Source organism: Trachypithecus francoisi, unplaced genomic scaffold (assembly GCF_009764315.1).
Source record: "Trachypithecus francoisi isolate TF-2019V2 unplaced genomic scaffold, Tfra_2.0 Lachesis_group13, whole genome shotgun sequence".
NCBI classification, from domain to species: Eukaryota; Metazoa; Chordata; class Mammalia; order Primates; family Cercopithecidae; genus Trachypithecus; species Trachypithecus francoisi.
The window spans coordinates 115,758,331-115,830,419 of NW_022681458.1; the positions used below are offsets into that span (position 1 = coordinate 115,758,331).

At 41.6% G+C, this 72,089-nt stretch overlaps 1 long non-coding RNA gene across 4 annotated transcripts; it reads right to left on the bottom strand.

Moving 5' to 3' along the window:
• Window positions 1–8,560: 8,560 nt before the first annotated feature.
• LOC117095422 lies at window positions 8,561–49,846 on the bottom strand. 4 transcript variants are annotated; one of them, XR_004441974.1, is made up of 4 exons: window positions 46,622–46,752; window positions 14,872–15,136; window positions 8,992–9,126; window positions 8,561–8,867 (listed from the first exon to the last, which is right to left on the bottom strand). It is a non-coding gene; the product is annotated as an uncharacterized LOC117095422 (long non-coding RNA). The 4 variants fall into 4 exon arrangements; XR_004441976.1 differs by lacking the exon at window positions 46,622–46,752 and adding an exon at window positions 49,628–49,846 and having other exon boundaries at window positions 8,561–9,126; XR_004441973.1 differs by having other exon boundaries at window positions 8,561–9,126.
• Between the last annotated feature and the right edge of the window lie 22,243 nt (window positions 49,847–72,089).

Below are 72,089 nucleotides of genomic sequence, written 5' to 3' on the forward strand. Positions count from 1 at the left end.
CACCAGGCCACACTAACAAACACAATATCCTGGAGTTGGTGGGAAGGAAAGAAGGAGGGCCTGGGTCCCAGAAAGCAAAGAATGCTAAAGCTGTCTGTGCTGCTTGCTTACCTTGGGAATAATATGTGAGAGAGAAACGAATCTGTCTTGGGCACGCTATTGTTTTGGCTCTCTATGACATGTGAATCTAATCCTAACCAGCACCAGCCTCTCCCAACACTAGATCCTATAATTCCACATGTTTGAGAGCAGATTTTTTATGAGTAGAAAGTGTGGCATGTTTGACAATTAGAAAAATCAATTAAATAGAGAATAATTACTTTTGTTGGGAGTGGAGAAGTCATTTGATTCTTCTCCTGAACATGGCAAATAGAAATAAAACCTTATGGACTGCTTTTGTTTAATCAAAATTTTACTCTACTCAGTTTATATGATTTTGAGTAAAGTTAGAATGATTGATTTTCTCTTGTCTATAAAGGGTGTAAGGGGTGCTTTTTGAAAGTATCAAGTGATGTAATTACTGAAAGCTTTCTTGCGGGTCATTTATTACATGGCTCAGAAAGGGGGAGGATTTTAGTTAAGATCCTATAACCCATTAGAGGCAGAATGAAAATGAAAATGTAAGTCATTTGTTTTCACCTGTATCTGCTTTTTTATTCCAAATATTTTATATCTAAATATAAAAACAATTCTGTTCTAGCTATTCCATGTATGTGAATTTAAGACACACACACACACACACACACACACACACCATGAGGAAATAAAATGCTCCATAATCAGAATTCCAAAGTCATGGACTTAAGGATCTAACTGGAAAGCAAAGAAAATCAATCTTCCATAATAGAGAAGCTGAGAAAATAGGGAGAATAGAACATGGTCAGGGGAGGGTGGCTAAATTACAAAAGCAGCATTTGATTTGACCAGCATGAGATTTGGAATGGTTGTATGATGGCAATTGACTTCTCCATGACAGAAAAAATTGAGTTGGAAATCATGCCAAGAAGAAATGATTGTCTTCCTTCTGTTGGCAGAAGCAACTCCAGGAGGTAATGAATTTCTCACAAAGTGTAACTTGAACCAAACCATCAGTCAAGGTAAATGCAGAGTAGAAACCCAACACAACAGCTCTATTGAAACAGATGGGTTCTGCTACCCTGTTTGACTGAAAGCTATAGCTCCCAGACTTGGGGAAGCATTCTGTGCTAAAGGTGGAGCAGATTGAGAGCCCACTTTTCTTTAGGGGACTAAAGACTCATGCTTTCATAATACCATTGCCAAGATGGTCATTCATTCCATTCATTCATTCATTCACCAAGTATTTACTGAGTACCTACTCTGTACCATGCACTGTTCTGGGAGCTGGAAATGTAGCTGGAAAAAAAAAAAAAAAAGCAGGCATGTCACTGTTCTCATCAAGTTTACATTATTGTGGGAGAAGAGAGAGATAATAGTCAAGTAAATACATAGTATGTCAGGTGCCAAAAAATGCTATGAAGAAAATTAAGCAAATAAGATAAATAAAAACATATTGAGAGAGTGGGGTGCAATTTCATGTGAGGTAGTCAGAAAAGGCATCTCTAAAAAACAATATTGAGGCAATAACTGCATGAAGATATTGGGAGTAACACCCATACACTGGATACGTTTTCTTTTTTTTTTTTTTTTTTTTTTTTTTTTTTTTTTGAGGCGGAGTCTCGCTCTGTCGCCCAGGCTGGAGTGCAGTGGCCGGATCTCAGCTCACTGCAAGCTCCGCCTCCCGGGTTTACGCCATTCTCCTGCCTCAGCCTCCCGAGTAGCTGGGACTACAGGCGCCCGCCACCTCGCCCGGCTAGTTTTTGTATTTTTAGTAGAGACGGGGTTTCACTGTATTAGCCAGGAGGGTCTCGATCTCCTGACCTCATGATCCGCCCGTCTCGGCCTCCCAAAGTGCTGGGATTACAGGCTTGAGCCACCGCGCCCGGCCTGGATACGTTTTCTTTCATGCCAGTAGAAAACACAAGTTATGGACCCATCGACAAAATGGCTTTGCCTTCTACCTGTCCCACTGAGACACTTAGGCTCGCTCTTCTGGGAGAAAGTTACACAACCTTTTCTGTATCCAGTGGGAAATACATTTTTTACCCATGGCAGAAAAGAAAAGACATCCTTCTAGGACTGCAAAGCAAAGCAGAAGTGCCTGGTGTGTTCAAGAACAGCAAGATGGCCAGAGTGGCTGGAGCTGAGGGAATAAGGTGGAGAGGAAGGAGAAGAGAGAATGGAGCCAGATGAGAAGGGACATTGGGGGCTCACAGTAAGAATGTAGATGTCACTCAGACAGGGAGAAACTGGGGGACATTGAAGAGAGAGAAAGAATGATCCCCCTTCATTCTAGAACAATTACTCTGGCTATGGAGTAGAGGACAGGCTAAGTGGGCAAGAGTGGAAAGAGGGACCCCAGTTAGGGACCATCACAACATCTAGGCAGGAGCTGACAGCAGATGAAATGACGGAAATCACAGTGGGGGGTGGGGGTGAAAGGCAATTGGATTCTGGACATATTTCCTAAGTAAAGGTGACTTTATATTCTGGATAGGAAAGAAAGAAAACTTCAAGGTTCTTTCTTGGCCTGAATGCCTGGTAGATATATAGTTGTCATTTACTGAAATGAAGAGGTTGGTGGAGAAAAGCAGTCTAAAGGGGAGAATTGCCCATGCAGTTTTGGATATGTTAGGTTTGCAGCATCTATAAGACATCAAAGTGGAAATGTAAAGCAAATAACCAGATAGTTGCATTTGAAGTTCAAAGAAAAGATTAGAGAAGGATCTTTCGGAGGAGAGATAATTTAGATAGCCAGTCAGATTGTGTAACTAATGGATAAGAAAAGCTAGGAAGTTAGCATGGAAAAAGAAGAAGTCTGAAAACTGAAGTTTCAAGGTTATTATAATGACAAATGTGGCAGACTTCTAGCTGCCTTTCCAATACTACTTTTCGCTTCTTCCTAATAAAAGAACCTTAATATTATTTAAAAAGCAGCAGTCATACCCCAGATCTACAGAGTCTAGCACACAGAGTGGTATGGAGAAAAGTATTTGGAATGTAAGGTCAAACAGACCTGGATTTGAATCCCTGCTCTGCCACTAAGCAGTTGTGTCCTTAGGTGAGTTTCTTAACCTCCCAGAGCCTCCTCATTTGTGTAACTCTGCCCCATAGGGTTGCTGAGGAAATGAAATAATACACATGCGGGAACACAGGTTAGCTGCCCTGTAAGGTTAGCTACTGCAATCCTTAATTACGCTTTCTCGCATGTATTTTTAACTAGGAGCCTTCTAGGTTCATTGTACCATGATGCAGGAGAAAAAGTAGAAAAGAAGTGTTACTATCAGCATGAACATATGAAATCTCCATGGACCAAAAAGGATTATTTTTATGGCTTCATGATTTTTTTAACTGATCTGGTCAAATAAAGATAAGTTCAGTTCTTTCTCTATTCATCTTTAGGAGAAACTAGGGCAGGGACTTTGCCCTTTTTAATGTTTCATTAAGCAAGATATGTGCCTGCCTTATACAACCTCTGTAATAACAGCAGTGCCACTCGGGCTGGAGGAAGATTTCATCCCACCTGAGCACACTCACATCTATATTCTTTCCCCAGGCGAAGACCTGCCTGATACATTCATCACCTGAACCTGTGGCAAGTGATTTCCTCTGCCTTTATCATGTCACCTCCCAGCCCTGTGCCAGCATATGGTCTATTATGTGCAAATGATTAAACAGATTTTCTGCCATGGGTAAAAAATATATTTCCCACTGGATACAGAAAAGGCTCTGTAACTTTCTCCCAGAAGAGTGAGCCTAGAATTCTAAGTGACTCGCTGAGACAGGTAGAAGACAAATCCATTTTGCCGATGGGTCCATAACTTGTGTTTCTACTGGTATAAAAGAAAATGTATCCAGTGTCTGATTTCTCCTGAACAAAATGGAGGTCAGAGGACTGCATTCGGAAATAATTATCTTAAACCTCAGAGATTTGTACATTCTGTCCTTTTCCCTGGGACACCCTCTTCTTCCTGTTCACTCAGGTATCTTCCACACCTGCTGCAATACTCAGTTCCTGTTACCTGTTCCGGGTAATGAAGATATGGACGGCACTCTCTCCCTTGGCTGAGTGAACAGTGTCTCCTGTGACTTTCAAAACTTCCAGGGCTTATCATTATCAAAACATTTATCACACTGCATTATAATTTTGCATTTACTTGTCTATTTTACAAACACCCCATATGTTCCCTGAGGGTTCTTTTTATCTCTCAAACTTCAGTGCCTAGCACACAGTAAATATTCAGTTAACAGTTGGATAATTCATCTCTGATTCAATACAATTTCTTTTTAAGTAGAATTTTAATATAACATTGCCAACACTCAAGAGTTTTTCCATTATTAAATATTTCTGAAACGCATATATTTTATATGTTATGCATAAACACACACATACAAACTACAGAAAAATACCCCAAAATGGTACAGCAATTCTAGAAGGTGGAGGTATTTTCCTGTTTCTTTGATTTTGTTGAATTTACCTTAAGTTCAACAATAAACATACTCCTTTCAACATTAAAAAGAAATACTAATCGACTTAAGGTATTTTATTCTGTTTAATGACAACAACCAGCTACGACAGAACACTAGTGGATACCTGTCTGAAGACATATTGTCTAGTAACTATATGACTTTTTGCAATTTTCTCAATCTCTTGGAGAGTCTGTTTCATCTGTAAAATCAACCAGATCAAATGAGTTGTTAGGTGGATTAAATAATGCCACTCATATAAAATGCCTTCAGTAATACCTGATAGAGAGCAGGTTCTGAATTGAAGAAGGAAGTTAGTTGTGTTGCTGCTTCTAGAAATGAAGCTTATAGTCAGAATACAAAACTTTCTCTTTGGTAAAGACAGGGAAGCACCTGCTGTAAGTTACTAAGGTAGCTTGAATTTCTCAGCAGAACATGGAGCTGCCCCAGACCAGCTTCTACAGAGACAGCCATGAGATGGAGAATGACATCCTGGGACCCCAGGTGTGTGTGAGACCCTTGGTCAGAAGCACATATGCTGAGGACCTTGGCTAAACAGCTTCTGAAAGTTCATCCTCAATGTTCTTTATCTCTGCTGAACAAAAGAAGTACAATGCTGGGTATAAATGGGAAGAGAGTAAGGTTCAAATGCCGACCAATCTGAGTTTGAACCTCACACCTGGTACTGATTTACTTTGCAGAACCTTGGTCAAAACATTTTTTGGACCTAAGTTCCCCCAGAACTGTGAAAGACAGTGATATGACCCGCCTTACAGAGTTCTCTCAAGAATTAGACACAAAGTATGAGGAGGCACATTGTAGGTAGTCTAGAGTAGCTACTATTATCATTTCAGCCATGCACAATGCAAATATCTGAAAGGCCAGCCAGGTAACCTATATGGGGGAAGGAGGCCAAGTGGATCCTGAAGTAAAGAAGCAATTGCATGTCCATCTACATGAAGCAACCAGATAAATGTAGCCATCCTGGAATCCAGGGCAGATGGCCAGTGCTGCTTCTGTTGCAAAGAAAGGACAGAAATCTGGATTTTGTCAGGTATTAATTCAAGTTTTCAAATCAAGAAATATTGTATAAATTGAACAAATCCGTTGTGTGAGCAAGAACCAGCCCATGCATGGCTAGCTTGTAACCTAATTTAATCTCTAACTGGAGAAATTAAGAGGAAACAAATCTACTAAGACTAAACGAGACTAGACTGAAAATGTTCCACCCCAGATGGTTTCCTTGGCCCCATGGTCACCCGCTGGTCCTCTGTGCCTTTCTTGGACCCCACGCAGGGATGCAGCAGAAAGACTTCCTTATGCTCTGCCTTGGGAAGGAGTTGAAGCATCTCTGCAGCTATCTCTCTAGTGGCCATAGTAGGGGAGAATCCTATCGATGTCATTATTCATATTTAAGCAGATGTTTTCCACAATAGCTGGGTTTTTTTGTTTTGTTTGTTCAGGCAGGGTCTCCCAGGCTGGAGTGCAGTGGCACCATCTCAGCTTACCGCAGCCTTGAATTCCCTGGCTCAAGCGATCCTCCCATCTCAGCCTTCTGAGTCGCTGGAACTACACGTGCATGCCACCATGCCTGCCTAATTTTCGTATTTTTTGTAGAGACAACATTTCTCTATGTTGCCCAGACTGGTCACGACTTCCTGGGCTCAAGTGATACGCTTGCCTCAACCTTCCAGAGTGCTGGGATTACAGGCGTGAACCACAGAGCCCCACCAATCGCTGTGCTTTAGAATCACCTGGAGAACTTTTTAAAAATTACCATTTCCCTGGCCCCTCCCAAAACCAATTTAATTAGAATATCTGGGGGTGGGGACTCCATGCTCCAGTAGTTTGCTAAAGCTTTTCAGATAATTCTAATGTGCAGCTATGGTTGAGAACTACTCTATCAAACCTTTGTTTGATAGAATTCCCCCTGCTGAAACGCAAAAAAACTTAGTGAAAGTAAAAAATAAAACTATTACTGGTCATTAATATTTCTAGAATGTATTAGACTATGAGATAATTTTAAACCTGGCTGGGTAACTAGAGTGAGGAGAGGTTTTCAGAGTGTGAAGGCTCTGCCTATAGAAGATGAGACGGACTAGGGAAGAGGGGTGAGGTTCTGAGTATCAGGGATCAGGACCAGGGATTCACAAGAACATATCACGGCCAAGTTCACACTTGAAGTTAGTTCATCCACTGTACTGGACACAGTCTCCTAGGATGAATGAGAAATTTACCTCCTCACCCACTTTCAACCACACAGAGGGCTGGAACCACAAGGCATTGCAGGATTATAGAGGAACCTAGAGGACATTAGGTGATGTGAAATAAGACAAATACTGTATGATCTCACTGATAGGTGGAATGTAACATCTTTGTAACTCATACAAGCAGAGAATGGAATGGTGGTTGCCAGGGCCTGGGAGGAGAGAAAATGAGAAGCTGCTGATCAAAGGGTACAAAGTTTGTTATGCAGGGTGAATACATTCTGGAGATGCAATCATATACAGCATGGCGATATGGTTAACAATATTGCACTGCATACTTGAAATTTGCTAAAAGGTTATCTCTTAACTGTTCTCATCACAAAAAAAGAGAAAGAAAGACAAAGAATATAGTAACTATGTGAGGTGACAGGATGTTAATTAGCTTGATTGTTCTTCACAATATATATGTATATCAACATTTCAGATGGTACACTTCAAATATATTCAGTTTTTATTTGTCAATTATAACTGAATAAAGCTGGAGAAAAACAAAAGCAAAAACAAAACCCCACCTGGTGGGGAAGGGGGACCCAACTTCCAATTCAATGCAAACACACACAAAGGACACTCACTCACATAGCTGTTTCAAAACAAACAAACAAACAAAAAGTTGCCTTATAGGCAATGACACATCCAAGTCAGATCTATGGGAAGTCCAAAGGACTAACAGCTGATGCTTGAGTTCCAGCCTCCTTCCTGGTCCTCAGTAACTGGGTATCCTACACAAAGACATTTAGTTTCTCCAGACCTCACTGTTCTGAATGGAAGAGCTGCATTTCGATTTTGAATCACCCTCTAATTCTGGCATTCCGTTGTTCCCGGGAAGGTAAGGCATGCTTAAGGTCAACGGGTCTGACCCTGGCCCTCAGCACACCCTCCCCAGATTGCCTATTTGGTTACATAGCAACAGGCCATTCATGCCAATCCCTCAAGCTCCTTTTTCCCAGCTGCAACATCCTAGCACTTGAAACTTCCCTATTATGTTCCATCACCTCTCTTCTGTAGGAAGTTATTAGGGCTTTCATTTCAGCATGTCATTTGGAATCACTGGGAAATAGTGGTTGTTAAAAAGGAGCAACACCTTCAAGAAACAAGACAAATACAAATATAAGCCAGAGTGAGGGGAGAAGTGAAATCCTATTTGCATAGATGTTCTTAACTGAGAGCTCTCTGGCTTTCATAAAATAAGCAAAAGCCACCTCTGAGATTTATCCTACGCCATTCTGTTTTGCTGCTGCACTCAAATTGTCTGATGCTTCTCACCCAGCAGGGAAGCCCAACAGGGGATGTAGCAGTGCAGGCCTGATGTGAGGGAAGTGTGGGTGAGGGGTGAGCAGGAATGCCTCCCACCCACAGCTGTGCGAGGGCCAGCAGGAAACTTAAGATTATTTCAGGAGACACTGTGAGGGTCAGAGCCAGGCAAAGAGCCAAATGAATTGTCAAAGTGAGTGGAACCTCCTTTTGAGAATCAGAACCTGATGAATTGAGTAGAGGGACTGGGGACGCGAGGGAAGAGGGCAAGGGACCATAGGATCCAACAGGCAGGGGGCCAGGTGGTATGGACGAGCATAAATGTGGACAGCAGAACTCCGAAGTGCTGAAAGTGACTTGCAGAGTGAGTGGGTCACATCACATTAACAGCCCTAAATGAAACAGACACAAATGACTAGCAGTTTCGATAAAAACAAGGGAAACTGTTTTTCTTTCTTTAAAATCTTTATTAAATCAAATTAAGTTGGATTCCTGTGGCTGTGATTTATTGCACTGGGAAAAGCCAGAACAACCAAACGACACATTTTCTTTTACTCCTGGTAAGTAATTAGCCTCTGTCTTGCTAAAGGGCCTGTCAGTAGCCCTGACGAGGAGAAAGCAAATCCAGCTTCTCAGAAGTGCTGGGTTTTTGGCTTTACTCACTTTCTCCTTTCTTCTAGTCTACTGCCTCGTCTCAGGAAGATGGGAAAGGAGGACTGGATGTGGCAATGTGGCCGTCACTGATGTAAGATTGGAACTGGTGTGTTGAAGGAAAAAAGGGCACATCCCACCCAGGGGGAAGTTCTGCATAATAATCAATAGTAATACATGGCCTAAATCACCTCTGTTAATCCTTGCAGACACCCTGAAAACCCAGCACCAGTTTACAGGGAAAGAAACATAAACTTGCAGAGATTAAGCAACTCACCCAAGGCCAGGCAGGTCCAGGCAGGTCCTGGGAGCCACGATTTAAAACCAATTCTGCCTGCCTCTCCAGTCCATGCTGATGCCATTGCACAGGGCTTTAAAGTGGACTAGGGTTAGGTGGTATCTTACACAGTGCCTGGAATAGAATAGATGTTTCATTAATGTTAAATTCCTCTCTCCTTCTCTTCTCAGTGATAACAACAATTACTCAAATATCATATGTATATAATGCATGCATATTTGTTTTATAAAATTGGATATGTAGAAAAAATAAGATGAAAATTAAAAGCACAGGTAATCCTATCACTCAGAAATAGCCACAATTATAATTTTGGTTTATTTTCCTTGGACTAGAATGCATTAGCACACACATTCAATTTCATTTTACACAACTGGAGTTTGTATGCAGTGTGCCTTTTAAAACTTAACAATATACTAAATATATTTTGATACGTGATTACACATCCTTCAAAACTGCATACTATTCCACCATAGAGGTGTGCTATAATTTATGCTTGGACATTCTGATTAAAAGTCTGCATTAGGCCAACACTTTGGGAGGCCGAGGCAGACAGATCATGAGGTCAGGAGATCGAGACCGTCCTGGCTAGCACGGTGAAACCCCGTCTCTACTAAACAAAATACAAAAATTAGCCAGTCATGGTGGCAGGCACCTGTAGTCCCAGCTGTTCGGGAGGCTGAGGCAGGAGAATGGCGTGAACCCAGGAGGCGGAGCTTGCAGTGAGCCGAGATCCGGCCACTGCACTCCAGCCTCCAGAGCAAGATTCCATCTCAAAAAAAAAAAAGCCTGCAATAAACCATTTTATATATGCAAAGATACTATATGTATATAGATTGAGTACATCGGTGATTCCCAACCATGGATGATTCCCTCCACTGAGGTTCATTTGGTAATGTCTGGAGACATTTTTGGTCTTTACAACTTGGGGGTGCACCCATCATCCAGTGGGTAGAGGTCAGGGGTGCTGCTTAATGTCCCACAGTGCATAGGACAGTCCTCCACAAGATATAACTACGTGGTGTGAAACGTCAATAGTGCTAAGGGTGGGAAACCCTGCAATAAACGAAGTCAATGTATGATAGTATAAAAGCGATTGCAAGCATTCCTATAGTGGTTATTTCTCCAGAGTATAAACATACGTAGCTAAATTAATATTTTTCTCTTTGATTCCCTGATGCAGAAATTCTTCCCACTGTCTAAATGAGAGAAAATTCCCAGAAAGAGCCAGTGGCTAGTCTCTTGTCAGAACATCAGAATAGAATCTGAGTCCCTGTACTCACGCCTGTAATCCCAGGACTTTAGGAGGCTGAGGCAGGTGGATCAGGAGGTTAAGAGATCGAGACCATCCTGGCCAACACAGTGAAACCCCATCTCTACTAAAATACAAAAATTTAACCGGGCATGCCTGTAGTCCCAGCTACTCAGGAGCTACTTAGAATTGAGTGTGCAGGTGCTAACCACGTCTCCCCGAAGTTCCCTCCCTTCCCCAGAAACTAGGCTTCTGCTGAATCACTTACTCCTTTCAACCCCCACTTACTAACCTCTACTTTGATAGGTTAAAAAACATCCCAGGCTCCTTTGTGCTAGGGTACTGAATACACTTGTATGAAATTTGGAAGGCAGAAGGAGGCTGACATTTCCTCTCCCTCAGAAGAGCCACGGAACCACAGCAACGTGGAGGGAGACTGCTCCATGAGTTGTCACCAGCTTCGCAGGTGTAAAGTGGCGGCTGTGCCTTGGGTGGCAGCAGTGCCTGGGTGGTCTGGCACTGGCACTACTAGTGGTGGCCTTCTGATTCCCAGCTCTCTTGCTGGGGAAGCGGCCGATGCTACCACCTTGTCCCAGGAACCATTCCCATCCCTGGAGGCCAAGCCTAGAGGCACTCCTCCAATTCTTCTAACAATTTCATCAGCTCCTAATTCCCTGTTAAATTCCTGTTCATAATCCAAGTGATTTCTATTTCTACGACAGATCCTGGATCCATACACTCACCCTTAACCCAAAGCCCATCAGATCCTGATAGTGAGCACCTCTGTTAAAAGAGAACATGACTCAACGATGGCTCTTAGTGTGGTCCTCAGGCCAGCAGCATCAGCATCACCTGGAAACTTGTTATAAATGCAGATTCTCAGGTTCCACCCCAGACCAGCTGACTCCAGACCCAGAGTTCTGGGAGTGAGACCCACAGATCTGTCTCTTCACAAATACTCCAGGTAATTGTGAGGCATAGTAAAGTTTGAAAAGTCATGGGTTAAAAGAAACAGTATAAAAATATATCTTTTCTATCTGCTATCTTAACTGTGTGCCTCACTCTTTTTGCAGAGACCACAAATGCAGAATCTACGATCACAAACAAGGAGTATGAGCTGAAGTTGACTGAATACATCTCCTGCTCTAGCTGAGGATGGATGGGAGTGGGAGGAAACTAACTGCTCACTCCAGAAGGACCGAAAGCAGGTCACACAGTCAAGGACACTTTTCTCTGCAGTCCCCCTGGATGGAAAAGAAAGGTCGACACCAAAAGTACGTGTTGGGAGGTATGTAAGGTTGAAGTCCAAAGGTCAAATCCAAATCTGATCAACGAGATACTCTGGTTGAACCATAGGAGCTGAGGCCCTGAACCAGAGAACCCAGGAAGGTGCAGAGTGAGCAGCAATAGGCACAGTTGACCAGCACGTGGCCTAGAAGCTTTCTGGAAGGAAAGCACAATTTTCTTCAACTATTTTTATCATGTTCCCAGGACCTGGGCTATTTGATGCAAGAGATAAAATAGCAAGCAAGGTGGACATGGTCCCTGACTCCCCCACAAGGGCTTAGAATCTACTAGACAAGGCTGACAATTGAACAACTTGGCCAGCACCTCAGACTCTTCTTTCTAGCTTGCCACCAGGAAAGAAATAACTGTTCTCCAGTCAGTCAAGGGCAAAAAGAAAATCTCATTGGCCTAGCTTGGGTCACATGCCCACCTCTTAGAAGAATTAGTAGAGCCAGATGGGTAATCCAGCTTGGGTAACACGCCCACCCCTGTGGATGGGAGAGAGAGAGGAGAGGGGTGACGCTTTCGCAGTCTGTCTAAGAAGCACAAGTATGAGGGGTGACTAAACCAGAGAAAGGGAAAGGGGCACTGGGAAAACGTTCACAACAGATAGACTCTGAAGTCCTCACAAGCCACCTGTGTTAATGCATCTGTCTTGCTTTGGAGATTTCAGAGCATGATGACTCTCTCTGAATTCAGACAGGACTTGACCCCTTGAAACCTTTAATTCTCTACTTTTTTGAAAGTTTAATAAGGCCGGGCGCGGTGACTCACACCTGTAATCCCAGCACTTTGGGAGGCCAAGGCAGGTGGATCATGAGGTCAAGAGATCGAGACCATCCTGGCCAACACAGTGAAACCCCATCTCTACTCAAATACAAAAATTTAACCGGGCGTGCCTGTAGTCCCAGCTACTCAGGAGGCTGAGGTAGTGGAATTGCTTGAACCCGGGAGGTGGAGGTTGCAGTGAGCCGAGACTGCACCACTGCACTCCAGTCTGGCAATAGAGAAAGACTCTATCTCAAAAAAAAAAAAAAAAAAAAATGAAAGAAAAAGAAAGCTAAATAAGATGAAATGTCTGATACCAGCAAACTGGGGAACCAAATGCAATGATTTTTCCATTTGCATTCTAATGTTTTTTACCTCCTCAAAGACAAGTGTCCTAAGGTGGTGTTGGGCCCTGAAGAACAAGATGATTTCAGTTTAGGCACCGAGAATCATGTAGAGGATGGCAGCTCTAATGTCTGAAGGTAGCCCCTAGAAACCCAGCCCAGTGGAAATCTGAGTACTAACAATGATTAAAAATGATGCTAATAACAATAATAACAATAGCAAGAGAGAGCCCTTGGCTCTTACATTATATCAGAAACTGTTCTAAGGGCTTTGCATTCATAAACTAATTTAATCTCTACAGCAACCCTACAAGGTAAGTACCAGAGTATCATTCCCCAAGTGAGTTTAAGTAACTTGCCCAAAGTAAGTGATCCAAATCCAAGCAGTCTCACTTCAGAACCCACACTTTTCAGCACTATACTACACTCCATGGCATAAAATAATCTGGAATTATTAGTGTGAACCTGAATTTACCTAATGGTGGGGTTGTCGTTGTAATTAAGAATTTAGAAACCAATAAAAAAAGGCCTCCTCCCCGTCCCACGCATAGTCATACATGCCACCTTTCAAATGGAGCAATGTCAGTAGCCAGAAGCAGATGATGGAGTTCTTAAACAGGACACACAATGCATATATTATAAGAAAAACAGCAATAAATTTAACTACATCAAAATGTAAAACTTCTACATAATCAATGACATTATAAACAAAATTCAAAGACAAGTCACAAACCAGGAAAATCATGGTGAATGCTCACAACTAACAAAGGATTAAAAACCTGAATATTTTAAAAACTCCTACAGATTAATAAGGGAAAGATAAATAACCCAACAGAGAAAAATAGACAAAAGCTATGAAAAGGCATTTCACAGAAGCAAAAACTCAGAGGGTCAATATCCATATGAAAAGATTGTCAGCTTCATGAACAGTCAGGAAACAAGTGAAACACAAATGAGATCCCATTTCGCTTCCATCCAATTAACAACAAAGTTCAAGATCAACATGGCCTGGTGGCAGCAGGAATGCAGAGAAATGGGAGCCTCTTATGCTGCTGGCGTGAGAGCGCACACGCAGACATTTTTAAAAAACAACCAACAATACCTGGTAAGGGGCAAGCATCCACTTCTAGGTATCTGTCCTAAAATCACTCGCATGCGTACACAAGAAAACAGCCACAGAATGTGTGGCAGCATTGTTTATAGTCATAGGAAATTTCAAACAAATGTACTTTGCAAATCACAGGACAATCATAAATTATTTGTGACATATTCCAATGATGGAAAACTCCACTGCAGTGGAATGAATGAAGGGAATCAAGATGCATCAAAATGAATAGAAATAAAAATATACTGTGTCATATAAAAGGCAAGTTACACCATCATTATATGAAGGGTTTGATGCTAATTTTGTACATTTTAATTTATATACATTATACACAGTATAAATGTTAATGTTAGATATACAGTATATAAATGTTAGCTTATGTAAATATATAATTTATTTTTGATTAATTATAATATTAAGTGTAAAGCTTATGCAGTACATAAGCATAATTTTTATAATGTGTAATATATAAATTGTATTTATATTAAGTATAAAAACTTAATTTATATACAGTATGAGTTTATGCCTTTTAAGTTTATGTGCTATGTGAATATGAATATATAATAAAACTGTGAAATACATGTAGAGCAGTAACAAACTTCACCACAGTGCTTGCCTCTGAGGGAGGACTGGAACTGGGAGGGATACACGAGGAATTTTAACTATATTTATGTTTTACTTCTTAAAAAAAAAATTAATAAAACTGGGTGGCAGGCACATGGACGATTGTTATAGTTTTATTTCTAATGTTTTATTCTTTGAAGTTTTGCAGAACAAAAATATATATTAATGCCTCCAAGTTTCACTCTTGGGAGAGAAGCAAGGGCTGGGTTGATTCTGAGGGCAGCAACTGGGTGGTATCTATACCTCAGAGCCCCACAAAGGATTGGCCGGGAAGGGGTCAGCGCTTGTTGGAGGAGTTTCCTGATGACCTGTCTGGTTAGGGATGTAAAGAAGACTTTCAGAACCTTCTCCAATGCAGCTGTCAGAGGAGATCCATGGCTCTTGCAGCCTGGGAAATGTCAAAGCCCCCAATGCAGAAAGGATCTTTCTGAACAATAGGAGATAATTCAAAATCCATATTAATTTGGCCTAGGAAAATGTACCTGTGCCCTCCTTAAGGCTAGGATGTCTGCTGTCCTGAGAAGTCATATTGCAGTCAAATTCCCAAGTGGAGAGTTGGTTCAATCGAGAAGAGTTAGCAGGTGAGGCAGCTCCCTGCCCTCTCCCTTCCATGGTCTTCTTCCCCTTCAGGCTGTGCCGGTAACAGACAGCTCCATGTCTCAGGCAAAGATACAGCAGGGTCCCTGTAGACCTGGTTCCTGGGGCCGTGGGCAGGTCACTTGCCTCTCTGAGCTGCTATTTCTGCATCTGTGAAATTAAGGTATTAGACATGATAGACATGACAATTTCGTAGTTTTATTCAGTCCATGAAACACATGAGTGTGTACCTGCATACATCTGTGCATGTGCACACATAGATACACATGACCTCTCTCTAGAGCTGTTGTCTCCCTGTTTCATACAATTATGCTAAAATCATTCCCTTATGATTCTTGCTAGTAATGTTGATAAAGGAATTTAAAATGAGCTGAATAATGAGTGTTAAGGAATGGGGTAAGGGAGTCATTCAAGCACATTCCTCCACCATAATACCTAAGGAAGGGTCAGCATTGATTATGCGTCAACATATAGAGAAGCCCTATCCTTTCCTAGGTCTGTGACCCTATTGTTCAACCACTCTGTGCCTCCATTTCCTCTTGTGTTAAAGTAATGTAACATCACTCTCCTTTCATTGTTGAAGGAAGAACAAAATGAGATAATGTCTATAACATCATTTCTACAGCCTCCAGAATAGGAAGTATTGAATATTTAGTAAATGATCATATCTATATGTTTATGTCTGAAGTGGGTGTTTATCTATATGTATTCATGTCTACATGCCAGTGTTTATCTGTATATATTCATATCCATTTCTCCAAGCAGTCTTGAATTTGCCCAAGAGTATTCAGGGAAAAAAAATAATGATTAGATTTATCAAGCGAAGGTTTTCAGGCTGCCTTTCTGACTCGAGGCAAGTGAGTACCTGGCACGCCTTTTGGTTTTCACAGCAACAGCAGTTTCAGTATCCCCACGACAGTGCCAGGGGAGGCTTCTACATCAGTGTTCTTCTAGTTGGCTTTTTGAAATGTCTGGGCCTCCCCTGTTATGTTTATAAGATGTTCACAGGTGGTGTGATTGGAGTTGAAAGAGCCCAGGCAGGGAGATCACCTATCATTTTCCTTCTCTCACATCCTCACTGGTAATCGGTAGCCACCCCAGGAATCCTACCTGACTTCACGGAGTCCTGAAGTCCCATGAACCAGGTCCCAGACACAGACTCTTCTTTAGCCTACACCTCTCTGACCCCTCTGCCTACGGCTGATTCATTTACCCAGAGTTTTCAGTTTCACTCTTTATAAAGAAAGTCTCAGTTCCAAGTTGAGCTATGCACTAAATGCAACACTTTATTTTTTATAATTTAATTTCACTCCTTTATTTGACTCCTTATTCCACAAGGGCAGAAAACAGATTTCAGTGAACTTAAAAGTGTCTCTCTTCCAGGCATTTTTCCCAGCTAACTAGCCCTTAGCCTGTGTGCTCAGAGTCATATCTTACTGCACTCTCTGGGCCCTCAAGTGTATTAAGCAAAGTTCTGTTGCTTCTAGGTCAGCCTAGTTCCCAGGGACCCCTGGATTCTCATTAGTTTGCTCCCTTGCCCTGTCCCCTGCATCCTCATTCCTCTCCTGAGAGCATGCTCCCCATCAATCACTTGAAGAATCCCTGTTTCACGCTCTAGGGATGCCAACCTAAAATAGTGCCCTTGTGAGCACTATTCTCATGTGAGATTCTCTTTAAGACCCTTTTCTTTGACTAACCATGTATCGTCCTCCCCTCTGGGTCTTGCCTTCCACAAGAGAACTCACCAAGAAGAGCAGTCTGGTCCTCTCTTCTCTTGTGTCCCAAAAGTTTATCTTGGGCCTTCCTTGACCACTCTCCCTCTTTAGTCTCAACTTATTTTAGAGACTCACCTTCTTTCTATGTCCCATCGCCTCCCTCTCTATTCTCTTTCCCTTGGCCTGGGGTATCATTTTTCCAGTTTGAAAACTGAGGAAATACTAGGAAGAAACACAATTGACTAATATTCTAAACATTTCACTCCACCACAAATGTTGTTATGTGTATTCATGTATGTGCCCAGGTACATACATGTGAAAGTGGAGGAGGAGGTGGACTTTTTATCAGAATTATTAATTCTTTTGTCACACACAGTGCTTGAGTTCCTCCTGGGTACCAGGCACCATGGTAGGCACTGGGGAGATAGAGATGAATAAGACAAGGCCTCTGCTCTTTAGCTGCTCCCAGTCTAGTGGGAGGCAGCAACCAGGAAAAAAAAATAATTGCAATGCAATATTATAAATGCAATAAAGAGATACTCAACCATTATATACTCTGGGGAGATGAAGGAGGGACAGAGCAAATCACTGGCAGGTAGCGGTAGTAAGAAGAGGGTGATTCAAAAGGTATTTCCAGAAGAGATGCTGAAAAATCCACCTAATCAAAAGTATCTCATCCTTCTCTGCCTCGCAAGCACTGCCAGTCATGCTCATGAAATTCCACTGGCATTTTCCCACTAAGGTTGTTACTTAAGCAAGTCCTAAAAATAAAATGAATGGTTAACTGAGTGAAGGCATTATGTTATCAAGAAACAGTAACACATTAGCCTACAAATAAAGTACAAATAAAGTAGGAAGCGTTATTTATAATTAATTCTTAATATGACCCACTGTCACGCAGTTGACTGGAAGTTTAAGGAGGGCCAGGTCCTAATTGAAGAGAAACAGAGGGAAGGCTTGAGCATGGGCATTATTTTAGGTTGGCTTCCCTGGGGCCTGTAACAGGGATTCTTCAAGTGATTGACGGGGAGCATGCTCTCAGGAAAGGAATGAGGAATGAGGATGCAGGGGACAGGGAAGGGGAACAAACTAATAGAATGTGGTCTCAGCTGGAAATGCACTTCGGTTGGATCTGGTATTGATCCCACCATGAGGCAAGAAAAGAATAGGGGAGGGGTGAGTGCAAGGTTACCTCCCAGATAAGTACGTTCTCAAGACAGAGATGGCGGGTAATGGTGATTGTTATTGAAATGCCACAGGTTTGGGCTAGATCCTGTTGCTCACTACACAGAAAGCCAATCACTGAGACAATGAGTATTGCCAGGTAAAAAGGCTTTATTCAGTTGCAGCAGCCGACTATATTGGAGATCAGTCTCTAATCCATCTCCTCAAGTGACTAAAATTAGGGGTTTATACTGCAGGAAAGAAATGTAACTCTGTGAGAAAACAGGATTTAGGGAGGGGTAAGGAAGAGGAGTTGGTCAATAGGCAGCAGGGGGTGGTTAGGCAATTAGGACAGATGAGAGTCTGGCATCTCATTGTCCAGATGTGGTGATGTGGTAAGCTTCTATTCCTTGACACTATCCGGGACGTCTGATGTTGGTTTCTTGAGAAAGGAACTCAGATAAGACAAATGTAACTTTCTCAAGTTTTAAGACTGAGAGGGTCAATTTCTATGTTTATTTTTTTAAAAAGGCATAAATATCAGTCCTATGGGACACTTGGGCTAGTTTCAGAGATCAGCGGGCCTGTCAGCAGGGAATGAGCACACCATCAGGTGTCTGGCATCAGGTGTCTGTGCCAGGCACCCACAGAACCCTCTTCAGACAGGGTAGCTCCAGACAAGAACTCGGTGGGAGACCAGGAAGTTAAAAAAGAGAAGAGGCCAGAAGAGAGAAGAGAAGACTTAATGTCATGAGCACAGAGTGAATTTCTGTGCATGTATATGCGTGACGACTCATCCATCAACCTGGGAGATTGTAAGGCCAGTTCCTTTTTTTTTTTTTTTTTTTTTTTTTTTTTTTTTTTTTTTTTTTTGAGACGGAGTCTCGCTCTGCCGCCCAGGCTGGAGTGCAGTGGCCGGGTCTCAGCTCACTGCAAGCTCCGCCTCCTGGGTTTACGCCATTCTCCTGCCTCAGCCTCCCAAGCAGCTGGGACTACAGGCGCCCGCCATGTCGCCCGGCTAGTTTTTTGTATTTTTTTAGTAGAGACGGGGTTTCACCATGTTAGCCAGGATGGTCTCGATCTCCTGACCTCGTGATCCGCCCGTCTCGGCCTCCCAAAGTGCTGGGATTACAGGCTTGAGCCACCGCGCCCGGCCTGTAAGGCCAGTTCCTAATAGACACTGTCATTTCTCCTCTGGCAGCTCCCTGAGGGAAGAGAGTATGTCCTTCTCCTTGTCCTGCATTCCCCCAATACTCAGCATAGAAAAAGCTTAGATAAGAAAATGAACAAAGTTCTTAACAGACACCTCACCAAAGAAGGTATAACACCAATGTAAATAAGCATATGAAAATATTCTCTGTATCGTATGTCATTAGGGTAATATAAATGAAAACACCAATAGGATACCATTACACACCTTTTAAAATGGCCAGCATCCAGATCACTGACAATACCAAATGCTGACGAGGACATAGAGCAACAGAAACTGCCATTTATTGCTGATGTGAATGCAAAGTGGGGTACAGCCACTTTTGAAGACAGTTTCATGGTTTCTTGCAAAACTAAACATACCTTACCATAGAATCCAGCAGAGTGAACGCTAATGTAAAAAATGCATTTGGGGTGGTATTAATGTGCCAGTGTATGTTCACCAATTACACCAAATGTACCACTCTAGTGGGGGATGTTGACAATGGGGGAGTCTATGAATGTATGGTGCTGAAGAGCATATGGAAAGTCTCTGTACCTTCCGCTCAGTTTTGCTGTGAACACAAAATTGCTCTAAAAGTCTATTAAAAATAAAGCAAAAGTTTACGGTATTAAAATTAAAAAGAAAACCCATAGACTCAAGTGGGAGGGTTCCCTGAAGCCTGAAACTACCTTCACTCAACTGTGAGCTGCAAGATCTTAGCTCTCAAGGTCACAAAGAACCATCCACAGACTCCACATCCACTCCTGGTCCTAGAGTCTCCTCTTTAATCTGCAATGATGCTGGCACAGACTGAAGCACAACCCTCACTTCCAGGTGGTTCTCTGTATGGTTTCCCCAGCAGAGCTGAGCTTGCAGAGCTGCTGAGCAACAGATCAGGCTGCCCAGTGTTCGGCTGGAGAGAACCACTGCCATGTTGGGAGACTGGCTTTAGCCTTGGACTTGGCCAAGCATCACTGGAGAAAAGCTGAAGCAAATGTAGCACTCGGCTCTTCAGAATTCTCACAGTAAAACTGATGTACACAGGAGAACTCCCAAAAATCATTAAGAACCATGGTTCACAAAATAGGCCCCACCCAGGCCTTGATGTTCCTGGAGCTAGACCAAGGTCTTTCATTCTAAAATAAAATCTCAGTCAGTTGCTAACTGAAGTAAACTGCCAAATTCAAATACATTAATGATTGAATTTCCTCTATTTATATCTTCTTTCCATTACATTTCCCTACACCTCTGTTGCCTGTTTGCTGGCAAATGCTCCTAGACAACAAAACGCATAAAGCAAGTACCAACTAGCTATTAATAGAAAACCAAGGAAAGGCCAATTAAGTTTGGTTCATGCTCACTGAATGTGTAATTACGGTTCTGATTTTATATTCCATACAGAGAGTGTTAAAATAATAACTACCATCTTTAGCCCTACTATGCTTTAGGCTCAAGCTGCTGGATGCTTTTACTCTAGTATTCTTAGTGTAATTTAAATATCAATGTCCCTATTTTACAATTAAGTACTTAAATAGATAAACTGAGACACAAAGGGTCTCAAGTTAACAAAATATGTACACAAAAAATAATTTATGTGCACAAAAAACTATTAATTTCTATGAGTATATATAACAGAGAGGTCTGAATTAGCCTTGAAGGTCAGCTAAGGTGTCCCTGAGGAAATATTTGAGATGAGAGTTGAAGAAGGAGCAGGCAACAGGGGACGGGAGCAAAGGAAAACTGCATTTGCAAAGGCCCTGTGCTAAATGGTGCAGCTGCTTTGGAAAACAGCACCAGGAAGTTCCTTGGAAAACAGCACCAGGAAGTTCCTCAAAAGGTTAAACATAGAGTTACCATGCAACTCAGCAGCTCTACTCCAGCCTGTCCAACCAAGAGAAATGTCCACACAAAACCTTGGACACAAATGTTCATACAGCATCATTCATAATTCAGTCCACCCAAATGTTCATCAATGGATTCGTAGATAAACAAAATATGATATGTCTTTATAAAGGAATATTATTCAGCAATAAAAAGTAGTGAAGACTGATACATGCTACAACTTTGAATAGATGAACCTTGAGAGCATTATGCGAAGTGAAAGAAGCAGTCACATACCACAAAAACCCATTTTTATGAACTTTCCAGGATAGGCAAATCTGTAGAGACAGAAAGTGGAGTAGTTATTGCCAGAGCTGTGGGGCAGAAGGAAATAGGAAGGGATTGCTAGGGGCGTAATATTTTGTTGGAAGGATGAAAATGTTCTAAAATAGATTGTGGTGACACTTGCAAAAGTCTGTGAATACACTGAACACTATTGAATTGTATACTTTAAGTGGATGAATCGTATGGCATGTGAATACCTTAATAAAGCTGTTATAAAACAAACAGCAGCCTATGCTGTGGCCAGAAGAGGAGTCAACACAGTTATTTCCTGATGAGAGAGCTGTTGGGTCTCCAGGCCATTGCCCCTATTCTCCTCTGCCGACGTCACACCCTGACCCCTATGGCTTCACGGATTCATCAGGACAGTGTTTGCCACCTCCTCCTACAACGACACCAGGCACAATCCACCCTTTCCACTTCTCTCCCCTTCCCAGGAGTGGCTACAGAAAAACGAATTTTACTTGACACCGAAAGAGAAAGTGCCCAGTTGAAAAAAGGGAAAGTGAGCTCAGGGCTGGGGTTGGATAAAAGAATATCATAACTTTATAATTTTGCTCTTGCTGGATCAGAGTGGTTGTCTGGTTTGCTTCCTGCTCAGTGGGTAGATGACAGAAATGCACTGTCCTGAATGGAGAATGGTGATGACGGGGCCATAAAACAAATAACAAGCTTTGGGGAAAGCCTCCTCTGCAAGACAATTTTATCAAACTATTAAGATATCATAGAAGAGAGAGAGGGACATCGAGAGAGAGAGAATGTGAACAAAATTACTTGACAGAGACAGCTCCAATGCAACACAGTAAACACTTTCTAGAAACTTTTGTTTCCTGTACATACAATCCACTCAGGGTGGGTTTTATTCCCAGTCTTCCTCTTTCTAGGTGAGAAGAAAGTCGCCTTCTTGTTGTTTTCCTCCAAATTTTAGCACTTAATGGTGTTGGTATGCCAAGAAGACTAGAGGAAGGCACATTCCCAAGCAGCTTCAGGATGTTTGAGGAAATAAATAAGTAAATCTAAGCAAGTGAGAGAAAAAAGGTATCTAAAGAAATAAAAGTAATCCTAAGAGAGGAACCAGAACTGTTATAAATGGAGGAGGAGGACGTAGCCTAGGGCTCCAAGCAAACTTGAAGGCAGGTACAGTGCTAATCAGCCTGAAATTTCTCACCCAAAGGTGTATTCCTTTCTTGAAATTTCTATCACTGGTATTAGTTTGTGGGTTAAAATTCCTTTAAATTCAGTGAAAAAGAACTCATGCATTGCACATTACTCCTCATCCTGTATGCAAACACAGAGTAGTCATCATGACATATTCAAATTGCTTCCCACATGACTTTCCTTAATACTCTGCACTGCCACTTTAGTTATTACTGCTGCAGCTACATTAGCCAAATTGGGCAGTCCAAATGCAACACCTTGACCACCTCCCCAAAAAATAAACTTCTACTCACTCTCTTCACATTCAGTACTGACTTGCAATGTCCTTTTCCCTTTCTCTGCTCACAACTCTGCCAACAGCATTTCTTAATGCAAACAGTAAAAACTGAATTACAAGCATGATCCAATTTTACTTGACATAATTAGTGGATTAGACATCAGAGAAAATCCACTTATTTTCACAGCTCATCCTGCTTTCCATCTCCCCCGCCACTCCACACTTAGCAATAAAGGTTCCAAGAGTACAAAGTGGGAAAGAGTTTTATTCTAAAGGACACTTACAGCTATCAAATTAGTTTCTAAATGACTCCAAGTATGACCCTTTCTCCATCAGACTTTTTTTTTAAGAAAGCAAAGATGAGGATCTGAACTACAGCTCCTGAGTCAAAAGTCAGTAACTGAAGGCTGCAAATATTTTGGCATGAGATCTTGGAACAAACTCGGTAACAGCAACAACAGCAACAAAAACCAAACGACCCAGGTTTGTCTCAGCTTGGCTTCTGGTGTCAGAGGGCTTTGGGTTTGACTCTTGGCTCTGACAACTATGTAATCTTCGTCAGGTCATCTGACTTTTCTATATCTATTTCCTTATCTCTAAAACAGGCATCGTTGTGAAGTTAAATGGGATAATGCCTCTAAAGTCCTCAGAACAGTGTCTGACATTGAGTAAAGGTCAAAATGGGTTGCATTAATGCACTATGCCTACAGCCCAGTGCAAGTTCAGCCCATACCACACATGCAGTAGGGATCAGGGATCAGGACTGTGAGAGAGGCCGGGACCCAACTGGTGCAGCTCAGATGGTTCATGAACATGTGGTCCATCCTCCCAGCACTGTTGTGTCAATGACTCTCCTGATTATTGCCACAAATAGATGACAAAAGTGGCTCATTCCAATACGGCAAAGACTTTGCTGAAGAAACAAAGAGAAGCTGCTCAATGCCTGTGGCCACAATGCAGAGCAGAAGCAAGAGCAGTGGGGAGGGTGAGAGCAGGGAGAGAAAGGGACTTCTCAGATTTGTTCCTATACCTCTTTCCTCCCAAATGTCTATGTCAGAGTGAGTGAAAATGTCAGCTGTTGAGTTGACAGGCATTCCTGCCACCAAAAAGCAACCAAGTTGGGTAGCTCTCCTGTTACCTAGACATCACAGTATGATTGCTGTCATATAAGTGCATTTTCTCATGTCAGGACAACCCTTTGAGTAGCAACATTACTCTTGTCTTACAAATGAAGAAACTGAAGTTCAGAGAACCTAAGTAAATGTCCAAGGTTGCATATCTTTCAAGTGACAGAATAGGAACTGAAAACACAAGTCTGTTAACTTCAGAGCACATACTCCTCACTATGAGGCCATGTCTCTTCAACTCTCTGAAGGTTGGGATAGGCCTCAAGAATGGGATTTGGGGCCAGGCACAGTGGCTGGCTCATGCCTGTAATCCCAGCACTTTGGAAGGCCAAGGCAGGTGGATCACAAGGTCAGGAGATCAAGACCATCCTGGCTAACACGGTGAAATCTGTCTCTACTAAAAATACAAAAGAATAGCTGGGCATGGTGGTGGGTGCCTCTAGTCCCAGCTATTCAGGAGGCTGAGGCAGGAGAATGGGGTGAACCCAGGAGGTGGAGGTTGCAGTGAGCCAAGATCGTACCACTGCACTCCAGCCTGGGTGACAGAGTGAGACTCCATCTCAAAAAAAAATAATAAAATAAAATAAAATAAAATAAAATAAAGGAGGGGATTTGGAAAGTTGGAGTCAACTGAGCAGGAGGTAGTGCCTCCATCAGTTCTGCCAGGAAGGGCCAGAGACCCCAGGGATAGAGTGTAATAAGAAGTGCCACCCGGGTAAAACAGAGAGGATTTCTTTCCAGTAAACTCAAGAATCTGTTTCAAAAACACTGTGACTAGATGTTGTACCTCAGCTCAAACCAGTCCCTTCTCTGCCAAAACAAGCACAAACAGCAGTGCATTCATTCAGCTTGACCTTGGGTTCAGCGTAGGGTAGACACTTGGAAATGGGTGATGAGGTAAATTGCAAGAATGGAATTTTTCTCACATAATCCTTTTCAACAAATGCTCTTTGCCTACATGAGACACCATGCTCAGTGTCGCAGGGGTATGTAGGTCTGAGACATCATTCCTGACTTCAAAAAGCATACAGTCTAGTGAGACTCCATGGCAGAATGTTGAGTTTCCCAAAATACAAGCTTGGAGGAGGATGTGATCTGCTGGAGGTAGGGAGGTGCCTAACAGATTGGATGTGAGTGGTGGCACTTGGTAATGGTGAGCAAAGATGTCAAGGCTCTTGGCTCCTTTCTGTATACTAAGAGCCAGCCCTTAAAGGCAAGTAGGGTGTCAACAACACAAAGTGACAGCAGTGTTCTAGGCAGACAGAATACCACTTTTAAAGAAACAAACAAACAAAAAATCCCAGGAAACACAGCAAGACCCTATCACTACAAATATAATAAATAAAGATTAGCCAGGCATGGTGGCACATGTTTGTAGTTCCAGCTACTCAGGAGGCTGAGGCAGGAAGATTACCCGAATCCAGGAGATTTGAGGCTGCAGTGAGCCATGACCACATCACTGCACTCCAGCCTGTGACAGATCAACACTCTGTGTCCAAAAAAGAAGAAACCGAACAGAATGTCATAAAGGAAACTTCTGACCATTGAAAACAGAGATTGGAAGAAATTTAGGAAGTGTTTTACCAGCATTGGCTTTAGGAAACACATCCATACAGACTGACAGAGATTCCTGGACCTTGCTTTGATCCAAAATGTACAGGTATTCTCATCTTATTTTTTGTTTCTTTGGGTGACTTCCTTACTGGGAAGAGAGAGTTCTTGTAAATATTAAATTGGCTTTGTAAGAACATGAGCTTTGAAATCAGACAGACATTGGCTCAAATCCACCCTCCCCCACTTATCAGCTCTCTAACCTCTCCACAACTCAGGCTCTCCCTTCTGGGAGATGAGGTTGTTATAAGGAATAATAAAACTGCACACAAAACCCTAACACTGAAGCTGGCACCAAGCAGGGTGTTGGAAAATGTTCACTTTCCAGTTGTTCTGCTAATAATGGGTTTCTCTGCATTTCAGCCAAGTAGAAGTTTTTTCCCAGGTCCTGGGTTTGAGACCTATAAACATGGGAGACCTCATCTCAAGTTAATGAGAGGAAATGAAACTCAAAATCTTTGGTCTATACGTTATATTACCCACCTTTCTCATTCCTCAAGGAATGCAGCTGACTCTACGCATGTGACGCTGAGAAAGGAAAAAGTATCAGGGAAAGTGGCCCCAGTAGTTATCAGATTTGCTGGAAGAAAACTACAACTTCCTTCTTTAATAATAGAGCAAAAATTTAACAAAGATTTTTTCAAACACAATCGATATTACTATTAAGAAAGTTGCCATTCAAATAAACAAACAAAAAAGATGACTTGACTGACTCTTTTAAATTGATTCAGAATCATTTAGATAGAGATTGGCAACTTTCTTCAGTAAAAGTTCAGATAGCAAATATTTTAGGCTTGAGGGCCATACAGTCTCTGTCATAAGCACTTGACTATACCATGGTAGTGTAAAAACAGCCACAGACAACACGTAAACAAATGAGCTTCCTTGTGTTGCAATAAAACTTTATTTGTGGACACTAAAATGTGAATTTTATATAATTTGTACATATAAGAAAATCTTCTTTTTTTTAATTTTTTCCCCAACTATTTAAAAACATCAACAATGTTCTTAGTTCACAAGGCTGTACAAAAAAAGGCAGTAGATGGGAATTGGTTCATGGTACTTTGCTTTGTTGACCCTGACTTAGATACTTAGCCCTTAAAGGTATCTCAGGAAACATCCTGTCCAAGACCTAGATGTTCTGGTTAAGGATCACACCCATGGAGGGAAAGTTGATTTGTTCGAGATCAGTTGAGTCTCTTAAGACCAACATCAGAGGCTCAACGCTAAGAATATTGCTGTTAAACTTCAGGTAATTATTGGCTTAAAAATGGAAAAAATCCTTTTTCTTCAACTTCTGTTTGTTGCATTCAGTGTCTGCCCAACAGTCAGTTTAGCAGATTCCCCCACCCTCTGCAGTTTTAAGTTTACTCTGTCGTTTTATAACTTGGTCACAAGACAGCTGGGTGGAAGATTCTCAGAAGTGAAATATGATGAGCAATTTTGTGTCACAACACAGAGCAGAATGATGTGCTCTCTACCTGAATGTTATTAGGAGGCATTTGGAAACATTGAAATGTGGCTCCAACCTTAGGAAGCTATAAAAGACAACACTGTAATTTCACCTTCACACGCAACTACCAAAGGAAATAAAAACTATAAAATGTAGAGAGCGATTTTCTCTTTTAAAAATTGCTTTACATATTTTAACTCTTGTATTTCCCTTGGGGGTTAGATATTTCAGTCACATAGTTACCCAATTAAAATGAAGACTCTCTGCTTTATCCTTTAGGCGAGGACAGCTGCCAGCTGCTGAGTTTTATAAAGTCTTTAATCTTGTCCATAAATATTTAACAAGAATTGGTTAGTACACAAGCAGAAGTAAAGTAAGAAATCAAAGAAAGGATCTTGGAAATAATCTCTACATTTTGTGAAAGCTTCATAAAACAAAGGCAGGATGACCAATTTTCTCTTTTTTCTGTTAAAATCTTAAATATTTTTGAGTATTTTAATTACTCTTTTAGCCTGCTTGTCTTCACAAATGTGCAAAAATAGCCAGATTATAAAATGATATTAAATGTGACTATCATGCCCTTTTCTCTAGTATCCTGCCATTTGTTTCTCAGACTGCCTTTCATGTTTCCATAGAAACCCACACAGACGATCTCTAAGAACTTTAGCAACATTTGATGATACAGACCTCTCTTCTATTTGCATAAACACACACACAGAGAGAGAGAGAGAGAGATACATAGGCATATCTTGTTTTATTGTGCTCTGCTTTATCGCTCTTCACAGATACTTTGTTTTTGACAAATTGAAGGTTTGTGTCAACCCCACGTGAGCAAGCCAATCAGAACCATTTTTCCAATAACGTGTCACTCCCTGTCCCTATGTCACATTTTTTATTATTATATCTGTTACGCTGATCTGTGATCCACTGATCTTTCATGTTACCATTGTAACTATTTTGGGGCACCTCCAACCATACCCATATAAGATAATAAACGTAATCACTAAATATGTGCTCTGACTACTACAATCAACTGGCCATTTCCCCATCTCTCTTTCTCTCCTTGGGTCTCCCTATTCACTGAGATACAACAATATTGAAATTAGGGCAATTAACAATCCCACAATGGCCTCTAAGTGGTCAAGTGAAAGAAAGAGTTGCAAGTCTCTCACTTTAAATCAAAAACTAGAATTGACTAAGATTAGTGAGGAAGGCATGTCAAAAGCTGAGATAGGCTGAAAGCTATCTTGCACCAAACAGACAAGTTGTAATGCAAAGGAAAAATTGTTAAAGGAAGTAAAAAGTGCTACCCAGTTAACATACAAATAATAAGGAAGTGAAACAGCTTTATTGCTGATATGGAGAAAGTTTTAGTGGTCTGGATAAAAAATCAAAACATTCCCTTAGGCCAAAATATAATCCAGAGAGCAAAGCCTAAACTCTCCTAAATTTTATGAAGGTTGAGAGAGGTGAAGAAGCTACAGAAGAAAGGCTAGAAGCTAGCAGAGGTTCGTTCAAATCCTGCCATTTGTTTCTAAGACAGCCTCTCATGTTTCCATGGGAACCCACACAGAGGATCTTTAAGATTTAAGGAAAGCAGCCATATCTGTAACATAAAAGTGCAAGATGAAACAGGAAATGCTGATGTAGAAGCTACAATGAGTTATCCAGAAAATCCAGCTAAGATCACTGATGAAGGTGGCTACCCTAAGCAACAGATTTTCCATGTGGACAAAATAGCCTTCCATTAGAAGAAGCTGCCGTGTAGGACTTTCATAGCTAAAGAGGAGAAGTCAATGCCAGCTTCAAAGCTTCAAAGAACAGGCTGACAGTTTTATTAGGGGCTAATGCAGCTGGTGAATTTAAGGTGAAGTCAATGCTCATTTACCATTTGGAAAATCTAGGCCCTTAAGAATTATGCTAAATCTACCCTGCCTGTGTTTTATAAATGGAAAAATGAATTCTGAATAACAGCACATCTGCTTATAGCATGGTTTACTGAATATTTTCAGTCTGCTGTTGAAACATTGATATGGTTTGGCTATGTCCCCACCCAAATCTTCTCAAGAATTGTAATCCCTATAATCCCCATGTGTCTGACAGGGAGAAACCTGGTGGGAGGTGATTGGATCATGGAGGTGGTTTCTCCCATGCTGCTCTCATAATAGTGAGTGATTTCTCATGAGATCTGATGGTTTTCTTAGGGGCTCTTTCCCCTTCACTACCAGCTCTTCTCTCTCCTGCCACCATGTGAAGGAGGTTTTTGCTTCCCCTTTGCCTCCTTCCATAATTGTAAGTTTCCCGAGGCCTCCCTAGCCATGTGGAAGTGTGAGCCAATTAAACTTCTTTCCTTTATAAATTACCCAGTCTCAGGTATTTCTTTAGAGCAGTGTGAAAATAGACTAATACAGACCTACTACACAGAAAAAAAGATTACTCTCGAAATATTACTGCTCATTGACAATGCACCTGGTTCATCCAAGAGTTCTAATGGAGGTCTACAAGGAGATTAATGCTGTTTTCATGCCTGCTAAGACAACATTCATTCTTCATTCCATGAATCAAGAAGTAATTTCAATTTTGAAGTCATATTAAAAAAATACATTTAATAAGGCTATAGCTATACTTAGTGATTCCACAGATGGATCTGGGTAAAGAAAATTGACAATCCTCTGGAAATGATTCACCTTTTCAGATATCATTAAGAACATTAAAGATTCATGGGAAGAAGTCAAAATATCAACATTAACAGGAATTTGGGAGAAGTTGATTCCAACCCTCATGAATGACTTTGAGGGGTTCAAGACTTCAGTGGAGGATGTGACTGCAGGTGTGGCGGAAATAGTAAGACAACTAGAAGTAGAGCCTGAAGCTGTCATTGAATTGCTGCAATCTCATGATAAATATTGAATGGATAAAGAGTTGCTTCTTACAGATAAGCAAAGAAAATGGCTTATTGAGATGGAATCTACACCTGGTGAAGATGCTGTGAACCTTGTCGAAATGACAAAAAAGGGTTTGGAATGTTATGTAAACATAAGTGATAAAGCAGCAACAGGGTTTGAGAGAACTGACTCAAATTTTCAAAGAAGCTTCATTGTAGGTAAAATGCTATTAAACAGCATTGCATACTACAGAGAAATTCTTTGTGAACAGAAGAGTCCATTGATGTGGCAAACTTTATTGTTGTCTTACTTTAAGAAATTGCCACAACCACCCCAACCTTCAGCAACCACCAGCCTGAACAGTCAGCAGCCATCCACATCAAGACAAGATCCTCCACCAGCAAAAAGATTACAACTTACTGAAGGCCCAAATGATTGTTAGCATTTTTAATTAAGGTATGCACATTACTTTTTAGACATAATGCTACTTCATACTAATAGACTACAGTATAATCTAAACATAACTTTTATATACAATGGAAAAACAAAAAAATTGTGTGACTCACTTTATTGCAATATTCGCTTTATTGTGGTAATTTGGAACCAAACCCACAATATCTCTGAGGTATTTATACATACACACACACACACACACACACATATATATACATATATACATATATATACACATATATACACACACACACACAAACTCACATATGTACACACACAGTCACCTACACACAGACCACCACCACCACCATCCTATACATCACTGTCACAATATCCCAAACAGGCTAACAACTAAGGAACCAATCATGAATGGACCAAGGATTCACATCCTCTTCTTTGGTCTGCTGGGTAGGGAATGCTGCCACTGCTTTGACCAGCCTTTGGACTTCCTCCTTTTCCTTTCCTACTTCCAGTTCCACTGTGCAAGCCTGAACCTCTCAAAGTCACCTTCAATTCCATGTCCTCCCTGTATAGAGGGTCCTTGTGAGATTATCCTGTTCATTCTCCTGCTTCCTGTTGGATCATAGAGCACTCTAGAGAATGGAGAATTTATATTGCTGGTGAATTTACACTACTCTGTTCTAAACCCTTTTAGAAAAGAGGGTTTTCTCCACTTGCCTTAATAACTAACAAATTTTAGGACTGAGAATTCTTTTTTAATAAGAAATCCTTCTTTAAGGCTAACTGGAATCTCTTAGTTATACACTAAACTCACTTGATTGTGTTTCTACTCTGTCCATAGGGAGATTAAAATTAGGAGGCAATGTTATACTATGCAGCCAGAAAAATGAATGAAATCAATTCTTTGCAGCAACACTTATGCAGCAGAAGGCCATAATCCTAAGTGAAATAACACAGAAACAAAAAATCAAATACTGCATGTTCTCACAAGTAAGAACTAAGCAGTGGGTACACATGGACATAAAGATGGGAACAGTAGACACTGGGGACTCCAAGCACAGGGGCAGGAAGGAGAAAGGATAGCAAGGGTTGAAAATGACCTATTGGTTACTGTGTTCACTATTTGGAGTGATGGGTTCAGTAGAAACCCAAACCCCACCATTATGCAATATACCCATATAACAAACCTGCACATTATTCCCTAACCCTATAATGTAAAAAAAAAAAAAAAAAAAGTGTGAAGGCAACTACTTTATTATGACAGAGAAGACCGGTAGATTAAAGACAGAGTGTCAACCATAAAGAGGGAGGAAGAGAGAGAAAAAAATACATTAATTGATGTTCCTCAGCCCTCCTTATTCTAGTTCCATAATTCTGAGCATCCAAGTTGTTCTTCATTTCTTTAGAAGTATCATTTTTCTATTGCTTTAATCTTACTTTGGGTTTCTTCTGCTATCCCAGTTTCAGGATTTTCTGCTTATGGACACTGCAGAAAACCTAGACTGTTTAGGAGTTCTCTGGACCTTTAAGGCTGCTTACGTCTAACAACTGTCCATCCTGATCCTGTTCCTTTATACCAAGCCAACAGGTGCACAGCCCACTTGACACTTCAGCCATTTACTCAATACTTAGAGAGTATCTACTATGTACCAGGCATGGTTCTGGGCATGCGCTTTTAAGAATGAGCAAAAGTGACATAAATTCCTGCCTATTAAGAGCTTGCACATGCCCTCAGCTTGATCCAAGCCAGCTTGGATTCCAGGTCTTCTCCAGTCCTCATGGCTCATAGACTCCAGTCCTCATAGACTCATGGCTTAGCCTCCCCTTTATGATCCTATTGCTTCCCATGGCCCATTGGGTGCTGGTGTTTATTTCTCACTGCCTTAACTCTAGGTCCTTCTACAGGTTGGCTCAGAGTTACCCAATGCCTTTTGTTTTTATTTTTGTACTATTTCAAATTGGGTCCCCAGACAGCCTAGTGGCTTAGGCAGAAAACTCATCACAAAAGATTTAAAATTTTTATATATTGTGTTTTCTGTATGCCAGGTGCTGTTTAAGTGCCTTAGATATTAATTTATCTAATCTTTGTAACAACACCTAAAATAAAGTAGATGTAGTTTAGCCCTGTATGTTGACTAACTCATAAATAGAGAAGTCATGACCTGCCCAAAGTCACCCAGACAAAAAGGGGCAAACATGGGTTTGCCATCCCACATTTGACAATGTGGCTTTCCATTTGCTCCAGGTATTCTTGTTACCTCTTATGCTTCTGTCCATATCTCCTTTGCCCTGAGATCATTTGAAATATGACCCTTACTATGCATATAATTTCTCTCTCAGTGTTTCTCTTTCATAAGTGGCACGGGGCCAAGGACGTCACCCTGCAGGTCCCACTGGTTCCATCTCTTAAGTTGATAAAGATGAAGACATCTAAGATCTGTTTTGTCAAACTGCAAAGAACCAATGTCTGAGCATGCTCCCTGCATCTTAGTTCTGGTATTATAAAAGGCGTTTGGATTTTACTATCCCCTCCCATACGGCACTTCATTATATTGTCCACATGACATCCTCTCTCCTTGACATATCTCATCCCTCATGTAATGATAATTACCAGCACTGCACTCCTCTAACTTCTCTAGGGCAGTTTCCTACAGATCTAGGTTTTGTTTTATTTATCAGCTCTCTCTGCCCTTTCTTGCCTTAATTAAACTCAGCCTCAGGACACAGAAAGCCAGAGAACTTATTTTTTCTTCCCTTTGATGAAAGCAATATTGTTTCTTGGGGACAGCAAATATCATACCCACCCCCCTACCCATCATCTACCTCAAACACCCTTTGTCCTGTGTTTTCCCATGTCTGTTTGACTGAGTGTTTCAAGGTTTGATTTATACTTTAATGGTTTCTGATCCAAAGGAAAATAATGAATGGGAAGTAGTCTTTATTTCCCCTTTTTACCGGCAACTTTTATCATTTTTCCAAAGCATTGAATAGTAGCTATATTCTCATTCAGGAAAATCCTCACAACCCACCAGAGGCCCTTCTGTTATTTACATAAACAGACGGGTGGAAAAGAATTTATCTGCTGATAGCCAATCTCAGTTATCTGTGGCTTATGGGAAAGAAAGGCGGACAGATTCTAAACCTCCACAATATGTCCACATAGGTAGTATGACTTGTGGGTTTACCCCAAAACTGGGACTGTCTTACATTCTCCTAATTGTCATTTACAACAGAGACACAAAATACTGCTGTGGGTTCATGTACAGTCATTGATATCATAGTACAATGAACACACTGAATTCTTCCAACACTGAAGTGGCCAGTGACCACACCCACGACAAAACGTCCAGTCCATTCTTCTTCCACATGACAGAATAACATTTCTAGGACATTGTGCCACTGTCCTGCAAAAAACAAGGTTGTCCCCTGTTTTCAGGCTTAAATCTAAGCTGGGAAGCCTGACGATATGACTAACTATAGTGGATATCTAATTTTTTATGATACGTTCCATTTGAAACAAAAGAAATCTGTTGAAGGTTTTGCTTGCATGTCTCTGTTACTTTCACTACTGGCAAGGGCAGGTGGCTATTTATAATCCCTCAATCTAAACCATTCTATCCCCTGAGGCCTCTCTTCTCTCACCTCTCAGGATACCTCACATTTCTCTGTTCTCTCTGCCTCAGTGGTCAGCCCCACTCTCCTGCTCCTTCTGTACTCAGCTAATTCCTTTTTCCCAGCAAGACTCAGCTGAGGTGTCCCCTCCATAGTGAAGGCCTCCTTGACCGCCTGTCCCTGTCTACTGTGCACTCTGGGATGGTGGGGTGTTCCTCTCCATTGTGTCACTGAACGTAATGATCGTTGTCTTCCCTGCCACTATCATCCTGTAAGAAAAAACGATGTTTTTCATTCATGTTTCCTCCATGACTCCCAAAAATAATGTAGTAATTTAATAAGTTGATGAACAATGGGATCGGTGATTTAATAAATGAGTAAATAAAGGGAAAGAACAGAGATGGAATCATCCAACATCATATCCCCAGGGTCACAATTTTCCCAAGGACCACCCCTCATTATGGGGATCAGAAAGCCCAGAAGCTACCTGAAAATGCCAAATAAAGTATAAACCCAGGGTCACTGAGTCCCAGGAGAGTCTCAACTTTGCAACATTCAGTCATAAAGAGCAGGTTCCCAGTGCTTAGCCAAGGGGGCAGGTTATTCACTGCAGCTGTGTCCAAGGCTTGAAGATCTCACTGATATCCATCAGCAGAGCCAGCATGGATCCCGGATCACTAACAGGAACTTTCCCAGCCCAGAGAGAACCCAAAGCAAACCTTGTGTTGACAGCAGTTTCTTGGTCAGTCCCCTGAAAGCCCCACTTCCTACTCAAGGACATGAACATGCAAATCTTAAATCTGCCAGTGAAACTGAACTCTTCTGAACTAATTATCACTTATATATCTATGGCAACAGGACAGACCCTGGATACCTCAGCCTGCCCAAAGATCTAAACGCCAATGCTTTGTACCTTACCATTATCACAAAAATGATTTTTTAAATGGCCCCACAAAATGAAGCTTAGGTCTTAGAAAAGCATACAAATAACCACAAATGAAAAATATCTGTATTTTATAGTTCTGACAGTCAGGAGGTTGATATCCTTAATATTTACTTAGAAAAGGCATAAAAGAAAAAGATCTTTTTTTTTTAAGGAAGTAGTGAGATACTTGCACTCCTGGAAAGATGGAATAGATGTAAGCTTCTCAATTCCTGCCACTAAGTGCAACTAAAAACTCTAGACATTAAATATAAAACAAATGAGAAGCCTCTGCAAGGTGGAGAGAAGAAGGAAGGCAGATTGGGTAGGAACCTCGGACCCAAGGCACAATGTGGTGCTGAGTGACCTGGGTTTGTTTTTTTTGTTTTGTTTTGCTTTGTTTTGTTTTGTTTTGTTTGCCTTGAGTCTCCCAGACTTGGAGCTGAAGAAGCCAGCAACCTGGAAATACTGATGAGGGCAGGCCAAAAACAAAATATACAAAATATCACCCCAAAAGGACCCCAAGAAAGGGGAAACCTAGCAAGACAGATCACTTATTGATAATAATTTGCTCTATTCCACTCAACCCCCATCTACACCAGCAAAGACTTCATGGGTAGCTTTGACTTCCACCCTCTTCTGACTAACAAGGTGCCTGCCCCTACTACCCCAGACTGGAATGATGTCAGAGAAAGCAAAGTAAGGAGCCCAGACTTTCATCCTGGTTGGGCAGTAACAAGGTCCCCCACTCTCATAGTGTGAGGGGAGACCATGTGGGAAGCTTGAACCGCCCCCCCCCCCCCCCAGTAACAGGTCACCTGCCAGCAGTCACAAGATGGATTGGTATCAGAGGCCTAGTGGACAATAAAGACCTTTACCACTATCCAGGGAGGATGAGAGCACCCTTCCCCCGTGGCATCAGCAAAGGCCATTGCAGGAGCAGTAACAAGGCACCACTACCTCTCCTAGGCAAGGTAGTATCAGCAAAGACCTAGTGGGAAGCCAGAACTCCTACCCCAGCCAGCAGTAATGACCCCTTGGGTGCCAACAGTGAGCAAGTGAGGAACCAGGATTCCCACTCGTACCTGGCAGTAATGAGTAGTGCAGCCCCTTCCTCTAATGGAGCAATGATACAAAATGACAGCAAAAATAGAAGATCTAGATAAGATCCCAGGTCTCAACATGTAATACCAAACATGTCCAGGTTTCAATAAAAAATCATCACAAGATATACAAAGAACCAGAAAAATCTCAACTTGAATAGAAAAAAAAAAAAAAATAGGCATCAACAGAGATAAATGTTATAATTATATCAGTCATTCTATAATACTTAAGGTGAATTAAGAAGACATTTGAAACAAAGGACAAAAATAGAAAGATTCAGCAAATAAAAAGAAGACATAAAGAAGAACCAAATGGAAATTTTAGAACTGAAAAGTACAATACCCTAAATAAAACTCAGTGGTTGGACCCAACAGCACAATGTTGAGGGCAGGGGAAATATTACCTTGAAGATAAAACAATTGAAATTTTCCAATCCGAAGAAGGGAGAAAGAGAATAAATAAGTGAATATATATTCACTTATATATGTACATATATTCACTCATATGTGATGTGTGTGTATGCATATATATGTATGCGTGTGTGTATATATATATATGTATGAAACTGAGGAAAATGTTACATGGACTCTCTTTGTATTATTTCTTATTATATTATTTCTTATTAATGCATGTCAATATACAATTATCTAAAAACAACGACTGTCATTAAAAAAAGAAAGCAGAAAACGGGAGAGGTCTTGAATAGCAATTCACCAAAGAACGAATAAACATAGCAAATAAAGTTGGGGGGAAAAGTTTAACCTTACTAATCAACAAAGTCAAGACAGAATTTTAAGCAAGAAATAAATTTCCAGCAGTTTCTTCACATAATGGAGTAAAGTATTTTAGTGTAATAGGACTTTTGGGGTTCGTGTAGCATAATAGTTTTGTAGCTAACTCTTGTTGAATATCTTTCTGCCAAGAACTATACAATATACTTCACATTTTATCTCATTTCATCCTCACCAGAATCCTATAAGAAAGGTACTCACACAATCCTTCTTTTATAGATGAGGAAATTGAGGCTTACCGAGATTAAGCAAATTGCACAGTATGACCCATCTTGGAAATGGTAATGCCAGGATTCAAAGTCAGGCAGTCAGTAAATGTAAAACCCAAAACTCTAAAAACACTGGAAGACAACAGAGGCAATACCATTGTGGACATGGGAATGGAAAAAGATTTCAGGACGAAGACACCCAAAGCAAATGCAACAAAAGCAAAAACCGAAAAATGGGATCTAAATAAACTAAAGAGCTTCTGCAAAGCAAAAGAAACTATCGACAGAGTAAACAGACAACCTACAGAATGAAAGAAAATTTTTGCAAACTATGTGTCTGACAAAGGTCTAATACCCAGCATCCATAAGAAACTTAAACAAATTTACAAGGAAAAAAAAAAAAAACTTCTTTAAAAAGTGGCAAAGTACATGAACAGAAACTTTTCAAAAGAAGATATACATGCAGCCAACAAGCATACAAGAAAAAGCTCAACGTCACTGATCATTAGAGAAATGTAAATCAAAACTACAATGAGGTACCTTCTCAAACCAGTCAGAATGACTAGTATTAAAAAGTCTAAAAATAACAGATGCTGGAGAGTTGGAGAGAAAAAAGAATGCTTTATAACACTTTTGATGGGATTGTAGATTAGTTCAACCATTGTGGAAAACAATGTGGTGATTCCTTAGGGACCTAGAAACAGAACTACCATTCAACCCAGCAATCCCATTACTGGGGATACACCCAAAGGAATATAAATGGTTCTATCATAAAGATACATACACATGTATGTTTACTGCAGCACTGTTCACAATAGCAAAGACATGGAATCAACCTAAATGCCCATCAATGATAGACTGGATTAAGAAAATGTGGTACATATACACCATAGAATAATCTGCAGATAAAAAAATGAGATAATGTCCTTTGCAGGAACATGAATGAAGCTGGAGGTCATTATCCTTAGCAAACTAACACAGGAACAGAAAACCAAGTAAACTGACACAGGAACAGAAAACCAAGTACCACATGTTCTCACTTATAAGTGGGAGCTAAGTGAGAACACATGGACACATATAAGGGAACAACACACACTGGGGCTTATTACAGGATGGAGGCTGGGAGAAGGACAAGGATGAGAAAAAATAACTATCAGATACTAGGCTTAATACCTGGGTGATGAAAGAATCTGTACGACAAACCACCCCAACATGAGTTTACCTGTATAACAAAACCTGCACACGTACCCTTGAACTTAAAATAAAATTTAAAAAATAAATAAATAAAAGAAAGTGAGGCAGTCAGACCCCAGAGAACCTATACTCTCCCCCAGTGCTTTAGCAAACATGACCTCTTTCTGGTGGGCAGATCTGGAAGGCTGGATCAGTTTGCATTTGCAGCCCAGGGACTTTCTGGTGCTCATCATCTTGTCCCTGGTCCCAGATTCAAAACTGGCACTTTGGCTGGACCAGATGCTCCTGACCCTTTGTCAAGAGGAAGGATATCCAGGCACCAAAGGGACCTCACCAAGAGGGAGAAGGTGTCTAATGACCCAGGCACAACAGGAGACCCTGAAGCTCACAGGTTGTATCTAGGGTAGCATGGGTGATGCTATAAGCACACCCCTCCCCAACACCCAGCCAAACTAGCACCACTATGAACTTGGCACCAATAGGGAAGCAAGTGTAAGGTCTACAGATAAGGACCCGAACTGTACAAGAACAGTCTACAACAGAGACACCCCTTGGCAACCTCTGGCAGAAGATGCTGCTGAGACTCCAGTTATCTCCTTCTCCAATGTTTGGAAGTTGAACCAATTCCACTCTGTGGTTTGTCAGATGAGGCTGAGATGCGGGTGTTGCTGGGAGGTCTCAAGATGGACATATTAAACCTCCTGCAAATATTGGCAATAATGTTTAAATAACCCTTTGGGAAAATTAGAATAAGTTAATCACATTTGTACCCTGAGTACATAAAGCAGGCCATACAGGTTATATTGTCAAGGAAATATATATTATAATACAGTAAAATGCCATTTCTTAAGTTTCTAAGATAGGGAATAAAATATGACACTTCCTGGGGATAGAGGGAGTGAGATGAACTCTGGCACACCATGGAAGAAACTGCAAATGGGTACAGCTCCACTGGAGAGCAGTTTAACACCATGCATCTCAGTCTCTCCAGGATCAACAAAGAGGTATGGGTAAAGATGCTTACAGCGGCATTGTCTATGACAGTAAAAAATTAGACACAAAAATAAGGGAAAGGTTAAATCAATGGGAAATATCCATACAATGGAATATTATTGGTCATTAAAGTTATTAAAAAACATGTTTTCTGATACAAGAAAATGCTCATAAATGTTGTTAAAAAAAAAAAACCAGACATAAAAATAAATAGGTAATAGGATTTCAACTGTGTGTGCGTGTGTGTGTGTATGTGTGTGTGTGTGTGTGTGTGTGTGTGTATGTCGAGAGAAATACAGCAAAATGTAAATAGCTAGTATTTCCCAGTGTGGGATTTCAGCAGTGTTTTATTTTTCTTACTTTCCAATTTTCTGAAATGTTAAATTTCTAAAATTGGCATGTTACCATTATAATGGGGGGAAACAACCAAAAGAAGAATAGATGACTCTTATGATCTGTGAGAGGCTACTAATGAAGGAGATAAACACAGAGCAAGTAGAATAAAAGCTGCAGCAAATAAATGAGCAAGGAGAGAGGTGACTCCACGTTAAGTGCACACATATGTCTTTATGGCCCTTAGAAAGCTTCTGGCCAGAGGAAAATGGATGGTTTATGTTTATTATTTATCACTGTCACTGTCTGAGAAATAACACCCAAAGGGAAAAGCCAGATGGCATCGCAGCTAGGAAAGGACAGAGAAAAGAGAAGTGTCTAATAATCTGTAAACCAGAGAACACCTGGATGGGCAAAACCTGAGCACAATGGAGCCCCACACACTGTGTTGATAGGTGTTTGTGCTTTCCATCTTTCTGCCACCTCAGCTCTCCTCACGCAAAGCACAGACAGCTTTAGCAGAATAACCAATGAGAAAAAAATCAATAACAACAACAACAACAACAACAAAAAGAGAAACAAGCAAACAAGCATCCCTCTTGCTTTGTCTGGCCCCAGATCCTCCCCATATGCACCAGCGCCCCTGGGGACACTTGAGCCCTCAGCCGGGGGCTGAATGGCACTGATTCAAAGCTACAGACAGTGATCAATTCTGCAAGTGATGGCCGCAGATAAAAACCTAGGATCCATGTGTTCAGTAGGGAATAAGTTATAGGCTGGCTATTTCTAGTACTTTGCAGTCTTTTCATTAGGTTAAAAGAAACACCTAACTCCTCTGCAAGGAACAATCCCCTCTCATCTTTGTATGCAACAGAGAGAGATTTGTAAGTTTATCTATATTTCTAGAAACAGAAGTCCATACGGAGCAATTAGTTTATGTTCAGAGACGCGTGCTCATTCCTTTTTAAGGTAATTCAAATACAGTTCAAGCACCAACAATACAATTGGGAGGAGACCATGTGCAAAGCCTTGGGAGAATGGTATTTCCTGACTTGAGCTAAGAATACTACAAAGAAATGACACAGACACAAATTTGGTGAGTCTTCCAGTATGCCAAATGCTTTGCATATGTTATTTTAAAAGAAATAGTCCTAAATGACTTACATAATTATTAACTATTTCCTGAGTTGTCAAAGAACATATCAGGCCTATACTAGTTACTAAACAATTTTAATGAGGAAGAATGTATGTCTTGGGTCGTGACATGTGCTCATTTTGTTGTAATAATAATTCTATCAATTTTACATTGTTTTATCATTGTCTTTTTACACAGTTATCCAATTTTCATTTCATTGCTTTTATTTCATTCTTTTAACAATATTCATTGTATCCTGTCATTCAGGTTAGTACCATTATATCGTTATTCTAAAATAATTCTGTTTATTTTATTAGTCTTTTGGTGTCCTTTACCTGGTACCATGATAGTGCTGTATCCATATTATTACATTTAATCCTTATAGTAACCTACAGTAGTTAATAATAATAATGTTATGTAGAAGAAACCCAAGGCTTAAGTAGGTCATGACTTGCCCAAGAGTGCATGGTTATCAAGCAAAATAGAGGCTTGCATTGGGGCTATCATCTACAAAGCCCCTGTTTACCCATTGTCCAACACCACCTCCCACTAGGCTACACTGATGAGAAGAAAGACACACTGAAATTCTCTGAAAATTTGTCGCGAAAGACACTTAACCCAGTGTGATGGCCTCAGATAATAATGCCTCCCATTGACTCCAGCCATAAAACCCTTCCAGAGCCTACAGTGCCCATAATTATTAAGCTTATCTCTGCACTATTTGCTGCTCTTGCCCAGAACAGTAGACAAGGCAAAACATTTTAGAGGCGGATAAAACACAACCATTTTTAAAAGGCAGGAAGTGCAGTTGATAAAAATGTAATTACCTGTTTCTTCATGGAACATGTTTGCAAAGTAAAATATCTGGTTTTGCTGTTTCTACTGCTGCAGACAATAAAAGACATTTAGGAAAATTATTGTCAAATTCTCTGAGCTCTATCAAGCAATTTCGCATTATGATTAATTGATTTTTAGGACGGTTTTATGCGTATGGACGGTGCATAAGCCTGACTCAGTATCTTATTCTGTATGAATTAAGAGAATAAATATGTTACACTCAGTTTCATATTCTGTGACGTAGTTCAAGAAAAGACGTATCACTATCATACACTTCAGGTTACTGTTCTGTTTCCTGTTTTGGGTGTTTTGGTATTAATGCAATCATTACATTATGATCACATGATGCTTGTGAATGAAACCATACATTTGCAAGGGGGAGTTCAGGAAAAAAAAGTTTCCTCCTCTCTATACCCATTCAACTCAAACCTGCTTTAAGAGACTAATTCTTTCTTATGTTTAAAAAAAAAAAAAAGATTTTATATTTTTTGTCACCGTGTATCTTCTAAAAACCCTCTACTTTTTATGTATTTGTATAAATTTAGGAAGTACAAGCGCAATTTTATTACATGAAAATTCTCTACTTTAGACTCCCAATCTTTTTTCTTAATAAAACTGTTCAGTTCCCGGCAAGAGTCAAAGCTCTCAACTGCATTTAACTGGATAGCTCCCTTATGCAGGAGAGGGGACAAGGCCACCTTCTCCCTTCCCCACCTAGCTCGTCTGCCCCTCCCTTCAATGTGAAAGGATGAGAAATTACTTAAAGGGCAAAAGGTATGTTATTCCAGTGACGGACACACTAAAAGCCCAGACTTCGCGATTATGCAATATATTCATTTAATAAAATTGCACTTGTGTACCGTAAATGTATATAAATAATTTTTTTAAGATGCGTCTGCCACCTCCAAAATTCAAGGGCAGGAAAGGATTTCCTCCAGCTGTAGCAGAGACTTGAAACCAACTCTCTCAGGGGCCCTTTCTTTCACATTTCAGAGGCCAATGGTAGGCACTGCCTCCTGCAACAGGCAGCTTTGGGTTCCTTCCTCAGCCCCTGTCCACTGGACATAACCGGCCCCATTGGGTTCCAAATCCCCTACACATGGCCTTGGGCCAAGTTCCCCCAAGCCATCTCTAGGTCAGCTCTCCTCTCCTCCACTCAGCTCCAACTTTGTTTCATGCATCCTTGTCCTGCAGACTCTAGAAGGGTAACCTATTCACAAATCAGCTAGCTCTCCAGCTGGCCACAGTATCTCCTGCTCTGTATCCTATAGTCTCTATTCCTCATCATCTCCACATGAACAACTCAAGCCCTCTCACTGGGCAGAGGTGAAAGAGAAGCACTCACCTCCCCTTCCCCGTAGGGTCAAAGGGAAGAACGTGCTACAGCATTTTGACCACTTCCTCTAAGAAATCCTCTCCCAACTTTGCAGTTTCTCCTTTATACAGTCACATTAAGTTGCAATCACAAATTAACTCCCAAAATGTTGGCAGCCTAGCAAAATTTTGTTCCACTTTTAGGCAAAGCCCGCTGAGAATCTGGATGTCTTATGAGGGCTGCTGCTCTATCAGGTGACCCCGTGATCCAGACAACTTCAGTTTTATGGCTCAGCCACAACCACCAAGGCTAGGGAATAGATTTCTTTTGGTGTTAATGCAATCAAGACTTGGGGAAGCCACATCCATTCTTTTGCACTTTGAAGTGACAGATGTCCCATCCATACACAGACCACTAGCCAGACCATGTGACCCTAGTTCTGCAAGGAGACCAGGAAACATAAGAAAGCTCAGGAGATATTGCTGAGCATTGGCATCTCAACTATACTCCCCAGTATGGAAAAGAGGATTATGGACCGAAAAAGATATTTAATCTTCTTGGCAAGTTCTTCAACATCAGAACATCTCACTTTGTTATATGGGGGTTGCTGGAATCTAATTTATTGGGCCTCAGCCAAAAAAGAGACAAAAAGGGTCCCACATAAAACATCCCATTATATCTGTGTTAACACTCTAAAATATTGCAAGATACAACGAGCAGAACTAACATTTGGTGAGTACCTACTAGGTACTAGACACTGTTTACATACATGATCCAATCTGACTCTCACAAGAATCCAGAACTAAAAGTAGTAATGCCCTAGTTCACTATGGAATAGAACCTGAATCTCTCAGATACTACAAACATTGGCCAAGGTCAGCTCATTAGGGAGGGAGTCATGTTTAAAAGCTAGACATGGCCAGGCACGGTGGTTCATACCCGTAATCCCAGCACTTTGGGAGGCCGAGACAGGTGGATTACCTGAGGTCAGGAGTTTGAGACCAGCCTGGCCAACATGGTGAAACCCTGTCTCTACTAAAACTATTTTAAAAATTAGCCTGGTGTGGTGGCATGCTTCTGTAATCCCAGCTATTCGGGAGGCTGAGGCGAGAGAATCTCTTGAACCCAGGAGGCAGAGGTTGCAGTGAGTCGAGATGGCGCCACTGCACCCTAGCCTGGGCAACAGCGCAAGACTCTATCTCAAAAATATAATTAATTAATTGAAAAATAAATAAATATAAAAGCTAGATATATGTTTCAAAATAGTACTCTTACACATCGTTCATTTTTTGTCCATCTCAAACAAAATACACTTACCACATAAATATGTTCTTTCAGCACCTGACATAATTCAGAAAGCTATAATAATCAAGTCAAGGGATCATTAATTATCAGAATTAATGCTCTTCTCTGGACTGTAGAGATGTAGAGGTATGAGTAGGCTCAAGGTAATAGTGCATTTCTTGCACTTTCATCAAATTAATTATTTCAATGTCACGTGTGCTCAGAAGAGCCATGCCTTCCATAGATTCGAGCCCCAGTTACACCCTCAGTCTTATCCATCTGTGGCCAATGAAAAAACCTAAAGGGGATGGCAGGGGAAATGGATGAAAAAGTGCACTGACCCATGACTGTTTCCTCCTTGCCTGCTGTCCTCACCTCCATCTTGACCTCTGTGAGGTCTGTTAATTAGACTCCTACTTCCTGTACAACTAGAATGTGTAAACCTTGAGATATTCTACCCATAAACATCAATGGTTCATGCAATTTTTAGGATATTGACACTGTATAACAAGTAAATGTGTCATAGCATGACTCCAGCCTTCCTCATTCTCTGGAAAGTTGGTATCAATGACTTGTTTGAAAGTACATAAGCTCGGCCGGGCGCAGTGGCTCAAGCCTGTAATCCCAGCACTTTGGGAGGCCGAGACGGGCGGATCACGAGGTCAGGAGATCGAGACCATCCTGGCTAACACAGTGAAACCCCGTCTCTACAAAAAATACAAAAACTAGCCGGGCGAGGTGGCGGGCGCCTGTAGTCCCAGCTACTCGGGAGGCTGAGGCAGGAGAATGGCGTAAACCCGGGAGGCGGGGCTTGCAGTGAGCTGAGATCCGGCCACTGCACTCCAGTCCGGGCGACAGAGCGAGACTCCGCCTCAAAAAAAAAAAAAAAAAAAAGAAAGTACATAAGCTATAGGAAATTGAATTAATTAAAATTGCATTTTGGATTGGATTTTAATCCTTGAATTGGATTAAAAATAAATTGTGTATTTTTGAATGTGCAAGAGATGAGGCATCCTCAACAGCAAGTAACAATTTAGAGAACGAGAAAACAAGCTCAAAGAGAGGGTCAGTGCTGAACCACTTGCAGCCTATGAGGCAAAGATAAGCCTTTTTCAAAGGATTTCCCCATCCTAGGAAATAACCATTTCCTATGGCTCCAGAGATACTGGAGTGCTTAAGAATTTAGTAGTGTAAAAGAAAAGACAAAACAAACCAAAAAAGAACCATGTACAGTAGTGTGAATGACACATCAAGCAATCTGATGACCTCTCCAAAGCTGGTGAGTCCCCGGGCAGGTGGACCTCAGTGGCAAGCTGGGGGCCACTTGTCTATCCTCCTCTCCTGAGGACATCCAATTCAATGTCATAAATATGTAGTCAGTACTCCTGTGCAGTGGCCCAGCATTCTCATTGCAAGAGAGATAGACATGAGTGTGACACTAGCCTTGCATTTAGGAAAATTATTCTTCTATGCTACACATGTAAGTTATTTACTGAACTGGAACCTCATCCCTACCCCAGTCTACAAGGCTTTCTCACTAAATTTCGGACTTCAGTCACTGTTTCATTCAGCAAGCCTATTGAACTGCCAAGATCTGTGCTAGGTACTAGAGACAAAAATAAATATAATATAGTATTTATCTTCTTTTTTTTTTTTTGAGACAGACTCTCACTCTGTCACCCAGGCTGGAGTGCAGCAGTGCTATCTCGGCTCACGGCAACCTCTGCCTCCCGGGCTTAAGCGATCCTCCTAACTCAGTCTCCCCACTAGCTGAGACAACAGGGTATGTGTTACTATACTTGGCTAATTTTTGTATTTGTTTGGTAGAGACAGAGTTTCACCATTTGCCCAGGCTGGTGTCTTTATCTCTAAAGATTTTATACTGTACTGAGAGAGACAGAACAGACAAACATAGCAAAAACGAACATGTGACGGGGTTATTTCTTAACCCTTCAGAGCAACTAGTCTAGTGGGGATTTTGATCTCTAGAAGAAAACAAAGGTTACAGGCATGGGTCATGGATTAAGTCCCCAGGAAGGAGGCATGCAGGATTTGGAAGGGGAGCATGTAGGAGATGTTCACTGTTGGCCCCACAGGCAATTCCTCTCCATCTCCCTGCTAATGGGCTGAGGTTCCTTGATCACAGGGAACGAAGCATAACCCAAGACCACCCTTCAAGGTATGAGTCATGATCATTCTAACTCAATAGGAAATCCACTTATCTTAGCCCTAGATTGGTCTTGGGGTGGACACAGTTCTGGCCAATGATTCATAAGGGGAAGTCCGTAGGGGGCCTTCATGTGTAGAATAAAAAGATACGATCTCTCTAAGGAGAGAGCTTGAGAGATTTGGTACCACCCTTCCTGTGGCAGTTCTTTTGAGAACACAGGACCCTGGAGTTGGACCAGCCATCTTATACCCATGAGGTACTAACCTGAGGCTGAAGCATCAGCACAAGGTTTCAGAGAAGAAGAATATAAAGCAAGTGTGTCCAATTCACGGCCCAAGACAGCTTTGAATGTGGCCTAACACCAATTTGCAAACTTTCTTAAAACATTATGAGGTTTGGTGATTTTTTTTTTTTTAACCTCACCAGCTATTGTTAGTGTTCATGTATTTTATGTGTGGCCCAAGACAATTCTTCTTTCAGTGTGGCCCAGGGAAGCCAAGGATTGGATACTCATGATATAAAGTGTCTGGGTCCCAGCCAAAATTGTTGAACCACCGAAAGACCTGGTACTGCCTACCTCTAAACCGCTTTGTAAGTGGATGAACATCTTCAGAAATAAAGTTAGCGTTCATCGAGGGTTCTGTAACCTGCAGCCCAAAGCATCCTAACTTTGGAAGGGTAGAAAAAGTCAAGGAGCTCCCATGATGTGCCAGGATTCTACTAGTAGCCTAAGATATCAAGATAAACATGTTATTATCTGTGCTGTCATAAACCAGCCATTACCACATAATGCTAAGAAAGACGTGTGAGTTCACAGTGGCAGGGACAGAGCATTATGAAGGAGAGACTTTCTGAGGGAAAGATCTGAGCAGGGGCTGCTGGAAGGCTGAGGGGATGTGGGAGAGCTGGAGAAAGAGGTGAGCAGAGCTACTCCATGCCAGCTGCACGCACTTTCAGGCTGGCTCACAGGCTGCTCTACTGACAACCCTCTGAGGCCTCCCATAGAGCCTCCTCCTGAAAACTTCACCCCAAGGCCTCCCCATCACAGTCCTCTCTCCAGAGATGGTGGAATTGATAAGCATAGCCAAAGGACCTGAGAGGTATTGCTCTAAGAAATAAAATTCACCCTGGGGTGAAGAAAGATACACTTATAGAAACCCCTTCAGGCAGCAGACAATGCTCCCGTAGGGCTGGACTCTCTCCAACCCTACACCTCAGGAGGCTTCTCTCTCTGGATCATCTTCTCTTGGTTCCTGCAGGAAAAAAGTCCAAGCATCCTGAAGAAGAACACATGCTGGCAAGTGCTACCACCAGAGGGAAATGAAAATGATACACAACAATCCATTACATCCAAGCAGTGGAAACGATCCACCTGAATCAGTGTCTCCCCTGATGCTTAACTAATGCTCACAAGAATTCTATAAGTTGGCAATGTTATTATTTCCATTTTACAGATGGGTAAACAGAGGCTCGGATAATTTCAGTAATTGTTCAAGGTCACATAGCCTGTAAGTAACTGTGCAAATGCAGATTTGATCATAGGTCTAATTCCAGAGTTTTGCTTTTTACCACTATGAAATCTTATCTCACAAAAACAGTAGAGTTCATTTCCATGGAATTCGTTGGCCGGCAGTCAAGAAAATGGGTACAAAAGTCTGTTCAGAAGCAATTTAAATCTATTACCTCTTAAATTCAACAAAAATTTACCGAGGGTCTGCTCTGGAGTAGGCACTGGGTTACAGAAATGTGCTCAGCAAGGCCCCTCCTCATGGCTTCAGAAGAACAACCAACCTCGTATTCTAGACAGCCCTAACCTGAATCAATATGCTATCAGACATCAGCTGACAACTACATGATTCAATCATTCATCTAGAGGCAAAATGTCTGAAAAATTGAAAACTTCAATTCTTCATGAGTGGCGAAGAACAAATGGAGTCTGAAAAAGTCAATCCATCATTCATATGGTTGCAAAACTCCTCAAGCCTGATGCCATGAGGGCCCCACATAGAAATGAATGTGATGTCCTTCACCTCCTTTCTGCTAGCTGTTAAGGGCTTGGTCTTGCTTGATCTCACCTCCTCAGAGAAGGAGGAGCTGTGATAAACTCAACTTGTGGTTCCCAATTCCCCATCCTCTACCTGTTTTCCCCCGCCCCGGCTGCAGCTGCGTAAGCTGCTTCAAGACCTCCCAGAAACCTTTTGTGCTACTGTTGATCCTCCATTGAAATCTCTGGCAATCAAGGTGCTAGGGAATTAGGTGCTACCTTGATTGCAGGCTTCAGGCTGGCTAAAAGCATACAGGGATTTCGATCTTTAATCTCATCGGCAGGGGAGGCAGATTTTCCAGTATAAACAGCAAGAGCCTTGTACGTGCTCCCACGTCAAGTCTAGGAGAAACACTTTAAAACCCAAAGGATTATAAGTCATGCTGCTAGAAAGACACATGCACACATATGTTTATTGCGGCACTATTCACAATAGCAAAGACTTGGAATCAACCCAAATGTCCATCAGTGACAGACTGGATTAAGAAAATGTGGCACATACACACCATGGAATACTATGCAGCCATAAAAAAGGATGAGTTCGTGTCCTTTGTAGGGACATGAATGCAGCTGGAAACCATCATTCTCAGCAAACTATCACAAGAACAGAAAACCAAATACTGCATGTTCTCACTCGTAGGTGGTAATTGAACACTGAGATCACTTGGACACAGGAAGGGGAGCATCACACACCGGGTCCTATTGTGGGGAGGGGGTAGGGGGAGGGATAGCATTTGGAGATATACCTAATGTAAATGACGAGTTAATGGGCGCAGCACACCAACATGGCACATGTATACACATGTAACAAACCTGCACGCTGTGCACATGTACCCTAGAACTTAAAGTATAATTTTTAAAAATGTAAAATAATCATAATGCTAGCATTTACTGAGACTTGGTCTTATTATAACTCCACTTCCTTTTCTCAAGACACAATCCCCAGAAAAAGCACCTGCTTTTTGTCATTTTCAAAAATATGACTTGCTCTTTTTTTAATATTGATTTTTTTACTATTCATTCACAAAATATGTATTGACCACGTACTGCGTACAGTACACGTTTGAACGTGTGTTTCCTCTTGTTGATTCTCCTCTCTGGCCCCACCTCTCTCTCTCTCTCTGCTCACTCCTTTCCTTTCTCTCTTACGGGAAGTGGAAGTATTGATAAATGATCAGTTTGAGAGTAAAGCCTCTAGGAGAACTCAGTAAGAATGGCCTGAGGGCTGGCCTGGTCAACACACTTATTGTTAACTTAAGCACTGGCATTGAAAAGGTACGCAAATTCACAGTTGAAGCAAAGCATTTAGAAAGATGTTTCGATGGTAATGCCTGAGTTCAAGACTATTTTAAACTTCTGTTTAAGTAAAGCAATGTATTTAAAAAAAAAAAAAAAAAACCTTTTTTTCATCAACCTTGTAAAAGAACCTTCAAGGAAATGACTTGGAGCTAAAGGACTTTACTCCAGGACCTATTATATGTAGCTTCTCTTAAAGTCACAGTTTCCATGAACCTATCTATGATATTAGTGAGGACTTACTGTACTCAGTTTCAAATATTGTTTCCAGCGCAGCTACGATGAAATAACTGGGAAGGTTCTTTTTCTTACGGTTTTTCTTTAGTCCTTTATTCATTATAGCTGCTACCAGGCGGCCAGGGATGGCACTGAGCGGTGACAACCTGCTAGCAGCCCTCGCTCGCTCTGGGCGCCTCCTCGGCCTCGGCGTCCGCTCTGGCGCCGCTCACGGTGCCCTTCCGCCCGCCGCTGCGCTGTGGGGCCCCTCTCTGTGGCTGGCGGAGGCCTGAGCCGGCTCCCTCTGCTGGCGGGGAGGTGTGGAGGGAGAGGTGCTGGCAGGAGCCAGGGGCTGCGTGGGGTGCTGGCGGGCTCAAGCGGGTTCCCAGTCGGCGCTGATCGGAGGGTCCCCACACTGGGCGCCACAGGCCTGCACCTGCTGGGCTTGATCAGAGGCCGGGTCCCCTGCCTGGACCGCCCTTCCCTCTTCCAGGGTCATTGGCCACGATGGCGGGTCTCTCTTTCTCGCTTCCCCTCTTTTCTCTTGGTTGTCTGGGACAAGCTCCCTCTGGGTTGCCAGAGTGCCTGGCCTAGGTGCCACAAAGTCCTCAGGAAGTGCCAGTGAGAGGTCAAGCCAGCTGGGCTTCTGGGACTGGTGGGGACTTGGAGGATTTTTCTGTCTAGCTACAGGGTTGTAAATGCACCAATCAGCACTTTGTGTCCAGCTAAAGGATTGTAAACCCACCAATCAGCACTCTGTGTCTAGCTAAAGGTTTGTAAACGCACCAATCAGCACTCTGTCAAAACGGACCAATCAACTCTCTGTAAAACGGGCCAATCAGCTCTCTGTAAAATGGACCGATCCGCAGGATGTGGGTGGGGCCAGATAAGGGAATAAAAGTAGGTCACCCAATCCAGCAGCAAACCTGCTTGGGTCCACTTTCACCCTGTGGAAGTTTTGTTCTTTTGCTGTTTGCCATGAATCTTGCTGCTGCTCATTCTTTGGTCCACACAGCCTTTATGAGGTGTAACAGTCACCACAAAGGTCTGCAACTTCACTCTTTTTTTTTTTTTTTTTTTTTTTTTTTTTGAGAAGGAGTGTTGCTCTGTTCCCTGAGCTGGAGTGCAGTGGCCAGATCTCAGCTCACTGCAAGCTCCGCCTCCCGGGTTTACGCCATTCTCCTGCCTCAACCTATAGAGTAGCTGGGACTACAGGCACCCGCCACCTCACCCGGCTAGCTTTTTGTATTTTTTAGTAGAGAAGGGGTTTCACCGGGTTTGCCAGGATGGTCTTGATTTCCTGACCTCGTGATCCACCCGTCTGGGCCTCCCAAAGTGCTGGGATTACAGGCTTGAGCCACCGTGCCCGGCCTGCAACTTCACTCTTGAAGCCAGCAAGACCACAAGCCCACCTGAAGGGATGAGCAACTCCAGATGCACCACCTTTATGAACTGTAATACTTACTGAAGATCTGCAGCTTCACTGCTGAGGCCAGCAAGACCACCAATCCACCAGAAGTAAAAACTCCAGATTCACTGTCTTTAAGACCTGTAACACCCACCGCAAAGGTGTGCAGCTTCACTCCTGAAGTCGGTGAGACCACGAACCCACCAGAAGGAAGAAATTCTGGACACATCTGAAGGAACAAACTCTGGACAGACCATCTTTAAGAACTGTAACACTCACTGCGAGGGTCTGCGGCTTCATTTTTGAAGTCAGCGAGACCGGTAACCCACCAATTCCGGACACAGCACCAGAGTTTCGTGACCTCTGACCAAATTCCAGAGGGAGATAAGACCTCCAAACTGGCACACAATGGAACAGAGGGCTCCCCAGATGCCTTTAGATTCTTAACATATCATTATAATCCCAACATTTCCTCCCAAAAAGAAAATCTCTGCCATTTTACCTGGGTTGTGTGAGGATATGTGTTCATGAATTGAGTCTGTATGTCTGGAGTCCCGCCCTGCACATACTAACATTCCTCTCCCACCCCATACCCAGTCCTTAAAGACCTTATGCTGTCTGTTGTTTGGTAGAAGGTGTAGTTAGAGCTCACCTTCTTCATTCCTGGTCAGGAATAAAACCTACTTACTCTGTTCCCAACTGGGTGTTCTTTCTTTGCAACTAATAGAAAGTAAGGAAAGAACTCAAGTTACCAGTGACAATAGCAGTTTCCCGAAGGTAAAATGGGAATCTTGTTGTTAAGATTGAAAATGCACTTATGGGTTAAATTGTGTGTGTGTGTTGCACTGGTATTTTTTTTTTTTTTCATGGAGTCCTAGAGTTAAAAGGGAACTCCAATGTCATCAAGTCTTTACTGAACATATGTGAGGTTCTACTCATTGTGCTATGCTGGTGAACAGAATAACAGCCTGCCAAAGGTGTCCACATCCTAATCCCAGAGGCTGTGAATATGTTATGTTAAATGGCAAGGGGTAATTCATGTTTCAAGTGGAAATAAGGTTGATAATTCGCTGACCTTAAACAAAAAGATTGTCCTGGATTATCTGGATGAGACCAGTGTACACAGGGCCCTTTAAATGTGGAAGAAGGAGGTAGAAGGCCAGAGCCTGAGACAGATTTGAAGATTTTACACTCCTGGCTTTCAAGTTGGAGAAAGAGGTCATCAGTTAATGAATACAGACAGGTGGCAGCTGACGGCCATAAAAGGCAAGGAAACAGATTCTCTCATGGAACCTCCAGAAGGAATGCAGCTCTGCTGACAACTGGATTTTAGCCAACTAAGGCCTATTTTGGACTTCTGACCTCCAGAAATGTAAGATAATAAATGTGTGTTGTTTTAAACCACTAATTTTATGGTGACTTGTTAGAGCAGCAAAACAAACTGATGCAACTAGGTTCATTTATGTGCATTTGCTTTCTGATTTGATCTTTACTATGAGTCAGGGGTTTATCTCCATTTTATAGGCGAGAAAGTTGAAGCTCAGAGAAGCTAAATGATGTGCCCAAGACCATATGGCTAGTCAGTGACAGAGTAGAATTCAAAACCTAAGTCTGTCTCACTTGGATTCCAAGATTGTTCCTACACCCTGTGATGTATGTCAGTGGCTGACTCACTCCAGAGTCCGCTCACTAGTCCCAAACAAAATATAGGAAGGGGTAACTTCTTAAAATAAAATTCAAATCGAAAATGAAGAGAGAAATGAGAAGAGGAGAGGAAAGGAGAGATAAAAGTGCACTGCAGATGCTGTGGGCAAGCATTTTATAAAGCTTTTGTTTTAGGTATGTTTTAGATGGATGTCTGTGCATGATGTAAAATTTGTGTCTTATTGTAGTTTGAAGTAAAAAATCTCTAACACACTGAGGTACGACATATCCACTGGAGGGAAAGGGAAAATATGATACAATTTCTTTCTTCAAGAATATTCACAATCTGAAGAGAAACATAAGCAAATCACTGGAAAGCAATTCAGTATGGCTAGGTCAGTGACAATGTGCCAGCAAGTCGGTCAGTGGACAGGCTCACAGCATCCTGATTGCCAACTGAAGGTCCGTGGGGGCCCGTCAAAAACTCACAAACATGCACAGCACAGGATTTATTACTTCACCACAAAACTCCTTCTCATCTGGAGCCTGCAGTTGTTGTTAACAGCATCACTTCCACTTGTTTGTTCAAAATAGAAAAAACATAATATTATGTTCCTTTCATCTCTTCTTTCACCAAGACCAGTAGATTCTGCCTCCTAAATCCCTAAATTATCTTTTTCTCTCCAATTATTGCCACAGCCTTGAGACGACTCCCCACCCCTACACACACACTCATTCATCTGGGCAACTGCAACATCCTTCCATGCATCCTACTCCAGTCTCTCCTACTCCAGTCTCTCCTACTCCAGTCCACGCTGCAGTCTACGGCCACAGATATGATGTCTGTTGTCTCTCCCCTCCTTGCAGCCCTTCCTGGCTTCTCCCTTGCAGGTTGTGTAAGTTCAACACTAAAACCCCAGAAATCCTAATTTCCAACCACCTCCCATTATACACAGACTCCACCACCTTCCTCCACTAAACTACTTGAAATTTCCTGCATGGACCATTCATTTTCATTCCTTGCAAACTTTGCATATACTGCTTTCTCTCCTTAGAATGGTACACTTCCCACTTTCCATCTAGGAAACCCTCCATCTAGCAAAGATAGAAATGTAACTTTCCTGACTCCCTTAGGCAAAAAAAAAAAAAATTGTGTCCCCTGATCTCTCGTATTTCTTTTACAGCACTAATCCAAATGTATCCTATTTCCTTTTCCAGTGGTTCCAGGACAATAGTCACATCACAGCTATATTTTTACCCCAATACCTAATCCAGGCATGAGGGCAAGATGGGCGTTTCTAAAGAATAAGTAACTGATCACTGGGAGGCCAACTCCGAAAGGCCAGTCCTTGATCTCCATCTGCCTCATCAGCGTTTCTTTCTGGAGGTCTCCCATGCACCACAATCTAACTTGTCCAGAGGTGGACTCTTGGTTCTCCTTATACACCCTGATCCTTGTCAAGAGGGCTGCACCTTAGTAAATGCAACCACTTGAGCCAGAAATTTGGTCAAGCTCCCAAACACTCTCATCAGCCCAGTTCAAGCCATCATTCATCTTACCTCCCACACAGATTTGCCTTCATTTTCAGCTTCACCTACTTAGCCCAGCCACTGTCATCACCTGACTGTGCTGCTGCAATGGCCTTTTCACTGTTCCCACCACCTCCCTCTTTGCCCAGCCGCACTCCAATCCATTCTGCATGGAGCAACCAGTGAGAGAGACAGAGAGAGAGATCCAATCATGTCGCTCCCCTACTTAAAACCCTTCAGTGACTCTAAACCTTAAGATAAAGTCCATTTTTTATTTTCAATTTATTTTTTATGACACAACAAAGCCCTGTTCAGCCTGACTCCTGCCTAATTCTCTAGGAACTCCTTGCTTGTCCACCACATAGCTTTTCTCATGGCTCTCTAAGCACTTTCCACCTGGGGGCCCTCCTGAAGCTTCCCTCTACCCAGAACATGAATGACGACCAGGGGCAATTCTATCAGAGAGGTCGCCATTCTTGCCTAAGCTTAACTGACACTTCCCCTCAAAGCACCATGTAATTTTCCTTTTTGACACTGAGCAAATTTTCCATTTTACATTGTATTTGCAAGCATTTTGGGTGAATGTCTCTGTACTAGACTCTAAGCTTGTTAAAGACAGGGACCCTGTCTGTCTATCTAGTTCCTTCCTACCTCCCCAGCTACTAGCCTGTCACACTGTAATTATGGACTCACCAAACTTTGGATCAATGGAGGAATTTAATTAGTGATGTTGATTATTATGCAGAGCATCAGTCTCCCAGAAAAATACCCAAGACCCTAGTTGGGGCCAGAGGGGAGCAGGGCAGGTAGATTTGAGCCTTAATGCCTTGCTTTGTCCGAAGAAGCTCTGCATGGGTCTTATTTAGATGCTGGGTCTCCGCAGAAAAGTTTATTTTGAAAATGAACATTTTACTTGTAAAATGTGTAAGAATAAATATAAAAAATGGGAACCCAGAGGAAAGAGGTTGATTACAAAGGGACAGCATGAGGGAGTTTGCGGGATTGGTAGTAGTATTTTGCATCTCGATTGTGGTGGTGGTTACATGACTATCCACTTCTCAAAATTCATACAATGTGCTGAGTTTTACAGTATGTAATCTTTTTAAAGCAAATGAAAGCAGGAAAGACTTGATTGCCTTTGGAAGTTGTTTCCAGGCTCATAAGATTGAAGTAATATTATATCATAACCAAAAAAATTATGCCATAACCAACACAGAATATAGGACTCTGAAATTTGATTTTCTGTACATGTCCAAATTCAAGGCTAGCCTGAATGTAAGGCATGCAGCCATTTTCCCAATGAGAAAATTAAAAAACCTGTGTCTGACTCACTTCCATATATCAACTTTTAAACTAGATAGAATTGCTAAATAGCTATATGATTTATTTCATTAAATTAGTTATATATAAACATTTAATGTCACTTATTGTATACAGTAACATATTGATTTAGAAATGTGGCTTTTTCTCCTTCACGTCTTATGAAACAGCTTTCTTGAAACTCTTCATACACACTGCTGACAACAGAATGCCTGCTGTCACCAGAGCTGTATTTCGAGTCACACAACACAAAACACAGCCCTTCAAAATACATCCCTTCAAAACACATCATCTTCACTCCCTTCACGGTTATTTGAAGTATAGCATTTTCTGAATCCATGTGATGTGGTTGAAGCAATTTTTATTACTCTCATAGTTACATTCATGATCTCCACAGAGCAAGGCTTCTCAATGCAGCACTACATTTGGACTGGATAATTCTTTGTTGTGGGGGCTGTCCTGTGCATTGTAAGATGTTCAGCAGCATCTGTGGCCTCCACCCAGTGGATGCCAGGAGCACTCCCTCAGTCATGACAATAAAAAGTGTCTCCAAAAGTTTCCAAACGTCCACTGGTGATGAGGCAAAATCACCCCTAGATAAGAACCGTTGCTGTAATCTCTTACTGTATTGCTATTTTGCATATTAAAATTATTTATTTATAACAACACCAATATTTTGAATTATGAGGTCAGACACAGAGAAACCACCACTAAAATTTTATAGAGTTCCTTTACCTCATCTTTTACTGATTCTATTATTTGAATCTACAATGCATTCACTGTAGCATCACTTAAAGTATTTTCAAGTTTACATGTCTTCCCCAAACCGAGATTCATTGTATTTCTGGTGTAAAAACTCAAATACAGGAAAATTCCTGCTCTCGTGAGTGCTAATTCTCGGGGAAACCTCACCCAAGATTCAGGTACACAGTGTAACCCAGCCGAATCTCACCCACAACATTTTCACAGGTGAGTATTTGGTCTTTGCTTGAATACTGCAACTAACAGAGGGCTCACTACCTTACTTAGTACTCTGATGGAAAAGTTTCTCCTCCTTTTAATAAGCTCAGCTCTCCCTGACGAAAACTCCTAGAGGTCAGGCCTAGTTCTGAACAAAATCTGCCCCTTCACAACCTAATAGCATTTTAAATGTCTTAGTGTGTCTGGAGTTGCTTTCTTCCAGTGGGTTTGTGGTCTGACTGACTTGAAGAATGAAGTCACGGACCTTCCTGGTGAGCGTTACAGCTTTTAAAGGTGGCATGGACCTAAAAGTGGGCAGCAGCAAGATTTATTGTGAAGAGCCATCCACAGCGTGGAAGGGGACTTAAGCGGGTTGTTGCTGCTAGCTGGGGTGGCCAGCTTGTATTCTTTTGTTTGTCCTTGCCTATGTTTTGCTGATTGGTCCATTTTACAGAGTGCTGATTGGTCTATTTTACAGTGTGCTGATTGGTCCATTTTACAGGGTACTGATTGGTCCATTTTACAGACTTCATGCTAACTACAGAGCACTGATTGGTGCGTTTTTATAGAGCAGTGATTGGTGGGTTTTTACAGAGCACTGATTGGTGCATTTTACAAACCTCTAGCTAGCTACAGAGCGCCGATTGGTGCATTTTTACAGAGCACTGATTGGTGCATTTTACAAACCTCTAGCTAGCTACAGAGCGCCGATTGGTGCATTTTTACAGAGCACTGCTAGGTGCATTTTACAAACCTCTAGCTAGCTAGAGAAAAGTTCTCCAAGTCCCAACTTGACACACGAAGTCCAGCTGGCCTTGCCTCTCATTAGGACAAGACAACCACTACATTCCCACTTCAGTCATTTCTTTTCCAGGCTACAGATTCCCCTGCTCATAAGACATGGTTTTTCAGCATTGCTTCATCCTAGGCCTTACCAATGGCCTTTTAGAAAGTGTGGCTTAGGATCAACCCTTTGCAAGTCTGTTCAAGACTGAAAGAAGGGACCTCTGACCATCTTGGCTCTGTGCAGGCTAGAACTACTCAGCCTTTTTAATGGAAGGGTCATACCATTTTATAATTTCGTGCTTAAGGACTGAAAAAATTTACATAAACTGCACATAAATAGTAATTTTGTCTTTCATTAGGTAAATTAAAGAACAGTGGTAAATGCTGTTCTGAACAATTTTGCCCAGGCAGGAGAAATGTTTTTAGTGAAATGAAAAGGTGATGGGAGACAGTGACCATGTGATACCTATTAATAGAAACCTCTCTTCCTTCTATAAACAGAAGGAAAAATAGAGATAGAAAGACGGAGAGACAGAGACAAAGATGGAGAGACAAAGAGAAATACTAAGAGAGAGCAAGAGATAACAAGATGGAGAGAAACACTCCAGCATCTTATTAGTGTTGTTGTTGTTGTTTTTTTTTTTGTCTAGTCTTATTTAGGCTTTAGCTAGTGTTCCATTATGACTCTCGGATTCTTTATTTGTGTGAAATAACCACAAACCAGTCCTGCTCCACTGGTTTTTGAAGAAAAGTCACACTGTTGTGAGAGTCAGATGCAATGATACACAGTATCCTTCAATTACAGAACAGAGAAAAAAGCTTAATTTCTGCTCAATCTTAGGGAATAGATATTCAAGGTTTATTTCCCATAATACTTTATCCCAGATAGTACAGAATTACATTATTTGAGGTTAAAGCCACCCCATAAGAGGATTAGTAACACAGAAGAGCAGGCACATTTTGTAATGATTCCCACCTCTAAGCTGAATAATATGAGATGACTTCAATTTTCTATCTGGTCTTCTGATTTTCATTCTCCCAAGACATTAAGGCACCCAATAAAGGTGGACAGACTAATAGCCCTTGATAAGGATGCTTTGAAGAGGCTGTTGCTAGCTGGTCTTGGCAACACTGAGAAGTAGGTTACACGTATTTTTTAAGGACCTTTCCTACCACCAGTAATCTCTGTTTTTCAGGAAATCAACCAGTGCCCTCCAGTTGCTGCCCAAGTGATGTAGCAATAGCCCTTGTCCTCCGAGCCTTGCCAGTCTCCTTTCCCCTTGAAGATTTACCTGGTTTGTGGTCCAGTTCCTCCAGCCCAGCTAAACAACTGGATGACAGTTGTGTTTATGCCAGCCAACAGCAAAGTGTCTCCAGGTTAACATACAGCTCCACTTTAGGTACTTCAACTCAAAAGAATGAGATACAGAGGCAGTCCAGATAGGAAGGCAGGCCCACAAAGTAGAGCATTTTGACAATGCCTTCTACCTTATTCCAGGTAGGTGACCCTTTGCTCTGTGGCTGGGAAGCCCAGGGTGAGGATATTTGTCTGTTTCCTTTTGTTTTGGTTTTGGTTGTGGATCTTTCTGCATCTCTCTTTTTTTTAACAATTTACTAGCCCTTTAAGGATCTTATTACCTTGGCTATTCTGTCAAGTGTTTAAATTATCGACCACCTCACCTGAACTGGTAGATAAGCCTAATGCTCACATCTGCAGCGGCAGGCAAGGGGCAGAGGCTTAGAACCACCTAATCTGACCATCAGAGTTTTAATTTCCTCCACCAGGCAGAAAATAAGAAACTGAAACAGTGAGCAATACATGTGCAGCCCATAAACAGCCACCCTTCCTGCTCCCGAGCGGAGATCCAATACCAATTTAGTCTTATCTGTCTAGAAAATCATTATTTGAAGACTTGAAAAGGTCAAGAGAGTTCCAGTTTTCACTTCTTATACTTTCATCTGCAGCACAAAGAGAGGGAAGAATCTGACAAGCGTGGGGCTAATTTGGTTCACTCAAGCACCCACAGGGAAAAATATTGAGATTGTCTCTACAAGGATCAAATGGAATCCATAATTCATGGCACATTCTGTCCCTCTCAGTGCTGGTAAAACATTAGCCTTCAAGATAAAATAGGAGGCCAGACGCAGTGGCTCATGTCTGTAATCCCAGCAGTTTGAGAGGCCGAGGCAGGTGGATCACCTGAGGTCAGGATTGCGAGACCAGTCTGACCAACATGGCGAAACCCCATCTCTACTAATATATATATATATATATATATATATATATATATATATATACACACACACAAAAATTAGCCGGGTGTGATGTGTGCGCCTGTAGTCCCAGCTATTTGGGAGGCTGAAGAGGGAGAATCAGGAGAACCCAGGAGGCAGAGGTTGCAGTGAGCCGAGATCATGCCATTGCACTCCAGCCTGGGTGACAGTGAGACGCCCTCTCAAGAAAAAAAAAAAAAAAGAAAAGAAATAGTGGGGTCTGCACGGATGGGAGCATAAAATGTGTCAATCCAGCTGGGACTTTTATTCATTCAATCATACTAAGAACAGTTCTTGAGCACTTACTGTGTATCAGGCATTGCAAGTCGCTGCCCTCAAGGGACTGAGGGCAGAGTCAGATAAGAAAACCAAGGCTTATAGAATTGACCAAGTTTTAAAGCAATAAGACAAAACAGCAGTGACGGTGGAGGGAATGCCTTACCAGAAGGGATTGTACTGGGGGAGGCACTGAGTTATAAAGCAGCAAAAAACTTAGAGAACTTAGCCTCTTTCTCAGCAGGTGTAGCAGGATAAACGGTGTAACACTGAGAGCTCTGGCAGGAAATGCACTGTGTCAACTATTATCATAGACATCTAACATTGGCAGGGCATTCCCAGTGGTCTTCAAACATCCAAAGCTTAAGGTCCAATTTTAAAAGCTGACACATATGTAGCAATTAGGGTTAGTCAAGGGGCCATTCAGTGGTCCTGACTCCTACTCAAGAAGTGGAGCTCAATGCAGACCAGAAAAATCAGAGAAGGAAATCAGAAGTGTAAGCACTGGGCTTAAAGGATTGCATTTAAAAGAAAGATGAAGGTGAGAGGGCGTGCAAGGCAGAGGGAAGAGCATGAGCATGAGAAAAAACAGAGGGAAATGAGCAAAACAATGAACAAAGACCTATTGCACTGCAACGAATGGCCTTTGCTGGCAGATGGTGGGCATTCATATCATAAAGATCTAAAATGAATGCCCATCAGGGCTAATATAAAAGCAAAATTAGAATGCTGACATTCAGCTGCATGGTGGAGAGTTTTGACAACTGTTTCCTCCCCTTCCTTTCCTATCTAACCCAGAGATGTTTCATCTTCCCTCCTGTTCTTCAAGGAAAACATTTTTGTGATAGAGAATATCCTCAACTCCTTGTCTTAGAAAGAGGTCTCTTTGCAGGGTTGGTTACAGGTTCTGAGATGAAAGGTATAGATTAGAGGAAAAATAAAACTGCCCACTGTTATCCTCATTTTATAGATGAGGAATCAGATGCCCAGAGAGTAACCAGGCCAAGACCATATGCCTATCCATGATAGACTGAAAGGGGACATTGCTTAAAGCCCCAAGGGTGCATGTAGTCAGGAACAGACTGGAAATATGTAAAGAAAGAAAAGCAGGTGGCTGAAGTCTGAACTTCACAGAAAAGCACCGCCTGACAGCAAGAGAAAAAAGAGGAGGTAGTGAGTTACCTGAGAAGAGAACTAAGAAAAAGATGGCAGGATGTTTAATCATTTTTTTTAAATTTTCTGTACCTTATGATGTTTTTATGTCTTAAAAATCTTGTGGGCTGAAGAGACTGTCCCTTGCAAGGCTAGCCAGTTCTTAGAGATAACAAAGAGATTGGCAAGGACACGCCAATCATATGTAAACTACCCAATCCAGAGCCCTTATTCCAAAGCACCTACTCTAACTCTACACTCCAAGAGGCAACATTCTAGTGCTGTGATCATCCCAGGGCCAGGTACAAGACAGCCAGGGACAACTCCTATGTTCTAGAGCCCACTGGAATTATTCAAACTACCCAGTCCTAAACAGTTCCCTCTTCCTGCCTTGCCTTTCCCATGGAATCCATGATGGTTTCATGGTTTTCCATAGAAACCATGCTTCTGCCTTACTCCTGACCAAGCCTGGTGCTTCCACATGTGGCCTTGCATGACATAGGGTGCCCCTTTTTCTCGGAAAATGTAAGTAATAAAAATTCTCCTTCCATTGTCCTCTCTGTGTTGTGACTCAGTCACACGGATAAATTAAGACCCAGACACGGATCATGGCCCCAGTTAACATTTAATATTGAAATGGAAATTTACCTCCAAATTGTCCTCTCTGATAAAAGATTACAGGTAGTCTCCTAGATCTGAATAGCCCAGACAAAATGAAATGGAATTGGTATACCATTTCTTGAAACTAATAATGTATTCCTAATCAATTATAGACTTTTAAATAACAACATTAATAAAGCATCTAAAAAGATTACATACTGCCACAGTTTCTTAATTAAAACAAGTTCCAAAGACTCAAAACATAACAATAATAAATAACATAATAAATAAATAAATAAATAACATAATAAATAAACCTCTGTGGAATAACTCCAGCTTGAAAGAAATCAAATATGATAAATGGTAGACGCAGGGAAAATGCCCATTGCCAGAAATAAAAAGAGAAATTAACACACTTAACATAATTCCCAAAACCAGAAAGCAGTTTTGAATGGTTATTAAAGTGGATGCAATCACCAGCACATGTGAAAGGTGTTACCTTGAAAAAGAGGAGGGACCCAGCTTCCCTGGGCAGAAGAATAAAAGTAGAGAATGGGTGGCTCTACAGAGATACCATGAAGCAGCATGGTGGACCACCAGGTGTTCTTCCCTTCTTCCCTAGAAAGGAACCCCTGACATTTTAGATGGGCATAGGTCATATAGCCAATCAGAGAGCACTGCATTCTCCAGACTGAGTAAAGCTATGAGACTAACTCTTGAGTGAAGTAAAAGGTAATGTGTTGTATGTAGTTTCTGGGCTGTGTCCTCAAAGAGAGAGACCTGTTTTCTCCCTTTTCTGCACCCTACTACCTGAAATGTGAACATGATAGTGGGCTCTCAAGCAGTCACTGTGAATCCTTACGATAAAGACAACACCCAAGGTACAGGAGAGCATTGAGCTGGAAGGTGTCTGAATTTCTGAGGATCCTTGAGCCAACATAGAGCCCTGGACTTCCCTCTTCCTAACTATACGTAAGAGAAAAAAAGACTTTACCCTGTTTGAATGACCAACATTTGGAGTAAGTTTTCAAACAACTGTAATGATAAAAGAATTAATTATTTAAGAGAGTTCACCTTGAAAGACCTAAAGTAAAGCCAAAGATAAAATTATAAGCTGGGATAAGATGATGAAGAACAGATGAGATGAGGGCTTAACTATGGCATAGTGAGTATGAAGGCGACATAACAGAGAATCAACAGATAGAATAAAACTCAAAGGAGTCTCCTGCAGAAGTGAGGACCCAGTTGAGAAAGAAGAGCATGGATACTTACTACACTCTGATGATCTCATCTTAGTTCGCCACTACAGTACACTTAAAAATGGACACTGGAAATAAGTATTGGAAATAGAATGCAGACATTGGGGCATTGTGTATGGTTAGAGATTGTCAACACAGGTGAAATTCAAAGAGTTAGGAGAGTAAGAAAACTTTGGATACTGGTAAAGGCATGACATAGACAGCTAAGGGTTTCTGGATTAAAAAAAAAATCGAAACCAAGATAAAATTAAAGAGAATGGGGAAAAACTAAGGTTCACAGTCCTAATGAAGGTAAAATCAGATTCAGAAGAAAGAGGAAGATAAGGGTACCAGTAGGTGCTTGTTAAGGTTATAAGCTTTCATGGTCAGACAGACACAAATCGGAACACCAGATTTTCTATTTACTAGTTGGGTTACCTTACAAAAGTCATTTAGCTTTTCTGAGTCTCTATTTTATCACGTGTAAAATATGAATGAGAATACCTATATTGTAGGATTAGCCCTTAACCTTAGCATCATGCCTGGAAAATAATAATAGCTTGAATAAGCAACAGCTATTGCTATAAAGTAAGGAGGCTGTATTTAGGGAGGGGGAGCTCAGAGCTTGAGACGTGAAGTGGTGAACAGCAGGGGGAGAGTAGAGGACAGAGGACAAAGAAGTCATACAGTCAGAACCACATCTGGAAATTTCAACTTTTTTCACCCCAGCATTTAAAACATGCTAAAGTGTTGGTTTTCAAACTGGGTTCCATATAACCCTATGATTGCCCAGAAGTGCCTCAAGGGATCCCCTTAGAGGAGAAGAAGGAGAGAAGGTCATACAGACAAGACTCTTGCCCTCCTCACCTACTTCAACCAGAGCAGGTTTCTTTTTATAATTTCATATGTTTTATATCTTGGAGTTCAGCACAAATTTTCACTCAGAAAGGTTTCTAGTGCAAAAAGAAAGAAGAAAGAAAGAAAGAAAAAGAGAGAGATAGAAAGAAAGTAAAAGAGAGAAAGAGAAAGAGAGAAGAAGAAAGAGAAAAAAGAAAGAAAGAAAGAAAGAAAGAAAGAGAAAGAAAGAAGAGAAAGAAGAAAGAGAAAAAAGAAAGAAAGAAAGAAAGAAAGAAAGAGAAAGAAAGAAAGAAGAAAGAAAGAAAGAAAGAAAGAAAGAAAGAAGAAAGAAAGAAGAAAGAAAGAAGAAAGAAAAGGGAGGGAGGGAGGGAGGGAAGGAAGGAAGGAAGGAAGGAGGAAGGAAGGAAGGAAAAGAAAAGAACGAAAAGGAAGGTAGAAGAGAAAGCAGTATCAGTAGTAACAGAAGCAGAAGTAGTAGTAGAGATAGTAATAATTTATAGCCCTCAAACAAAGGCAATTCTTTACTTAGTGGTACACATTCACTGGAGAACACCAATGCAAGTCCCAGAGAATGTGTCAGTCAGGATCCTAGAAGAAACAGACAATATATTCAAAGGGGTGATTGAGAACTAGTTTCAGGGTATGAACAGAGTTAATAGAAACCAAGAAGAAATGGTGAAGCACCCCAAGGCTGGCAATAATGGGGAGCCCTTACCACTCCTACAACTGATGAGGCAATTAGAGAGTTGTGGGCCTGGCTTAGCAGTAGGGAAAGGCTTCCCACAGGACTTCTGGCCTTCAATGACTGAATGCTGGCACAGCTAGCCTATTGACCACCAGGGAGGAATCCAGGGAAGCCCAGTTGAGGCAGTCCATAGAGGTCAGCCTTCCAGGCCATAGAGTAAGCTAGGAACAGTAGAAAGTGAATTCGGAGAGGCAAACAGAATACTCACAACAGTGGATTTTCATTCCTTCTGCTAAGATCCCACTCTCCTTCATGCCCCATGCCAGGGTGCATTGCTGGCATTCCCCATGGAGAATTCCCAGTGTCTGGTGTCTGGGCAGGTGAATAGAAATACGGACACTCCACGCAATGCTTCCCTGATTCCCTGAATACTCACTGCGTTACTTTCTACGGCTGTGCAACAAATTACCTGGAACTTAGTGGCTTGAAACAGCAAACATTTATAATCTCACAGTTTCTGTGCATCAGGAATTTGAGAATAGCTGGGTAGTTATGGGTCAGAGCCTCTTATGAGGTTGTCATCCGATTATCAGGCAAAACTGTAGTCATCTGAAGTCTGGAGAATCCACTTCTAAAGTGGATCATTCACATACCTATTGGCACGAGGTCATGATTCCCTGCCACATGGGCCTCTCTCCATAGAGCTGCTTGAGTGTCCCTATGACAAGTGTTGGCACATGCCTCCAATGGAACAATCCATGAGAGGAGAGAGAGAGAGAGACTGAGAAAGGAAGAAGCTTTTTTGTTTGTTTGTTTGTTTGGGTTTTTTTTGACATGAAGTCTCACTCTGTCACCCAGGCTGGAGTGCAGTGATGCAATCTTGGCTCATTGAAACCTCCGCCTCCCAGGTTCAAGAAATTCTCCTGCCTCAGCCTTCCAAGTAGCTGGGATTACAGGCACCTGCCACCACGCCCAGCTAATTTTTGTATTTTTAGTAAAGTCAGGGTTTCACCATGTTTTCCAGGCTGGTCTCGAACTCCTGACCTCAGGTGATCCACCTGCTTCGGCCTCCCAAAATTCTGGGATTACAGGTGTGAGCCACCACACCCAGCCTCACAATGCCTTTCATGACCTAGGCCCTGAATTTTTACACCAATATTATCACTCCTCCATTATTCTAGTCTTTATAAACAGTCACCAAGTCTAGCCCACATTTGGGGCAGAGGAGGGAAGATTGAAGCTAAGCTCCACCTCTTAAAGAAAGAATAATTAAAGAATTTATTAACATATTTTTAAACCACCATGCCCACATCTACCTGTATCCATCAGCTTTAATATACTACCTCCTGCTATTCCTACCTGCTGGGGACCACGCGATACACGCACCTTCTACATGAATGGGAAGGAGGCACAATTTCACTGCAGAGGTACTAGAGTCCACCCACAGAGATTCTGCAAAGAGAAAGGGGATACAAAAGCCGCAAGGAAAAAAAGCCAATTGCATGACCATTTTCCCTTGCTGATTAAAAATAATTATAATACAAAGTAGATTTTACATCTGCCACTCCCTCTTCTCAAATATAAATAAATAAAGCATAAGTGTGATAGCTGAACAGCAACACACGGCATGTTGAAAATGATTGTGCTAAGTTCAGACAACTTTTGAGTTGGAGCCAAGAACAGCACAATAACCTCTACACATTTAGGGCAAATTTGTTTGTTTGTTCTTATCATTGTTTGTTGTAGAAGGTAAGGGAGCAAGAAAAGTCATATCCTAGAAGGATAAAACAATATTTTGGAAATAAAACGTCAGAGCCTATTGTGCACTAAAGAGATTTAGAGCTATTGATAAACACCAAAGTTTAAAACATTTCCAAACAGACACATATTTGGTATATGTTTTTAAATCTCACATTATTTGCAGTTACAACTGAAATGTTGCTAACATTCCCAAGCACTAAGAAATTGATTCTCACACATTTACTTACAGCTTCTGGTGGTTTATGAGTTTCTGATAAATACAGTGTCTGCCTTTTCCCCAACTAGTACACATTCATTTGCCAGCCTAAGATAAAGATAATCACAGACTTCATTCTTTCCTGGTGACAGATGTATAAAACAGAAGCCGCACAAACAACAATGCGATCCGTGCACTTGTCATTGTCTGAGTTCCTTCCATATGCTCACGGATTGCTTGGTGTGGTACATAAACAGTTCGGATCATACTTAGGTAGAATCTCAATGCCGTTGCAGTGGGATCACATCTGAGCGACCTTGACAGGTCATTTTTTCCACATTCCATCTACGATAATAACGGTATGACCCCCACATAAGTTATTGTTAAAAGCCCAAAAAGAAAGAGACCCTCCACCTTTTTCAAGTAAATCTTTTCTTTAAAAACAAACAAACAAAAAAACTACACAACCTACACAATGAGATTCTTGTTTCTGATATCTTGGAAACTATTTCCAGGTCTGCTGGTGTTCGCCCTGATAGCTTCAGTAAATGTTTTGTTAATGTGAGTAGTCATACCCTAATTTGCCTTTGTGGTCTATTTAGATTTCTGCTTGTCGTATTTTATTAAGTAGAGCCCACTTACAGTTTGAAACATTCAGCTGTCGTGTCAAGAGTGTCCAGAAGCTGGTGGACAATTCACTGACGGAACTCAGAAGTCGTAAGTATTAGCTTCATATTTCATCATGACTGCCTCCCTGATGGTGCAGCTCTGTGTCTCCCTTTCACTGTCACATGCAAATGTGGAGGCCAGCCTTCGGTTTCTCCTTTATAGATGTCTAAACATGGATAGTTAAAAATGGACCAAAGCTATACAGGGTACATTAACGATTTCTGTGCATTCCCTTCCTCTTCACTTCAGTGTGTTTTCAAAAGCCAGCACCTGCATATCTTCTTCATAAGATGCCCTTGACCTGCTAAAGAGTCCGTCCCTGGGAGTTTATATCCCACACCCAGGAGTTTACGTCTTGGAGGTACCTTCAAGAGTTTCCAGGTAAGGACAAGACTTATTGTGGTTGAAGTCTGAAAGAATATAGTAGGTGAGGCCGGGCGCAGTGGTTTATGCCTGTAATCCCAGCACTTTGGGAGGGCAAGGTGGGCAGATCACAAGGTCAGGAGATCAAGACCATCCTGGCCAACATGGTGAAACCCCGTCTCTACTAAAAATACAAAAATTAGCTAGGCGTGGTGGTGCATGCCTGTAATCCCAGCTACTTGGGAGGCTGAGGCAGGAAAAGTGCTTGAACCACGGAGCCTGAGGTTGCAGTGACTCGTGCCACCACACTCCACCCCGGTGACAGAGCAAGACTCCGTCTCAAAAAAAAAAAAAAAGAATACAGTAGGTGAAACAATTTAAGATTTCCTGAGTCATCAGGAATCTTTTGAAACCTTTTATACCTTGACCCCTTGCCACTGTGCGTGATATCCAGATGATTGAATTCAGAGAGGAGGGCAAGCATTTGATATTTATACCAGTTAGGGTGGGTGAGATTATGCTACATTGACAAGCAACTTCCAGTGTTAATGATTTACAATAATAACAAAAAAAAGGTTTATTTCTCCATCACACTACACATGACTAGCATGGATGGCTGAGGAGCTCTGTTATTGAGGTCACTCAGGGACCCAGGCTGAGAAAGGCACCATCTTGGCCTTTCTGTCCACATTTACCACCACTGGGGGAGGAGAACATGGTGAAGGGCATACTGACCCTTGAAACTTCTGCCTGGGAGTGAACACATACCACTTCCATGAGTATTTGATTGGCTAAGGCAAGTCATATGGCCATGACTAACAGAAAGCAATAGGGAAGTGAAGTTTTTTATGTTATTAGAAAGATGAGAATCAAAGTATTATATTTGTAAACTCTTCTCATGATTAATACAACAATCTCTTGAATATCATCCAGCAGGTCCCTGAGAAATTAAGTGTTGGCTACTTCTAAAAAGCAAACCAAACACATCTAATGACTTCAAACTAGCAGGCTTTCTATAGGACTTATTGTTATTCAATAAATGTGCAATAATATTTTCCCTAAATAAAAACTAAACCTGGGCCTGAAAGGCAGTCTAACATCATGGCACTAACTACATGCTCTGCAATTAAAGGGTCTGAATTCAAGTCCCAGATCTACCACTTACTAACAGCACTAACTCAAGTAAATTACCTTTATGATTCAATTGCATTATCTGAAAAATGGGGACAAAAAATATAATGTACATTTATAGAATTGACCAGATTATTATAATTAATAATACACGTAAGCACCCAATAAATATTAGTTGTTATCTTTATAATTATTCCAAAGAAAATGAGTTGGAGTGCCAGCCCTTGGGAAGCTCACTGTATTATGGGGTGTGACTTTTTAACTCATTTAAGCTCAGTTTGAGGATCTGCTATGTGCAGAATACTAGACTGGACACTGTTGTACAAAAATAAATAATGCACAATCCCCGCTCTTAAAGAGTGGACAATTGGTGGGTACAGCAAAAATATAAACAGATAATTTCAATGTTCTTTGAGCAACTAGATGCAGTCTACCACAGGAATGCAAAAGCAGAACATTTAGCTAAATCCAAGGGTAAATAGGCAGCTTTTTGAAGGCACTGTTTTCCTGAGGTGCATTTTAAATTTGCAAAAATCACTTATGCTTTACCTCAAGGTTAGTGAAGAAAGCTTTCAAGTCCTGACACTCCCAGAATGCCTTGCTGTCGCTATCCATGCTTCACAGGCACAATCCCCTCCCCACTGCTCCCCTCCTTCATTCAGGAACTGCCGGTCAAAGCCCAGAAAGATATGCAAAGGGCAAACATCTACCTGAAGGCAACCCTCAGCTACACTAATGAAATACTTGATTCTCCTCACAAAACAAATGTGATCAACAGGCAAAATGTCTCAAAACAGCAACAGCCTTCATGTCGCAGGAGTTTTGTGAGAAATTCCATGCAGATCTATGACATTGCTTTAACCATGCTTAGGGAGAAAGGGGAAGGTTTTTTATTATTCTTTTCCATGAATCATCTGCTTTTAGGAACACGAATCTCACATTAAAATAAATATTGGCACCTTTAAGGTCCATGCACTTCTTATCCCTTAACCCAGAAAGACTAACTTCAGTTTTCCCAATGACTGCGATTCCACACAATCAGACTAAGATCAATGGGCCAGACACCTCAAAGGGAAATAAGGCATACTTTTTCATATTGAAAAGAGAATGCACATATAATCTAAACATGAAGCCAGAGGGCCCTGTTTTTGTTTATGATCCACTTGAAAGGGATGGTTTCTATGGCAGCAGAAAACGTGAGAGTTTTTTCAAAGGAGCTATTGAATTGACAAAGATTCACTCATCCCATTAAAAGTCTTTCTCTTCTTTGATGATATGCCAGAACTGATGAATTTGGGGCAATTTATGCTGCGACGCTTGTTCTACAATGTTTGAGAAGATACATGTAAAGGGCTTTCACTTTCTTCTCTGTGAGTGGATTTCTTACCAGACCGTGTGCCTATAGGTTTGTAGATCTCCATATGGAAGAAAAAGAATAATAATTAATTAAGTTCATTAAATGATGAAACAGTGGGTGGAAGTAAGTGAGAGGGAGGGAGGTGGAAATCTGCCACTAACGCTTTCAAAGGACACAGTTTAAGAATTCCAGTCGGAAGACCTACTGATATGCCAATAAAACAAGCAGCTGCATAAGCGATAATTATTCCTATAATTAAAAGAGGAAGCATTTAATCTATCTTTTCATTACATTTGCTTGTAGCCAGTGGACTCAGCATGCATCAGAGGCCAGAAACACTAGCTTCTTACCTTCAGGTGTTAGGAACCAGTCTCTGTTTCAACAAGCAGGTGGTGATAGTCCTCAATTCTGTCCTGGGAGTATTGGGGTTCAGGTGGCATGGCCTCCACTCTAGGGCGAAAAGAAGTTTTCAAAAGGTGGGAGGTAATGCAGAAAGAAAAGAACATTCTTAGAAAAATAAATAACAATGACAAGAGAGGAGACTGTTCTATGCTATTGTCAACCCTGATCTCGCCTCCAAGCCAGAGCCACCTGTCAAACTGCTTCCTGCACAACTCAATTTGAGTATCCCTCAGGCAACTCAAACTCACCACCAAACTGAACCTCTCAGACTTGATGCAGCACCAGCTTCTTGTCCTGTGCAATCAACCAAGACATGCATCGCCATCCATGTGGCCAAGAAACCAGAAACCAGGAAGTCATCCCAGACTCTGCACTCTGCCTTCTTCCTCCCCATCACCAATTTCCACACACCACACTGCACTCTCTCATGCCACAGTTGCCATTCCCACTGTCCCTGCCTCAGAGGATGCTCCTAGCCTTGTCCTTTGCTCATTTTCATCCCCTTCCATCTATCTCCACACTGTTGCAGAGTACTCTTTCCGTGCAAATGCGCACACATTTCAAGTCACACTCATAGCTTCTGGAATCCCTTAAAATCTCGAGCTGTGCAGTCAAGACCTATCATGGTCTGGTCTCTGCCTGGCTCTCCAACGTCACTTCTCAGCCACTATCTCTTGTATCTCTGTACAAGCATCACTCCTTCTCCACAGGAACTGCTTAACATTGCTTGGAACATGGAACACACTCTGCTGTTTCACAGCCCCTGCCTTCCCAAAGGCCACTTAACTGCCAGTGCCTGACAAGGCTGTGCTCACCTCTCAAGTGATAGGGTGAGCTGTCCCAGTATCAAACACGTTTACACAGAACTGAAAAGTGGAGTCATTGGACCTCTGAGACCACAAAACTGTGAACAATGGCCATACACACGGTTTTGTTCAGCTACTGCTCCTCTGGCACCTGTCATATTTCTCTTTGTAATAGTGAATTGAATTGAGTGAGGGGCCATCAAAAATCCTTGCTAGCAGAATAGCCGTGTGTCTAACATTTGTAGAGAAACTGCATACCAGAAACTTGGTTCCAATCTCGTTTCAGTCTCGCAGCAGCTTTGTGGGTGGGTATTACTCTTCCATTCACTGGATGAGAAAAGTGCGCTAAAATATGCAAAGGAAGTGACATTGGTCTCTTCTCCCTGGGGGCAGGCTCATCATGCCCTAAAGACACAAACTGAACTCTAAAGCAAGTCTTCTGCCTTTCCTTAAATTCTGAAACCGAAGAATGGTCTCTGGCAGGCATGCGCGCACACGCACGCTCACACACACACACATTTCTTTGCAGCACAAAGAACACACATGTATTTGAATAGGAAAATTCTGGGAACAACCTAGATGTATATCAATAGAGGATGTACTAAGCCAGCTGTTAAAAAATATGAATGATCTATATAGAGTTATGCAAGCATATTCAAGATATATTTTTAGCTAGAAGGGGGAAAAAGGGCAGGTTGCAGAACAATAAACATATAGTATGCTACCTTTGAGTAAAAAGAGAGGTAAAAGTAAGAATATATGATGGTATTTGCTTGTATATGCATAAAGACAATAACAAATAACAACCGTGAATACCTGTAGGAGATTGAGATGAGAAATGGGTACTTGAAAGACAGGAGTAAAGGGAACTTTTTTCTACTTATTTGAATATTTTAAATATGAATGTATTGCCTATTCAAAATTAAACTTTTTAAAATATTTCCCATTTGTGCACCCCTTTGCAGACTAAAAAGCTATTCCACACGTATCAACTCATAGAATTCTCACAAGTCTGTTGTGGCTGATACATAAATGCAGATATCTTCTGGGAAAGGACTTCTAAAGGTCCCTGA